Source organism: Lates calcarifer, linkage group LG3, assembly GCF_001640805.2.
Source record: "Lates calcarifer isolate ASB-BC8 linkage group LG3, TLL_Latcal_v3, whole genome shotgun sequence".
Classification (NCBI taxonomy): Eukaryota; Metazoa; Chordata; class Actinopteri; family Centropomidae; genus Lates; species Lates calcarifer.
The window spans coordinates 17,546,657-17,601,697 of NC_066835.1; the positions used below are offsets into that span (position 1 = coordinate 17,546,657).

General features: G+C 40.4%; 1 protein-coding gene and 1 long non-coding RNA gene across 2 annotated transcripts; both read right to left on the bottom strand.

Moving 5' to 3' along the window:
- Window positions 1-656: 656 nt before the first annotated feature.
- LOC108898813 (uncharacterized) lies at window positions 657-5,631 on the bottom strand. The gene is made up of 5 exons (XR_001963483.2): window positions 5,243-5,631; window positions 4,106-4,169; window positions 3,488-3,566; window positions 2,406-2,467; window positions 657-1,173 (listed from the first exon to the last, which is right to left on the bottom strand). It is a non-coding gene; the product is annotated as an uncharacterized LOC108898813 (long non-coding RNA).
- A 6,420-nt stretch (window positions 5,632-12,051) lies between these two features.
- nedd9 (neural precursor cell expressed, developmentally down-regulated 9) lies at window positions 12,052-48,223 on the bottom strand. The gene is given in 8 exon segments (XM_018700096.2): window positions 12,052-12,799; window positions 12,801-13,025; window positions 13,853-13,942; window positions 14,162-15,337; window positions 16,865-17,002; window positions 18,468-18,566; window positions 28,650-29,069; window positions 48,119-48,223. Coding segments are annotated over 8 exon segments (2,538 nt in total). The 5' UTR covers window positions 48,185-48,223; the 3' UTR covers window positions 12,052-12,475.
- Between the last annotated feature and the right edge of the window lie 6,818 nt (window positions 48,224-55,041).

Genomic DNA, 55,041 nt, shown 5'->3' on the forward strand with positions numbered 1-55,041 from the left:
TTGAAAACCATCACAAAATGTCATAGTATAGTAAGGTGTCAAAAAATGGGTCAAAAAATGTCATAGTATAGTAAGGTGTCAAAAATGTCAAAAATGTCATCAGTATAGTAAGGTGTCAAAAATGTCAAGTATAGTAAGTGTCAAAAAATGTCATAGTATAGTTAGGTGTCAAAAATGGTCAAAAAATGTCATAGTATAGTAAGGTGTCAAAAAATGGTCAAAAAATGTCATAGTATAGTGAGGTGTTGAAAACCATCAAAAAATGTCATAGTATAGTAAGGTGTCAAAAATGGTCAAAAAATGTCATAGTATAGTAAGGTGTCAAAAAATGTCATAGTATAGTAAGGTGTCAAAAATGGTCATAGTATAATAAGGTGTTGAAAACCATCACAAAATGTCATAGTATAGTAAGGTGTCAAAAAATGTCATAGTATAGTAAGGTGTCAAAAATGTCAAAAAAAAAAAAAAAAAAAAAAAAAAAAAAAAAAAAAAAAAAAAAAAAAAAAAAAAAAAAAAAAAAAAAAAAAAAAAAAAAAAAAAAAAAAAAAAAAAAAAAAAAAAAAAAAAAAAAAAAAAAAAAAAAAAAAAAAAAATAAAAAAAAATGTCATAGTATAGTAAGGTGTCAAAAATGGTCAAAAACTGTAAAAATAATCACTTTCATACAACATTAAACACACTGGCAAAATACTCACTGTTCAGAAGTATTTATTTGACTAAGAGTAAGATAATCTTTTTTTGGTCCCACAGCAGGAAAATTCAGTGTTGCAGCAGCAAAAATAGAAAAATGCATGATATGAACAAGACAAGAGATGTAAAAATTATAAACAACACAAACAGTATAAACAGGACTATGTACAGAGTAACAGATTGGAGTACTGATATTGCATTGTTTGAAATAGCAAAATACTAAAATGAAAAGACAAACACAAAATCTAACATAACTCACAAACACTGTTTAGAGAGTGTGTGTGATTGTGGAAAACATAGGTAAGCTGGCTGCTTAAAGATAGTTTCTTTATCTTAAGCCACATGTCATAGTATAGTAAAATGTGTAAAAATATCACAATAGTCACAATAGTATGTCATAAAAATATTTTTGATTTACTGATCAGTTTCTGTGATTAACTCATGTTCTTGTCTCTGCAGGAGAGAAGACAACAGCAGCTGAAGACCTGAAGTGGATGAAAGAAAACAGAAGTGTTACCAAGCTGTTGGTTTCCTGTGAAAACACTTTTCTCTACCAAAGACATATTAGTCTTTATCAAACACCTGTGAGAACACTTAACTGCTTATGATGCAACTATTTAATTAATAACTGTATCACAAGCAGTTAAATGACCACAAAGATGTTTAGTAGACATGTTCATCTTTGGAAAATGTGCTCATAAGTAAATTAACCCTAACCCTAGCCAGCTTTAACAAGTCTGTGGTTAAATGTCTGGAATAAAATCATTAAAAGTGTATTACTAAACTTTTTTGTTGCATTTCTCTATTTTGAAACTGATGTTATAAAAATAATTTTATTGCATTTTATTTTAAGAAAAATGTAATGATTTGAATGTTCTAAATTTTTTAGACATGTTATTAAACATTTTATTTTTAAACCAGTTTTATAATTATTTTTTATCATTTTACACTCATTGTTCTGACATACATTTTAAAGAGTTTTTAATATATTTTTTAAAGTTTCATACTTACATTTTACTTACAAATTTACTTTTTAAAGGATTCATACTTGTTTTTAGACGTATTGTGCAAGGTTATTACTTATTTTACTTTTAATGGGTTTGATACTTATTGAAACATTTTTTAAGGTTTTGAATTACTTTTTTTTTTTTTTACAGGTTTCATGCTTAATTCTTAGACCTATTATATTGACAGGTTTTAATCTTATCAAACCTGTTTTATAAGGTTTTTCAAATGTCATATCCTTATTTTTTGGAGCTATTCCTTTAAGGTTTGACATTTATTTTTAGTATATATTATACTTACTTTTTAGACCTATTAATTTAAGGTTTTAAATATAAAGATTTTTACCTTTGTAAAATCTTTTTTTGTAATGGTTTTACAAGTAATTTTTATAGGTTATATAGACATATTTTTTTTAAAGATTTTCTACTTAATTTAATGGTTTTTTTTATTTTATTAAAATAAAATTATATAAATAAAACCTATTTATTAAAAGGGTTTCCATTCTATTCTAAACTACAGTTTTATATTTTCTATTTCATATATATACATATTATTATGCAAGTTTTTTTTTTTTCTCCAGCTACATTGTTGGAAAATACTAATTAATATAATTAAAACTGATAAGTTACTGCGGTTTTAATTAGTTGCTATTTGTTCCAGACAAGAGGTTTTAAAGTGTCAGACTGAAAATAAACACTTAATAAACACTGACCTTCTGGAAATGTCTTCATGTCTGTCTCTTCTTTCTGTGATTTAATGGTTGAAGTTTGAATCCTGTCGAGAAAAACACAACAAACATTAATACAAAGATGTGACTTTTAATACAACAAAATAACAGCAAGAGTTAGAGTTAAATTTGTTTTATGCATAAAGAAGACGCTGCTCTGACTGAAGAACTGACTCCACCAGCTCCTGATATTCACACAACAGCGGTGGATGGAAATATTTTTTCTCCAAAGTCAGTAAAAATCTGAACTAAATTTGATTGTTAAAAGCCAAAATGAAGCAAGATGACACAGTTTCTATTGTGACACTGAACTGAATAAGTTATATGAGTAGAGAGACAGAGTGAGAGAGAGAGTAAGGAAGAGAGGAGGCACAGAGAGCGGGAGAATGAGAATTAGCCGGCACTTACAGAAAACACTGGATTTATAGTACCTAAACGCTCATGTGGCAGCTAATGACAGGAACAAATAACAAATAGCTTTGCTGACTTAAATGATTTCAGATGATAGGCAGCTACAGCTCTGAAAAAGAATCTGATGGAAACCAAGAAAGTAGCAATAACAGCTGATGCATGGACAGCTCTCAGATTGGATTTTTTGTCACTGTCACCTGCCATTACATCAACTGTGACTGGACGATTTCAGGTCCTGTGCTTTAGACTCTAAGCACAGGTGAGACACACTGCTGGGAACTAGTCTGAGGGAGCTAAGCTTGGGGGGTAACATTAGTGCATCTGTACACTACAGTGCAAAAAATATGACATGACAACATATTAGTATTTGTCCTCGTGTCAATTTAAAAAATCTTTTAGTGTGTGCCAGGCTGAGAAGGAGCAAGAATGAAGGAGAGGGTGGGGGAGAGAGAGACAGAGAGAGATTGGGGCTGATGTTTAAATTCTTCATTTTCTTTGAACTGTACATTCATGAACTATGTAAATAAACTTAAATAATGAGTAAAGTCTTTTTGTTACAAATCAACTATTCAGACTGAAGATCAGTTACTGAACATAAACAGTTTAATGTCAGTCCTCTATGTTGGACAGTTGATGTAAAGCTGTTTGTTAATTACCTGGAGGCCTCTGTCCTGGTCTCAAAGACCTTCTTCATTGTACGAAGACTCTCTGTGATTGTGGACGAAGTGGTGACATCTGGAGGAAATAAAAAGAGAAACATACAAAGGAAAAAGTTCAACACACTATGACTTATTCCTCATCAACAGTTTAACCATGAAAATACAGATAAACATTCAACATTACAGCTGAACCATAACATTTAACAAACATTAGAGGAGTCTGTTTACTGTCACATATGACAAGAAAAAGCATCACATCTTTAAGAATCAAAAACAATAAATATTTGGGAAAAATAAAATTAGATAATTATCTCAAATCTTAAATTTCTATATTACTTGTTAACTAATCACTAGAGAAGTCATGTATATTACTGTGAACTGCGTAGTAAAAACGTTCACTTATGTAAATTTTTGAAAGCTGGGTTTTAACTGACAACAATTTTGAATTTTTAAAAATTACTACAACTAGTACTATTTTCTGACAATTTATAGACACAATTAATCACTTATTACATTCAATATTAAACTCAGTATTAAACAGTAACTGTTACTAACATGAATAATTCAGCTCATCAACACATTTTTTCAGACTAGGTCAATCTTTAGGACACATACCTGTTTGGGTTGTCAGGTGAGAGCTGGTGTTTCTGTCCAGGCTGCAGAAGCTGAACCAGCAAACCTGGAAAACATAAGTACACTTAACACTTTAAAAACAAAATAACCTAATTAATAAAGAATAATTCACCTCCAAAACCTCAACGGTGTAGAGGAATATAACACTGTAAACTAAACACTAGAACCTTGACAATCACAGTTTGAGTTGAATAAATTATGTTACTAGAATATGACTTTATTGATCTCGCACAGAAAAAAAATTGTAAAAAGTAATCTCAGCTCATACATTGTGACCTACTCTAGAGGCTTAAAATTTGGGGGGGGGGAGCACAGAGTTTCAAATCTGGCTTTCAAGCTTGGATTTACCACAAAACTCAATAAAATCTCAAGTCACCACAAACAAATTTCTAATCAATAATATAACAACAGGGGATCAATTAGTGGCTATGGACAGAGTACTACACAAAGCTACAAGACACAAAGTTGCAAAATGATCACAATGAGATGCTAAACCGCCACACTGAAACACAAAATGACCAGAAATAAACGTTAAATGACCTGGAAGAGAAACAAAACTAGCCAGCTAGAGACGCAAGACAATGTAATACCACCCCTAAGAGACACAACATTATCACATCAACATGATAATCTGCCATAAACTGACTTTCAAATGACCAAGATGGAGCACAACGTTACAAAGAAGCAGTGAAGTATCTGCAAAGCTACAGGAACTGTAATAGCTGCAAACGACTCCAGACAAATTACTACAATTAACACCCTCCACAACTCATGTCAGGGACACTTTAGTCACTGAAACACAAAAGCACTTTAACCCACACAAATAAAAACGACGACAATAAGGAGAAACGCCCCACAGAAATCACTAGAAGAAAAGGCTAACGCTAACACTCGAGGATAATGCTAACGTTCGACACTAATGCTAATGCTAACACCCAGTGTGTAAAACAACCAGGTAGACGCAAAAGGATATAAACTGACCACATCTAGCCACAAACCGATGTCAATGACAAGATAAACCACCGTAAACGGAGTTAAAATGACCAGGATGGAACACAAATTGACAAAGAGACGCTCTCCAATAACGTTCATGCTAAGGCTAGCCGCTGTTTGCCTTACCTTCGCGCCGCAGGTGTGTTGAGCGTCCAATCTCACTCATGTTCGACAAAAAGCAGCTCCAGCATTTGTTTTAGCATCCAGACCTCTTTATTAACGACGAAAAACAGCACCAGAGTTTGTTTTTAGCATCCAGACCTCTTTATTAACGACGAAAAACAGCACCAGAGTTTGTTTTAGCATCCAGACCTCTCCGGTAACTACGTTTCCTCCCACTACTAGCAAACAGAAGCAATACTTTAGACTTAGTTTAAATCTGTTTTCGGACTTCCGTTTCTCCGCCCCTCTGCGCCCCTCCCAGAGGTCGTGACTAATGACGGCATTGGCAGCAAAATGGCTGATTGGCTGGCCTATTCTGGTCCGCCTAGCAACCGCATCTGATTGGCCTTAAAATACATCCACCGTAAAGACGAAGAGAAGACTTGGAGCCACCTCTGTGAGGACAGTACTTTGTCCTGATTGGCTCAAAACTACACTGCGCACATGACGTGTAGTGCGTCTTTATTCTAAGCACTTCAGATCAGTAATCTCCTGTGGTTTTCTCTTCCGAAGTAGATCTACGCTATTTGATCTCCTCTTTCTGACAGCTCGTGTTTTGCGTCTGTGCACCAACACTATAGTTTTAATTTCCAGATAGAAGCTGTTCATCAGTTGAGTTCAGTTTGTTATTGTAGAAGAAGTAAAGCCCTTACAGATCATGCTTCATATTTCACCTCCTTACACTCTCCTGGCAATGTGGTGGCAACTTTAACGTCACAATGTACCCTTGGGAAACAGTTAGCTACACAAACATAGCCTAGCATACTTACATTACCCTAGACGAGGTGGTCACTGCACACACGAGCCTTAGCTCTATCCGACTCCATTCCAAACAACCCCAGGTGACGTTTGGAAGACGTTTTTAATGGCGTTTTTCTGTCAATTTCTTGCACTTTCCTCATTATTAACAGCAACTTTTGGTGCTCGGTAAAAGCGTTTTGTAATTCTTCGGTCCAGTCGCGTTTGGCTGACGTCATACACAAGCAAACAGTTTCAGCTGTTGACGTTCTGTCCAATCACAAACAAGAACTCTTTCCGTGACCCGAAATGTTGTAGTGTTTTGTGTTTTCTGTTTTCTAAAATATATTAGTTTGTGAAATGTTGTCTTTCCTGAATGGCAGTTGTCTGTTTTGTATTCTACCTTTTAGGGCCACTGTAGATTACAGCTCCATGATGTCATTCTACCTTTTGAACACAAGGTGGCAGCATCACACTGATAGAAATTTAATAAAGTCAGTATTTGATCCTTAGGGGTCGGTACTACATGTTTTAGTGAGTATTTGCGAGTGGTGAGATGTAACTAACTACATTTACACAAGTAGATGCACTGTATGTAACTACAAGTTTTAGGTTTTGTGGTACTTTCTAATACATTTCAGAGGGAAAGATACTTTTCTCTCTACATTTAGTTACAGCTATGATTACAAGTTATTCTGAAGATCAAGATTATATAGACAAAAGAAAATCTAAAATATGATGCATTTACTGAACTAGTTATAATTATTTCCACTTCAAACAGCTAAAATACTAACACAAGCGTGCTTGAAACTTTTACTTAATAGAGTATATGTTATCAATACTTTCTCCTCCACTGGTGAGTATTAAAGTCATATAAAGTGGTTTAAATTAGTGTCATTTTGCCCATGTGTGATCAGGGCTCAGGGTTCATGAAGTCTCTTTTCTCCTCTGGAACAAACAGTGCAGCTGTTTTGTTTTTTAGTGGAATTCAGAGACAGAAACAGATGCTAAAACTTACAAAAATAAAACCCCTGAAAATGAAACAAATATTAACACAGAAACACATGCCCTGACTCCAGTGAAATCTCCCTGCTAACCTGTCTCTGTCCCCTTTTAGACCCTGCTGGCTGACTTCAAATTGCTGCCATAAATTACTGTCGGAGACCTCAATGCAGTAAATTAATCTACTGTATGTATAATCTATACTGAGTCTGTCTCGCTTTAAAAGACCATTTTAGTCTCTGACAACACTTAATGTATTTCAGCCCCAAGGGTCATTAGCTTATTCCTAAACTGCTCATACTTAATGCAGTGTGAGGATGCAATGATTATGACTGCAAACATGCAGTAGAGCATGATCTACATGCTAACAATGGAGCTACAAATTAGCCCCTCTGTTGTAGTAAGGATTATATTTTCTGAAATTGGAGAGCTTTAAAGTCAGATTAATTTAATACTCTTATATGACTGACTATTTATAAAATTCAAATGTATTGAATTTCCCCAGAGCTTGTGGTTTTAAGTGTCAGTTGGTCGCTTTCAAACTCAAATTAGCATTTCATTCATGACTGCAACATACACTGTTCCACCATCTGCAGTTACTACTTTATATTTGCAGCTTGAAAACCAAAGACAGCACCAACCTGTTTCATAATCCATTCATTTTTCCACACTGTGGTATTGCTATTTTTACTTGCATGTAACATCTGAGTATTTTACTAACCGCTGCAAGAACATAATCAAATATAGTTAAATGTAAAACATAGGAAATGTATCTGTTATTTTGAGTGCAATTATTCACTGTGGTATGACTCAAATGTCAAGAATATCTTGCATCCATCATTCACTGGAAACAGATGCAAAAAATTAAAGAAACCACCCTTGAAGTAAATTGACTATGAGACAAACCTTTGCTGAAAGTTTTTTATTCATACTAATGATGCCACCTCTCTCTCAGATCTGGCTGACTACATTCTCTGCCTGCAGCTGTGGCCTTTTTCAGAGAGAGAGGCCCTGCTGAGCTAGGAAGCTGTAATTTCAGAGCCTGCAAATACTTCACAGGAAATGATTGTGGTAAGCCAAGGAAATGACATAGACTCTCCAGTGCTCCTCTAACTTTATCTCTCTTTATATATATATATATATATATATATATATATATATATACTTCTCTTTGCTCCTGTTGCTAGCTGTATGTACTGCACATTATCTCTCCGATGACCTTTTACACTCTGTTTGTTCACTCAGACAGGTGAGCAGCTGACTTTTTTGATTGCTGCTGCTCTTGTATATCACTACAAATTTCCATCTCAGCAGTCCAACACCTGTTTGCTGTTTCTCGACTCGACTAGACAGTATCTCATCGGGGAGCGTGGAGACAACCGCTCCAGGGGATTTGAACAAAAACGCAGCCTCAGCTCCCTCATCTCTGCAGCACCTTTGCGTAGTTGTGGAGTTGTGGTAAACCAGAGACAGTCATTAACGAGATGTTTGGCTCGAATGCCCCTGGTGACAGATACACACTGAAGCTTCTGCTGCTGTTTGAGTCCAGGACTGTGTATTCTGGCCCCGGTGGACATATTGGAGCTGCCAGGACTAAAATAACTCATTGATTCACCAATCTCTTCTCAGGTCTCAAGCATTAACTTCAGCCAAAAGCTATTTTTCTCTCTAGTTTAGAACCACAAGATGTCCTGAGATGCCATTATCACTGACCTATAAAGGCAAAACAAGAGCTAAACAAATATGTCAAATGAAAGCTAGCTGTTGAGCTAGCGATGCTATAGCTCAAAGGAGATGCACTTAAAGATTTTTCCATGGCTCTTTTTTGTAAATGGAAAATATCAATTTATATGAACTGACAACTTGGTAATTCAGTTATTCCACATAACAAAATGAGGTAGTATTTAAATCCATGATGAAGACAGCTAGCCTAACATATTTAAATATCAAATCAAATTGGAATTAGTTTATTATATTGATTTCAGTGAAAATATTTATAGTTTTTACAAACTGACAGACACCTAGCAAAACAGAGATGCACATAGTTCGAATGAGCTACACTGCAAATGACTAAAACAAATTATTTGTCTAATTTCTAATCAAAATGGACAATATACAACTAAAAAAAACAAACATATTTTCTCTATAGGTACTGCATTTTCCCTTTTCATTCTAAAAATGATATCCAAACACTTTTAGCTATGCTAGCATGACTCTTTGGAGTGAGTGCTATCTATGGGTCTGTTGGTTGGTCTACCACTTTGGTCCAGACTGAAATATCAGCAAATATTGGATGGACTGCTATGAAATTCTGTACCACAGTATGGTCCCCAGAGGATGAGCATGATGGTGACCTTACATTCAAAACTAATGACATTCCCCTCAGCTGTAAAATGAAGATATTAAAACCTTTCTATCTATTACACAGTTTGCAGGCCGGTCTGAAAACTTTAAACCCCTTTCTCAGCTGCACTGCTCCTGCTTTTTGCCTTTGTGGGGCAGATATACAAAAAAAATATGTCTGAGACAGACTTTTAAGGTGGATGTGACATCTCCTGATTTACTGTGTCTGTCTGCAAAATGGGAAGCCTTTTTAAAAGTCTTTCCATTGCAAATTCCTTTCTTTCTCATCTCCCCGGAGAGCACTGAGAGGAATGCAGTGAATAATAAAAAACTGATTGCTTGTAAGTGGCAGCCTGTGTGAGCTCGTAGGATTTTTTAATGAGATTTTCTGATTGGGAGCTGGAGGGGGGGCGGAAGTCTCGCTGTGGTCGTGGGCAGTCCCATCTATCTATCTATAGAGCAGCCTCTCCACGGGGAGAAACTATATTTCACCTAGGTTATAATGTAGAAGAGGAAAGAGGGGCAGGTGAAGAGAAGCAAAGAGGAACAAAGAAAACACAAAGGTTGTTTTTAGTTGCCTCCTACAGCCTGTTACTGTATGTTCCCAAGAGGCTGTAGCAGAAGACGCCCAGTCATCCTATACATTTTATCAATTCACTACACTTTGAACCAGAGAAAATGTGTTGCAGCTGATAGGGTCGCCCTGAATAACATGTTTCTCACGGTCCAGAGAGCATGTGCAGCAGCGTCTCCTCGTCCTTTCCTCACTCCCTCATTATTCTCCATGTGTCATATCCAATGTTCTACAAGCAAAGTGAAGAATTATTTGGCACAACCACCTTTTCCAGCAGCTCTTAATGTGAAATCCTTTCAGCCCCATCTTTTAACTGAGCCCTTTTTTCTAAGATTAGAGGGTACAAATAACTCATCAGATATGATCAGATATGACTTGAAATCAAAAAAATATCCCGCAGGGGTCCACAAGGATGTGATTGAGTTAGACAAGACTTTGGGTTACCACAGTCTTATAAAAAACCCCAAACCTGCAATGATATATTATTTGCAAATGTAGCTCTTTACTAACTGCTAAGGCATGTTTTAGATACATGAACTCTTCTAAACCAGTTGTTTTGAGCAGGAAAGTTCATCATTCTTGACCTTGGAAACAGAAATTTTGGGCACTGAAACCTGAAAATAATATACTAATATACATCTTTTACAAGATAAATTTCCTAACTCAGTGTTTACTAACTAGCTTAGTGTCTACTACAGTGATTTGTGTGTTTATTTTTGATGATATTCATGAAATTTCCACAACAACTGCACCAGTGTTGAGTGTCTAGACACATTCATCACCCCATTTAGTTTTGTTTTTTTTCCTTTGAATACTCATTTCCAGCCACTTACAGACATGACCTCCAGTTTGTTTTACATGATTAACTGAATTAAAATACTTTCGTTTTCAGTGAACAAGCCTGAGTTTTGTTTGTTTGACTCTGGATTTAAGGTCATTTGTATTTGGCAGTACCTGTTTCCTGGTAGTACTCATTTCCCGGGGGTGTAATTCCCCAGGTGGCGTCACCGGTTCCCTGTGTAATGCACACATTTAGGGAATAATACCTAACTGTACAGAGGTGTTAATTATTCTTGAATGCTGGGAGAGGCACTGGAAGCTCGGTCTAAACAGTCTGGTATGAACAGCAGACGGATGACTTTGTTTTGTTGACGGTGACGCTGATTTCATCGTCTGCTGTCGTACTAAAATATGTCATACACCTGTTTCTAATACTGACTCAACAGACGTTGAAAATCTCTCATTAAAAAGATGTAAATTACTGACATTTAAGGGATGATGCTTGATCATTTCAAGAACAGATCAAATTAACAAATTAAAAGAAAAGTCTGAAAAATGAGTGGAGAAACAAACCAGATATCAACCCATTTTAACACTTATGGGAGATTTTGGACGGATGTATTAGATAGCACTGTCCACCACCATCATCAGAACACCAGATAACCCTTTGGGTGTGCTCATGTGTTACATGTACATGTCTCTTTCATTTATGACCATTACTACCATTTGTTTGGCTGCCTAAACTGTTAAAAAATAAAATATTGTTATTGTCTCCTGCACAATCTCTGCTATATTTATTTTCTTACATACTTGGTTTCATCACTTGTGTGCTAATAAATTAATAAAATGAATACAGTAGAAATTTATTTTTTTGTGGGAGTCCCCTCTATATATTGTGCATTTCCTCTGGTACTTCTGCTCATATGACCCTTTAATTTCCCTGTGTAGGATCAACAAAGATTACATTAAAGTTTTAATTACTTTTGTTTAAATTCTATAATGTGTGGATGGTTACAGATTAACTACTTTCTTTTCACTTACTATTGAAAGTTACTGTGGATTAGCTATAATAAAATGAACACTAACTTACATAACATTACATTACAGTTGAATGTATTATATATACTTTTCCACCACAAACAAAATTAAACTCGCCTCCAATGAACCAGAAAAATCACAGGCAGATATCTCAAAACTATTGGCATGAAACAAGTGTGGATTTAAAATAATAATAATAAAAATAATATGACAGTAATGAACACTTTCGTTTGTTACAAAACCATTCTGCTGTACCATAACAAATCTGTTGTGTCAGAGGAATGAAAAGACACAGTCACATGGTTAAGAACAATCCTTTACTTTGCGGATGTCTCCACACACATCGACATTAACATGATTTACAGGGAGATTTACTGTCACGCCCAGCAGTAGCACACATCAACAACATTTTACACATGAAAAAGAAAAAAAAAAACAAGGACATCTCATAAGGTGCTTCATAATATGCAACAGGAATGTTATGAAAAATGTCCACATAATTCTACAGAGACACCAATACTGCATCTACATATATATTCAGACCATAATATAAAACAATCTACACAAAAATAGAGCAAATATTTACAGAACGGAGATTATTTACAACATCCGAAACAGGCTTAAAGATGAAGAGCAATATATATATATATATATGTACTGTAAATATATATATTTGTGCTAGATTAATGTACACATGGAGTCTGTGGTGAAATGGTTGAAAATCACGAGTTGGCCATTTGCAGCAACTGTTCTTTGAACTGCTGCGAGTGGTGTGAGAGATCAGTGACTCTGTCCACCATCTCCTGGATGGCGGCTGTGTTCGGGTAGTTCAGTGCGGCTGTTTTAGTCGCAGCCACCACCGTCTTTAACAAGTCGCACAGCACGTTACTGGAGTTCATCACCCTGTTCGCCACCTCGGGGACCGAGGCCTGCCTGGACAGGGTGTCTCCGATGAAGACCAGTTTGTGGGCGCTGAGGATGACGAACTTGCTGTGCGCCACGAAGATGCGAGGCGGCTGCCCGGCGCTGACGCAGCTGAAGAAGGCGATCGACGGCGCTGAGGAGCGTGACGAAGTGCTGCTCGCACTGCTCCGAGTAGAAGCCAAGCAGCTGGCGGTCCCGGGCGCACACCTGAGTGGAGGGGGTCAGGGTGGAGGAGGAGTCCGAGGGGGAGGCCGAGGTTACGCCCGGGTGTTGATGTGACGTCCACTGTGTGATGTCGTTCTCCACAGGTTTGATCACTTCCTGCTCCAGCTTCTTGAACTGATTGATCTGTGAAGGGTGACAGGATTTAGATTAACCTCTGCCCTCGCTCGTTAACATGCTGATTTTACAGAGATCGTCATATGTGATCTGTGAAACTGCCTCTAAGTTTATATTTCTGGCTTTCAGCTGTTAGATGGAACAAAACAGCAATCAGCTTTCAATTAGCAGGTGCTGCTATTAGTCGATTAACAGATCAAAGGAATGTTAATCAGTCATTTATTTCAAGCTAAAATACCAAACATTTGCTGGTTCCACCTCCATAATATGTAAAATTTGTTTGGTTTTGGACTCTTGTCCAATCAACATACAATTTAAAGACTTTAACTTTGGCTCTGGGAGATTGTGATGGGCCTTTTTCATGACTTTCTGATGCTTCACTGACTAAATAAAATTTTAGGTAGCTGCCACATTTTTAAAAATGTGGTTTCAAATCTTAAGTTTGTCTATAATATAACAAGTAATAGTTGAAGTTAAAGTTTGAAAACTAACTTTGCATGGACGTAGAAAGATTGAAAAAAATTTCACAGACAGAAAGATTTCTCATGAAATACCCAGAAAACATTGTGTTCATGTTCAGTTACTTTAATATCTTAGTTATTTCCTACAAAGAGACTCCAAATATTCGACTCCCTCTGGTCTAGTTTTTGTCTCACAAAGTGTCTGCACACATGAGATGTAAAAGGTCACCAGCTGTGGAGTGTGTGTGTGCGTCTGATGACATGGTAAATTAATATATTAAATATTTATGTAATGGAGAATCACACAGGAGCACCAAGCCTAGCAGCTCCTTCATCAGTGTAGCAGTGACTGTAAACAGAAACAGAAAGCCTTACCTGCTCCTGACCCAGCTGGACTTGACTCTGCTTGATGATGTTTTCTTTCTCCAGCAGCTCCTTCTGCTGACGCTCAAAGTCCTCTTTGCCCTGCGGACGGAGACGAAGACGTGAGAAAAGGTTGTCAAACTAAGTCATATAACCGAGGTTCAACCTTTGACACACACTACGTGAATCAGAAACATACTCCTGTGGTATAAAGTCACTGGGGATAAAGCTAATAAAGAAATAAGAGGAGGTCATGAGCCTTAAAATTCCAATAAACTGCTGCTGGACTGTTTTCTGAAGCTGTGCCTTCTAGTCGTTTACCTGCAGATGTACGTAATCGTAGTCCTCCATCCAGCTTTTCACACACTTCTCACTGTTGTTCATGTTGTCTTTGTCTTGGCTGGAGGGCACAGGGAAGGGCTTGGTCTGGTCCCCGTAGTTGTCGTTATCTGAGGAGGGTGAGGTGAGCGGGTGGATCATGTTCTCATCAGGCGTGCTCCCGTTAGAGAGAGACCCGTCCATGTGCGTCCGCCTGAACAGCAGCTCGGCGTTGCTGCCTATCGTGGAGGCCAGCTGCTTGGCGTCGTCGGGGACGGTCCTGGAGACCATGACGAAGCGGTCCAGATCGTCGCTCTTGTTGTGGTGCTTCCCGGACGAGGCCAGGGCGTTCAGGGCCCAGCTGCAGTTCTCCAGGACTTGGTAGATCTGCAGGAGGATCTGTTGGGAGTCCTCCAGGCGTCCCAGCTGCCGTCTCAGCTTACTGTGCAGGCTGGAGTCCGACAGGGATGTGGCGTTTACTGCAGCCCCTCGACCGAACACGATGAAGTCTCCCAGAGCGGCCCGGACCCTGTCCAGGACCGTGCGGACGTCGTTAGCGTGGCGCTCCATGAAGGGATAAGTCCTCCAGTGAGGGGAAGCTGCCATTGAATGCAGAGCCCAGACTGCAGCCTCCAAGGCCTGCTGCAGGCGGTACAACCTTTGGACGGCAGCATCCACATCCAGAGCGAGGCGGGCCTCGGAGCTGGAGCCCGTGGAGGACGAGGAGGTGGACATGCTGCTGCGTGTGCTGCCAGTGCTGGAGAACGACAGGCGGTTCACACCGTCCGTCACATCTCCCACCGCTCGAGCGTCCTGAGCGGGGATGTCGTAGATGCCTTTGCTGCCGTCTCTGTCGGCGGGCGAGGCTCTGTTCTGGGAGGGCTGCTTGCACCGGGGGATGTCATATATGTCCCTCTGAGAGCCCGCCCCTGAGTGAAGGGCGGGTGGAGGCACGTCATAAATGCCTTCATTGCCGTTGCTGTTTGGGTGTTGGTGATGGGCAGCAGGCTCCACACTGGGGGGGAAGTCATAATGCGACTGGGGGCTCTGTGTGGGCTTGGTGAGGACAGGTGGCGGCACGTCATAGATGCCCTCCTGTTTGTGTTTGAGAGGCTGCGGGAAGTCGTAGTTTCCCTCCTGGAGGGCGGGGTTGGTCCTGCACGGAGGCACCGAGTAGACCTGCAGGTGAGGACAATCATTAGGTTTATTTCAAGTGCAGCCAAATGGATTTGAACGACACCAAAATAAAATCTGTCACACAAAGGTTCCCCTCCTAAAGGAAGTCTTTTCTCCGCAGGAAGTCCAGTAAACGTGTCTGTTTCTATGATGAATATGTACCTGAATGCAACACAACGATATTTGATTTTAGTTTTGGTTTGTACCAGACACTGACAGACCATCAGTGCTTGTGCATCAGAAAACCAGGTTACACAAGTAAGCAAAGGACAAGTTTACATGCAGTGCAGAAACCTGGTTACTGCAAACTTGTGTATAAACGCAACAATAATCAGATCTCTGCTCTACCCCAACCTTATTTTAAAAGCATGGTTTTCTTATTTTAACTGTGGCAGTGATAGAAGCAACAGCAGAAATCATCCTGTCATACTGTCTGAATTTAACAGGCTTATTAAGATAAGATAAATGTAGAAGATACTTTTAGTTTCAGTTTTTGTCTGAGTTTGGGTGAGATTATTTGATACGACAACATGTTGCTACATGTAATTTTATCTGCTTCCCTCCTCTGTTACTTTCACTGTCTGCAGTTTTTTGTCAAACACAGAAATCTGCACTCTCCCTGGACAAAACTAGCCCGGTAAAACAGCTCACCATGATTACAGACACCAGTTTTCTCGTTTACATGACAGTGAAGAAACCAGCTTACTGGAAACAGTTGACTTTGACCTACTAAGTGTGCAAACACTCTGAATGTGGGTTTTTCACCGGATACAGTTTGTACAGCAGCACTGCAGTTAGAGACTCAGGAAGTGAAACAGCCTCTGGCTCGTGCAGATACTATATTTGAAACCCCAGAGTTTCTGCTTTTGATTCCTTCCTCTAATGCAGCGTCAGAGACCAACAAGGCTTCGTCCTCCCTCTGACTTGACAGAGTGGAGTGTGTGTCCTGACGTACATGGCACAAGGCATGATGGGAGCGCAGCGGGGCGGATAAAATGGTGGCCTGTAAGTGATTTCCATCAGCCTTGAAACGCACTCTTTACAGCTAGACAGGCCTGCCCAAACTGTAATTAGGAACGACGCAAATAACAGGTCCCAGCATATTTCAGGTTATTACAAACAAACTGGTGGCACTCTGCCTGGTCGGGTCTGGAAGTCTGGTGAAATCTTAGAGGGTCTGGAAAGAAAAGAGTTATGTCCTTGACTTTTCCCCCCCCCCCCTCGCTGGAGAGTTCAGACACAGAACCATACTCATGGAGTTTTGGTTAAACTCTACTGGCAGGCAAAGCTTTCATTTAGCACCGCCGCAAGAATGTCATAAATATGACATTTGACGTATTATTCATTTATTGCAGACAATTAAGAGAAATACTAGGAACTGTATCAATAAACATAAAATAACATTTTCCGGACATAAGCGGCTCCCACTTCCTTAATCCAACTTTATTTGACTGAAATAAATGGCGTGTCTGAGCGATGTGCCCTTTCATTGTGGTGGAAGATGGACTAGTTGTTTAAATGTTCTCTTACCCCTTGTGAAGATGGAGGTATGTCGTAAACGCCTTGTGTCCTGTGGTCCATCTGAGGCGGGGGAACATCGTAGACTCCCTGGTTTCTGGCAGCACCGAGCTGACCAGAGAACATCTGACCAGGTGGAATATCGTACACCTGAAACATGAGAGTAATGTTAACATAAACACCAAATAGGGGGCAGAAACTTTAAATTTCACTTAGTTTGTTGTTTTAAAAAATTAGTTGATTTTATTTCATTAGGGAAAATTGCAGCCTTTTAGCTCCACTAGTTTTGCTTTAAATCTGCAATAGCAGATTTTTTTGGTCACTTGGGATCAGTGGAAACAAGTTGTAAACAATGCAACACAATTATTACCAACTTTTATGTTGATAGGTTAGCAAACAGCAGTTATGGAGCAACATTATCATTCTTTTGCTGTCATATTTCTGTCCACCTAATGAATCTCAGTTCTATATTCATTCACTTTTTGCTCTGTTTGTGGTCTCTATGGACTCCTGAAAGAAAGATCTGGACCATTTAGCTACAAAAACAAAGCTACAAGAGCGGAGAGTGCAAAACAAAACAGTAAAATTGGGAACTGGAAAGCCAAACAATGAGCTGAAACTAATTTTTAAAGAAGGGATCCTTGACAGTTTTAGTTTTGTCCTCTCATTTTGACTTTAGCTGATAAAATATGCCGTGCTGTACTGATGTTTCACCTATTGAATAAAGCTAGTTCTTGATATATTGCATTATTAGAAGAGTTGATATTTTTATACCAAATTGAATGACAAAGTGAAAACTAAATGACAAAGTGAAAGGGGTTGCTCCTGGCGATGAACCAACAGAGAATTATCACTGAATCAGCAGCTGCCCTCAGAAATTTGTCATAACTACGACTATATCTGCCTAAAACAACTCTTACATTCTTAATTACTGGTAATTTTGTTTGTTTGACTTGATTAAATGTTTTACTAACTGCTGTGGAGAGGAGAAATAGTTGCTAAAGTGACATTTTCCTCATTTTCTATCACCAATTCTCTATGTATAACCATAACATAACATCATAACCATTTAAGCTTTTGCACATTAAAAGGACGACACCAGTGTGTTGGTAAATTGTAGCTCATTAACCACAGATCATGCTTACTTCCTTCCTCTCCCAGCAACTGCTGATTGCCATTCATTTCAATTTAGTGTGAAAATCATTTAGCAGACTCTTAAAAACTTAAAGCATTTTAAATATACTGATATTAAAGGATGCCTAAAAGATGGAAAAGGCATCAAAATGTTTAAAAGGCACAGTTGCAGGTAGAGGTAAACTTAAGTTGAGAAAAATAGCTTTCTGGAACTTTTTGTGCAAAATTTGGACTTGGAAATTTAAATTTTGATTTTATTTTATTCAATATTTTTTCTCTTGTTTGTTTATGATTACAACTGAGTTCTTTAGAAGTTGTTAGAATTAATACATATTAGTACACTTCAGTCAAAATGTGACTTAAATCCCTTTGAAATCAAATCAAAATGTGCACTGGTGGTTATTCACATTGGAATGTTTTTCAGTAGACAGAGTTGGACCTGTTGTTGTTTTGTACATGCTGTGGAACATGAGACACCTACCCCCTGGGATCTACTGGGTGGGACGTCATAGACGTCCTGCTGGTTGTGCTGGCCCGGGCTGAAGGTGTAGGTCTGTCCCACTCTGGTCGGGGTCACCACCTGTCCAATCACAGCAGGGAAAAGAGGCAAACAATCAGAGCTGCTGTCTAAAAAAAACAACACCTGGAGAACAGCAGTGCTCAAAACAATCGCTGAGTATCACAAATTACAAACACACTCGTCCTGACTTCTGTACATATGTCCTTCCTTAGTCTCTCTGTTGTTTTGCCTGTTTCTCATTCCCAGTCCTCAAATGACCCAAGGACAGTAAGTGATTTCAGTGGAGGCAGATTCGCTCTGAGACAGAACCAACATCCTCCCTGTTTCAGGATATTTGTGAAGAACCCAGGAAACCGAGAGATAAACAGAAACCAGTAGCTGCAGGGCAAAGATTCAACTGAGGCAAGACATCAACAACAGAGCATCCTGGTGGTCTAGAGGTTTAAAACCCCAACCGTGTCACAAAGTCCCTGGATTGAGTCCAACCTGGGACCATTTCTGCAGCTCTATACTGTACAGGTCACACTAACTAACAATCATTCATCAGTTATGTTATCGAAATTGAGGTATTAAAAGCCAGAGCAAAAAATGTACAGATAACATTAGCATTAGCTATTGGTCAAAACAAACTAAATAAGGCTGCAGTAACAAAAGCTAAAATAAAAATGGCGGGTGTTTCATTAGTTGGAAGATAAACTAGTTTTGTAAGTAAAGCTAGCTAACATTAAGCCTGCTTTAGCTACCATGCTCTAAGTGTAGTAAATTGAGCAAGACTGTGTTTTAAAGCTTTATTAATACTTTTATTTTTAAGAGCACATTTTTTTTCTTCCAAAATGAGACAGAATTTCTCTTTAGAGGTGAAAATCTGAAACATTAAGAGAAAGACATTTTATAGCTAATGTTAGCTAAAGCGAAAGTTAGCTAAAGTAAAAGTTAGCTAAGTTAGCTGAACATTAGCCCGCAAATCTTCTGGTTCTTCCCAGCAAAATAACTGACAGTACTGAAAACAGGGGTGTGTTTCATGGGGTTGTATGTGGAAAGCTGCGCTGTTTTTCTTTATTTTAAAAGTTGCACAAGTTTCCATGTAAAGACCTGAGAATTGAGACATTAGAAGCAAAAGAAAAGTGCGAATACGGCACTAAAAACTGAGTTGTGACAGGTAGTTATATTTTGGCAACCAGCCCTTCTGGAAATAACACAGATGAAGGCTGCAGTTCAACTAATAAAGACAAAATTAAACATGAAACTTGTGGTTCAGTTGAGCAGTAAGAGAAGCTTAAGTAAAACCTGAGCAGCACAAATAGTTAAGGAGCTTGCTTTTTAGCTAGCACGGCCTTCATCTAAATGGAAGATGGTTTTATGATTAAGAGGGTATTTGAGGAGCAGTTTTATCGTAGTGCTGGCTGGATTGTGAGTTTTTAAATCTCTCACAGTCTGGTGAAGTAATCACTGAGTCACTGGCACAGATGAACAACCCTGTTAAATCCTTGGCATTTTGTTTGCTGTAGGATTTAACACACCTTTAAAATATTTTACACCGTGGTACAGACAGCCTGCAGAGTAATGGTGTGATTATTGCTTGGAAAACAAACACAAACTGCTGGCCTTCACCCAACAATGCACTCGTGACATTTTTGCCCCTGTTAATTTTTTATCACTTTTTCCCGTCAGTGTTAATCAGTCCATCCACACCTCCTAATCCCTGTGTCTCCACCCCCTTTCCTTCATGCCACTGTCGTTGTCTTGCAGAGCTGCCGACCTCCTCGCTGCGTCAGACAGACAGAGGAATGTTGGGAATGTCCTCCCCCACCCCCTTCACCAGCCCTACACTCCTCTTCTGCCCCCACGCACCACTATTGCCACACTGGAACGAGCAAGGGTTCATTAACAGGGCTCGAAAATAGGAACCATACGCATGGCTTCCTGGCAGAGGGGAAAGTCTCCGGGGAGGTATAGGACTTGAGTCCCCAGTATCCAGGCATGAGTCGCCGCACAGCCCAGTTAATATCCTAATACCATCTCCCGTACTGCTGTGGACACTTTTATCGGAGCGTGAGCGGCAGGAGTCCGTAACCTCAGCCAACTCTGAACGGGATTAATGTCTCTGAGGAAGGAGCAGAGAGAGAGGGAGAGGGAGAGGGAGAGGAGGATGGGGGGGGGTTGTAAAAGAGATTTATGAAAAAAGGTAACAGAGGTGGAGGAGGAGGAGGAAAGTGAGAGGAACGGAAAATGAGAGTACGTCGCCTAGTATGGAAAGGAATGCCATTCATCTGAGCTGGAGTCTGACTAACAGTAGTCCATATGTTTCTCATAAGTCCAATCCGAAACAAGCCCATGGTGATTTAAGGTGTTCATTGTTGGCATTCCTGTCTGTGCATACATCATCCCAACAGGGCCTCTGGGGTCAGAGCTGAAACATACACCGTGGGCTTTAAACGCATCAACCCAGGCTCTGAAATAAACCAGCAGAAGAATAAATAGCCTCGCTGCTTTTGACTCGTCTCACGCACTCTCACTCCAACACTTCAGGCTGTTAAGGCCTTAAAAAAACATCCTATTTGCTTAATAGTTTTTACAGTACAGTCCAGTGATGGAGGCCACACTATTTGTTATTTGTCATTTGTTACTGGAAATCTGGCTGTATCGTGTTCATTATTGGTTCATATAATGTAGATTAGGGGGTTTCAAAGTCAGGATACCTCAGACAAAATTGATAGCACATATGAAAAGTTAATATTAGTGGATTTTATCTTTTTGGAGGATGTAGAAAGCAAGTGTAACGTGTAATGTTTTATGTTATAATGGAATTAGTTTGTTACAGTAGCTATGGACCACAACTTGAGCACCATCTCATTTTGGAAACAGTAAAAGTATTTACCTATTAGCTGTTCCTGTTTGCAATGTACCTGTGAATGTACAGACAACTGTCCCTGAATTATTTTGATCCTGAAGAAACTTTAAAAACTTCTGAATGTGTCTTTATTTCTAGGATTCTATGATTTATGGCTGTTTCTTCACAAAGGATAATGGAGATATTAGTATCTTTAGAAAGTGTAAGTTGCACTGAATCTAAAAATGTGTGTTCAATGGTAGTATGTCCAGATTTCACTGAGCAATGACTCCTTAAAAAAGTGTTTTAAAGTGCCTTAATTGCATCCATGTCAGTGTGAATGTGAACCACAACATGGATTCAGAGCTGCATTACTGACATTTACATATTTTATTTTAATGGTTTGCAAAATATAAATGTGTAGGGAATGTGATCTATAAGAGAGGATGTTAAGAGCTTCCAGTACTTGTAACCAGACACAGCAGACGGGGAGTTAGCCTTTGACTAAGTAACAACAAAGTGATGCTTGGTAAAAGGTCACTTCAGCCCGGCTGCTGTCCCTGCGGGTTGAGCCTGTGTGCTGACGATAAGAGGGATGTCTGGACTCAGCAGATGGCAGCGAGGTGTCTGTCAAAAGACCTCGCTGACCTTTTCCGCAGGTACATGTCACTGCTTGGAGCAGCACTCCTGCCATCGTCGACTCCTCTCAGCCGCTGCCAGATGCACACTGCTCATTTATTTCCCATCTCCGACCTCTGTTTACCCAGCAGGCTGTTGCTCCAAGCCCGCTCGGCGCTGCCATAATTGCTGCTGGGTAAATATTTACCTCATCCAATGAGGTTGGCGCTTGCACGGCGGTAGCGGCACTCCTTTTTAGAGAGAAATGACATCATGAAGAGCTGGGGGCGACTAAGCAAACATTTGTTCCCACTCAGGTGATAGGCTCCTAGGATTCCTTCATGGAGGAGGCAGAGCAAACTAAGTGACTAAAGAGGGATCAGGTTTAAACTAGTGCCCCGAGGAGCCAAATAGATGCCTTGTTAACACTCCTACGCGTTACGGTGACTGACTCATGGCTCTTTCAGTAATACTGTGTTTATTTAGCATCCTGGCAGGCTCAGGTTTTGGCAGGTAGAAGTTTTCAGCTTTACTTCAGAGTCATTTGAGAGGTGTCGTCATAATGTCAACAACTACCTCATCAGTTTGTTATATATTCTGTTTTCATGTCCTCATGAGTAGCTCAACATTCAGCCTTAAATCAATTACTACGTATGATCTTGTCATGTTTTTGACGCAAAAAGTAAAGCTAAAGATGATGTGTTTCTATTATTTTGTTCATCCCATTTTGGATACAGCTCTCTCAATTACCATCAAAACACCAAATAAGGGCGATATCTCATTGAAGAATTGTGTTTAATCGCCTCAGTAGACTCTCAGAGACAAGGAGAATCTAAACCAAATGAAGCGGTTAATGGAGGCTAAAGGTGGTCCAACACTTTACCAATAAACTACACGTTTTTCTCTATTGTTGTGTTTTTCCACCACGTTGCCCAGGCCCTGGTGTGGTTGGTAAATTAGGATGACTTCGTGTGCGTTGCAAGATTTCACAGGAAATCATCATTTCACACCCTTTCATTGGTTTATATACACACACACACACAACCACTTCCCCCCCCAGCTAATGACCTGCTGACACAAATCAACAGCCCTAACAAAGCTTTTCACTAGAGTTTGGGCAATAACAGGTGGTGACAATGATGATGCCAGTGATGTGGCAACTGCAATCTATAGAGTTTCATCCATCCGTCTCTTTATTCACACCTCCTTGTCTCCTCTCTTGTGTTCATATCCACCTACCTAGACAACCCCCACCTGTTTATACCTTTCGCTCTGTCAGCACGTCACTGTAGGTTCACCTTTTAACGAGGGTCATCCAAGGACACAGGAAATCTGAACCACGAGCTGCAGCAAACTTATCAGACCATCAGTCATATGTTGGTAACAGTTTTGTATGTGACTGCATCTCCTAAATGTAGGGTGTGTTTCTGCTCTGTAATAACCTGCCCTTTTCAGCTTTGCTGAATCACGGTACAAATGATATCTCTTGCAGCGTTGTGGGCTATTTTCCTCGCTCCTCAGAACTGCTCGATAATGTTCCCCCTCCGCCGCTCGGAGCTGCACCAACCTATTAAAGTGCCAAACTAATTAATGTGGGTAATTAAGTCTTGAATCCTGCGAGGCCCTCGGCTGTCTCCGCAACACGTCCAAGTGGCTAAACCCAAACAGACAGTTGGCTTAATGAGGAGCATTAAAGGAGAACGCACTGATTTCAGCGCTAACAAGGATCATCGTTCATCCTCTCAGATCAAAGCGGCTTCTTAATCTGGCAGCATGATTATCTGAAGAAGTAATGTTAAAAGATGTGTCCGACATTCAATGTTTATAGTCTAAGAAAACAATTTCAAGACAATCCTCTTAGAAACAAAAAGGATAATGTGAAATGTCTTGAATGACCCTTCAGCAAAAATCCTAACAGGGAACAAGACACAGGGCTGCTTTGAGCTAAATGCTAAAGCTAGCATGGCAACATTCAGCATCTTACCAACTGAGACTAATGGGAATGTCATGAGTTTTGTAGGTTATCCAAAAAGGACTGAACTGAGGGCAACCGGACTTGGTTATAGAAAGGCCTCTTGGATGAGAAGCAAAAGGTCTTTAAGTATCTAAAACCTATGAAAAAGACCTGGGTGACCTGGGAATCCTCAAAGATATCTAGTTTTGTAGATATTAAACAAACAAAGTACTGGAAAAATCAATAAAAGTTGGTACAAGATGGAAAGTCAGGTGATTGCCAAAGATATTTCAATCAATCCAGAGGGGAACACAAACGTCTGAACCAAAATTCAGTGGCAGTCTTTTTAATAGTTGTTGAGATATTTCAATGAAAACAACAAATGTCAACCATATGTTGGTGCAAGAGGAAAAGTCAATGGATCACCAAAGTCTGTGGGGTTCATCCTCTGGAAAACCATGAACATCTGTACACAATTTCGTGGCAATTCATCCAATAATTGTTGAGATATAGACCAAAGTGGTGGACTGACCAAGAGACAGATCAACCGTTCATAGAGCTGCTAGTGTGCCTAAAAAGTGCCAGAAAATTCACTTGCTTTGGCTTTTTAATGTGCATTTTTCCTGGTTTCCATTGTTATAGGAAACTGAATCTCTTTGGGGTTTTGGACAGTAGGTTGGATAAAAAAAGACAATCCCAACATGTCAACCCCAGAGCAATGTGAGCAGCACAGCTAAAAATGTTAACTTTCAGCAAAGCATTTCCTGTCTTCCCTCCTACCACCTCCTTTATTTGATCATTCTTCTGCCTTAAACTTTCAAGGGGAAAAAGTCCTCTCAGTATGCACACCGCAGAGCAGACTACTTTTTGGTTTAGCTGATTTACGACCTTGCCCTCTCGGTCAAATCTCACGGGCCAGCGATTCATCACAACTGCGACAATGGCGAGCAGACAAGCATCTGAAGGAGCTTTGCCTGCTCCAGGAAGAAATAACTCACTTATCTGGTGCTGAGATCGTCGTGTGCATGATTAAACAGAGAAAATATGGGCCAGAGGCAAACAAACAAACCATTCATTACACAAAAACCTGGTTACTTCCAGAAGGCAAGTGAGTTTTATCAAGGTGGATGGCACACCCTCGTACGCCATAAACAGTTATCAGAGCACTTCCTTCAGTTGTATGGGAGTTTATTAATCCTTTTGTTGCACCCCTACCTACTTTATGGCCCAAATGAGCAGATTGGATCTATGAGTATGACACAGTGAATGGAGGAAATGCCCATACAAGGAGCAGACGTCGCGAAGGCAGGAAGTGAGGAATGAAAAGGCCGTCTGGTAGGAGTAGATAAGACGCTCGGCGGAGATCTTTGAACTCTGAACCCAGCCCATTTTTGAACGGCATGACCTCGGCGGCTGAGTCAGAGAGGAAACTGCAACGCTGAGGAGAAACTGATGGGAGTGAAACAAGACACACCTTTCAGAACCAGAGAAGAAAGAGGAAATGAAGAGCAAGATGAAAAACGAGGGGGCCTCTGAGAAGCAGAGTGATAAAAAGGGACGGTACAAGGCTTTCTCCTGGCCTCCATGTGAGGAGGCTCTTTGTGTGGCCGAGAGCTCCAGGCATCTGTCCCACACGGGTCCCGGCAGCTCGGAGGCCTCAGAGGGATTGTGGGGTGAGGTGGTGGGGTGGTGGGGGCAGCTGTGTAGCTCCCAGGAGGGTCACCCAAGGACAAGGCCGCAGCATCAAACCAAACAGCCAGGAGAGGAAGCAAGCGCCAAACCTCAGTGTGCCTTTATATACCAGAGCCCCACACCACATGAAGAGAAAATAACCAGTCGCCAATCTGGATTTGTACAGCGGGGTTGGCATGCAAACCCGAGGATATGCGCAGCAGACAGGAGTGCATGCATGCATGACTCTACACACACATGGTGAAGGAAATACAGGGGACCTTTCTCTGCAGGAGGGAGGGTGGATGAAGGCTTTAGAGTAATGTGAGAGGGGGATTATCAGTCTAGGAAGCCTGCATCAGTCTCCATAATCATTTGGAAATCCACTCTGTGTGTGCGCGTTTGCACTTGACAACAGGAAAATGGCTGTTTTCCTTCAGCTCCCATCGACTCTTAAGCACGTTACACCGCACGCAGAGTGAGTCAACACTCAGAGCCTGTCATCAATACTGCTCCCACAAAGACAAGCAGTAGTAAACAAGACTGAGTTTGGTGTTTTGGAGAGCAAAGGTCAGGTTTTGGATTTCACATAAACAAAAATGATCTCCATAGATACCTGTAACGCTGCTGGTTCGTTCGAGTTTGCTTTTAATAATATCCTCAAAATAGATTTTAACTTTACAATATGTTTATATTTTAAAAATATTTTTAGGCTACAACAAATTGCAAACACTTTGCATTTTGGAACAATGCAAATAGTTCTGTAATATGACTTTATGAAAATTACTTTAAAACTTCTCCCAACAAAACTTTATCTAATGTTATTTTTTTGCATTTTTACTACAAATATTGCTGTTTAGCTTCAACAGTCTAACAGTCAGACATCACTGGAAAACAACACAGCCTTGTCTGGACTCCTGCAGTACACTGTCACACCGCTGTAAGTGTAGCACGCAGTGAAAAATCTTTCTATTTAATAGACAGGAACAAATGCCGAAAATTGCACCACTTTGATAACCACAGATTGGAGGGAAAGTTAAACGTCCAAGACTTAATTTAATCTCTCCAATAACATGATTACAGCTCAAAACGCACTCTCATTAGAAGCACATTTAATTTTCCATGTTATCACCAAAACCCTTTTTAATACCATTCTTCAGCTAAGCCTTGAAGGCCTGTTAGTGGAAAAGAGAGGTGCTGGTTGACAGGGCTGCTGTGTGCATGAATGTGTGTGGATGTATGTATGTATATGTGTGTTCAGGTTGATTGACAGGCCTCTCTGCTCAGCCCCCTGGCTCTGACTGACTTTATCACACTCACTTCTGTGCAGTGAACCACACAAAGTCCTCTAAGCTCCTGGCGCCTGCTGCCTATTTACCTACTAAAATGCACACCTTAGCTCATTTTCTACGATGGCTGGAGCTGATTTGTTTGAAAAAACACCCGTAGGGTATCAAAAGCTCATCTAGCATATAATTACTATCCGTCTCCTGGAGGGATGATCTGGTCTGAGGTGCTGGAACTAGTTAAGCAGTTGAATAAGCAGGAAAAATTTCCCTCATGTATCAGCACATACCTGCCAATGACTTTCAGTCAATGCAATCACTCTTGTTTAAATTGTGTATTTAAAGTACGATTATGTCACTTTGTTGAAAATGGCTAAAGTGACCACAAATGACAATCAGTGGATAAATACAGAGCAGTTAAAGTCAGCAAACTGGCTCAGTAATGTCAATTATTAAGCAATATCTAGCCCAGCTTTCTTACCATCAGCTATCATGAGCTAATGTGGCTAATCTGATATCATGAGCAGCAGTTAATCTAACTAAAATCCAGCTGCTTATGGTGGCTAATGTTAGCTGATGTCAGTTACCATCTAGGTGCTTATGTTAGCAACCATTGGCTAACATCCAGTCGCTTATGTTGGCCAAAGTTAGCTACCATTAGCTATCATTGGCTAATATCCAGTCGTTAATGTTAGCCAGTGTCAAAGTAGAGAAAAGCTAACGTCAGCAAACTGATGAAGTAATATAGCTTAATTTAGCTAAGGTAGGTATGATATTTCAATGAGGCTAACGTCCCGGTCATAGTTAACAGTAAGTTATAGTAGCTAATGTTAGCTGACATCCAGCTGATTATGGTATCTTATATTAGCCAATGTTAGCCTACGGTCATTAGCTAATGTTAGCTAACATCAGTGTTAACCGACGTGTATCAAAGCGAATGTCAGACTCAGTAGGAAACTGGCTGTCATTCCTTGCTATGACAGGATTTATTTTCTAGGGCAATCTGAGATATATGTTTTAACTGATCTAGCCAATAAACCAACACACTGCTTTGAGGATTGTATAAAAAGCAATACTGTAAATGACCAAGCCAAGTGTGCTGGGTTAGCCAGTGACTGTGTACAGCATTTAAATACAGAAAAAAAACAACATTCAGGCAGCTGGGCTCCACCAAAATCCAAAAAACAGCTCTGTGCTGTTTGCTTTTCCACAAGTTGTTCCCACATTCACTGCCCTTCTGTGGCTTAGACTGGCTCTGCTACACACAATGTGCCAATATACAAGTAATATGGGAGCCCTGCACAAAAACACTACCCTGCTCTGTGGTGAGCGCCAGGCCCGGCACACCCTGTCCACATTTCACATGGCAGACCCACAATCTCTCCGGCCGTTCTGCTTTCTGTGTGTGCAATCACACCAATGAGAGTCGTGGCAGACTGCAGGATAACAGGTCACGGTGTAAATGCATAAATGTCATGTCCTATCACATCTAATACCCATACTCTCCAGCTCAGGGTACACCCACCACAGTTGATGTTATGTTTTTAAATCCGCTCTGATCCTGAAGAACTGCCTCCAGAGGTCAGGGAATAATGATCCAGTCTCCATTTTCTGTCTTTCTATAAAACCACTCCATTATATTATTCTCTATCCCTCTTTCTAGCTTTTTCCTCCCACTGTATCTGCAAGAAAATTACTTGTGTAGGTCATAGTCTTCTCTTGTAAACCACTAGACTAAAGCTAAAATCTGTGAAATGTGGAATTAGTCGTTTTCTGTTTCTCACCTTGCTCGGTGTGTTGTCAGCAGCTAGAGTACTCCTTGGTGGGACTTGGTAGATGTCTTGTCCAGGAGGAACCTGGTAGATGCCCTGCTGGCTCTGCTGTTGTGGACTCTGGAGGGAGGGGGGCACCTGGTAGAGCCCCTGAGACCCAGAGCCGGCTTTCTGCTGATAGCTCTGAGGAGGAGACTGGGCAGATGCTGCGGCGGAGGCGGTGGCTGGCGACTGAGCGTCAAACATGGGTCCGATCAGCAGTTTGAGGCGGTTGCCAGGGGCGATGCCCTGGCGGCCGTGCAGGGAGCAGAGCCACCAGCCCTCCAGGCCACCGGTGTTCTGCTCAATGACGGTCAGGATGTCCCCTTTACGGAAGGCCAGCTCCTCAGGGGACTCCGGCACGTTGTCGTACAACGCTTTGGCCATCAGGTTCTGCAGAGAGAAAGAGCAGGTGTTGTTAAGACACATGGTTTTGCTTAATTATCACAGAATAAGCAAATAGCAACAACAATATTTACCTTCTGTCTCATACTGTTTGTCAGGTTTGAGTAAATTCAACTAAAGGAATAGTTTTACATTTTAGGAAATACAATTATTTTTGCTATTGTTGAGATCTATGGGTTGTTTTCATGCTTTCCCTTTTAGCCAAAACTTAAATTTACAAGCTTATTATCTATTTTTAAGCCATCAATAATCCATCAATTTACTGCTGCTTATTTGGGTACAGCCACGGACACATTATGGACATAGACAAGTAAGTTATAAACACCTGGAAAGTACTGACTAAAATGTGATATTAATGTCAAAACATGGAAAATTGTATTCTTTAAGGTATTAAAAGTATGTTAAAGGTCGTAAATTTAATTTGGTACACACTGTAGAAACGCTGACGTTAGATGAGAAGATTAATACCACTCTCATGTCTGTATGCTAAATATGAAGCTAGTAGGAGCTGGTTAGCCTAGCTTAGCTTAGCATAAAGACTGGAAAACAAAGGGAAACCTGCTAGCAGTTTCCCCGTTTCCTCTCCTTATCCTAAGCTAACTACAGCACCATACAGACATGAGAGTGGTATTAATGATGGTGAACTTCTCTCTTCTATTCAAATTACCATGCAGGATTGCCATTAGCCTGCAGCTCCACACCAGATGTCTTTCAAGCCAAATCTGAACTTGATGGGATTTTCTCAGCTTGCACCCTGCTCCGGGGCACAGTTATCTAAAGGGCCAGTGAGGGCTGAGGGATAATGACTCAAAACCACAGATTTTGGAGATAGGAAAAGCCCCAGAGTGTGCCACGTCTGTGTCTGAGAGAGGCATTTAAGACTAATTGCCTCAGTAAATGCATCAGTCTTTTCCCTTTAGCCTTTATTCATCCAGGGAAGGAGTTAACTGAGCATGAATACTCCTTTTCAGCAGCTTGATGCTCAAACAGCTTTAACTCCTGGGAGCTGCCTGGCACATCAGCCGTCCTGCACTTTCAGCCATGTACAGTCAGTAACTGCATTTAGGGATTAAAGCGCCTTGCTCAAGGGCACGTTAATATTCAGAGCTGCAAGAGAGGAGAGTGTTTGTTGTTCAGTTTTCCCAGCTGTTTTGTTTTTGCAGCACCACCCAGTCACATAGGCCTCATAAAGATCCAACTACAACGGGACTGCAGGATTGAATTTTCTAAATGTGCCCTATCTATTGAGTACTGATTCGAATTTGAAATTTCACCAGAGTCTGTTAAAGAGGATATTTGTAAGATTTCTTTGCTGATAAACAGTTTTTGACAGGACCAGGTGATGGTCGCTTGCCAAGAGCTTCAGCCATTGCTGTGTTTACAAAACAAGAGGTTATAAAACGTCCTCTGAGCAGCACTGCTTCCTCAGAGCAGTTTGGACACTAAACTGAGTCACTATTGGAAAGTGGTGAGACAGTTAGCCAGCTTGGAGATAGCTGGTTAGCATGCTAATGTCATTAGAAGAAAAGAAGTGACAGAACAGATAGTTGTTTTCCACTGCTGGAGACAGCTCTTGGCAAGTACATAAACAAATTTGATGCTGAACTCGCAGTATCAGTCAACAGCTGTTAATGCTAATGTTACCTATGCAGCATTAGCAGAAATATATAGCATCTTTAACCCTTGACAAAGTAACTCAAGAAAATGTCCTCAGAATTTCATCTTTCTATATTTTTTATTTTTAATTATTTATTAACTTCATTATTCATATGTTTACTATATTTATTTATTATTAGTTTTAGTGCTTTAGCATTTTTTAGCATATAGTTTTTCTTTAATGTTTCATGTCTTAATTAACTCAAATTTCAGTACATTTCTTCTAGATAATGCCAATAATTGGATTTTTGTTGTCACGTCACCAACGCTCTGGGTTCTCACATGCTCTAGATGAAGTTTAAAACTGGCAACAGGATTTAAGCTTCACTGCTGCCGGCTTTAAATCTTCATGCACTCTCATCTTGCAGTGTAGTGAACCGGATTAAATTCACTCATATCAGATGGACTGAGCCGAGGAGAAGAAAATAAAATTGGATTCCTAATCTGACAACACAAGACATGCACATTTGGATCAAAGAGAAATATTTCTACAGACTGAGGATTATCAGAAACATAAACAAGAAACTGATTTAAAATGTTGCAGCATGCAAATACAGCTTCTCAAAAGGAAAAGTCTGTCAGTTTCACTTATCTTTCTAGTACCTTTTTTGCTCCATGTTATTAACACCTTACCCTTCAGTACCTCAGTGTGGGAATCAGGAAGCCCACTTTGGTTTGAGGCTTGCTTGAACCCTCCTTGGCCTTCCTCTTTTTTTTTTTTTACCCGGCCTGATTCAGACAAGTTCCCATGTGAAACTGTCTCTCTGCTCGCAACATCGTTATCTCCCACTGCGGGGCCTGGCCTCCCTGGCTATTGTCTCAATCCACTGTCATGGCCGTTAGCCAGAAAACACCCGCCACAACGAGTTCGATTGTGACCCCCGGAGGTCAACGTTGCCCAATGGGAGCGGAGGTGTTTGGGGCTGACAGAGGCATCCATGAGGAAACGAAAAGCTGATTACTAGAGTTTGAATATAACAGGAAATATATCTGTCTGATCAATATCTTTTAAATTAGAACTGATGCAAGTAATTGATTGGTCCATCTAATCTGCAACTATTTTTATATTTAAAGCTCAAGTTCACTGCTTTCACCATCTCATCTGTGTATATCTGCTGGGTTTCTCACTCTATATGGATTTGTGTTAATGTAGAGGACAAAAAGGTTTATTTTGCTATTTCTGTAGTAGTTTTTACCCATATGGCAAAAGATCTGTCAACAAGCCAATGTCAACAAAACACAGTGGGCTATATTAGGCATAATAGGGCTACAACATGACTATTTTCATTGAGAAAACCAATTTTGATTATTGTTTTGTCAACAAAATGTGAGAAAATAGAGAAAAATAGTCAGAGCCTATGTCTTGTTCTGTCCGACCAAGAGTCTAAAACTCAAAAATATTCAGTTTACACGGATATAAAACGGTATAAAATTTTAATATCTGAGAGCAATCTTTTGATCTTTCTGCTTAAAAATAGCAAACAATTTATCAAGTAATTAAATCAGTTGCCAATATTTTTCAGCCTTGTACAATAGTGACACTCACTGAGATACTAGATTACAGTCTACTGCAGAGGATGACACTGGACCAAGGTCTGGCCTGAAGGACGCTGTTGTGGTGAGATTAAGATGTTGTAATTCTGAGGTGTTTCCCCTGACAAAAAAAAAAAAAAAAAAAATTCACCCGAATGTCACTAAGAACAAATCTGTTTCCTGCGTGAGGCCCATTGTCCTGCTGCATTTACCTGCTCAGTGTTTGATGCTCAGGAGAAATTAAATCACCTCACAGAGAACAGCACACTCCTCTGTCTCCTCCTTTGTCTCTGCTAATTACAGTGACCGCCTCCACCAGCTGCCAAATGAAGAGTGCCAGGAAGTTTCACCCACTGCGTGTGCACAAAACCCAACACGTGCTCTCCATCTCACATTAAAAACAGGTACAGAAAACCACCGGTCTCAGAGCAGACCTGGTGATTTCAGCCCATCTCCACTGCGCAGAGGCATCAGCGTGGTGGGAGAAAAGGTGCAAGAAAAAGCTGTGACCTTACATCTGTCCTCTAAACCACAATGAGAGGTACATTTCTGCTGAAGCTCAGTGACAAGTTCACACGGACATACTCACACTTTGACGAGCCTCACTGCAGATTTCAGACTTTTCTTTGGCTTCCTGGAGACCCTGGGCCCATTTTATCACCTTCGTAACTGTTCCTAATTTTATGAACCCTTCCTATAAACCTGATTTCCATTTTGTTCTGTGCATTTTCTTCCTAAATGTTGCACTTGTGTCGGAAAATCAGTTAAGATTTTACCTTGATTTGCTTTTCTTTTTGTCTATTTGCATGTTTTTCTAAGGCGCAGTGAATTGACCTTTCAGGGCCACCATACAAATGACCCTATTTGGATTTCAGCTAATGTGAAGAAGGACAAAAGGGTTAATTTTGCATTTATTATAGTAGTTTTTACACATGCAGCAGTGGGGTCTGTGGGGAAGCCAATGTTAACAAGACACATGGGTTCATATAAAGGCTGCAACGTGATTATTTTCATCAAGAAAATCAATTTTGGTCAATTGTTTTGTCTATAAAATGTCAGAAAATAGAGAAAAATATCCATTCCATGTTCTCAGAGTCAGAGTTTTGTCTGACCAAGAGTTGAAAACCCCAAAATATTCAGTTTACAAGGATATAAAACAGAGAAAAGTGGAAACTCTTAATATGTGAAAGCAATTTCTTTGACAATTTTGCTTAAAAAATAGCAAACATTTAATCAGTAATCAAAATAATTGGCAATATTGTTCCAATATTTGGTGCTGAGTGCTGCAGCAGTCCCAACACTGATGCCAAATTTCAATTAAGGTTACTGTGACCTCGATAAGAGACACAACCTGTAACTTTAACCACTGCAGTCATCAGCGTCTGAGTTTGCGACACAAACTGTGCAGCATACATGAACGAACTCACACACACACACACACCACACACACACACACAGAGCATCAATTGTTGCGGTGAGTCTGGGGACCACAAAGATCCCAAAAGGAAAGAGTTTGACACATTTTCACACACTTTGTACTTTGTTCTCACTGCGGTTTAGTTTTTATTTGGGCTGTGCCTGTGGTTAAACATTAGAGGCAATATAAATTTATAGCACCTCAACCCGATAAAAAGGCGCAGAGTCGCAGAGCAGATTCAAAGGTAGTAACCGATATTATAAAATCTGAAATACAAAAAGTCACCTCTAATCATACTGAACAAACAGGTAGTTAGATATAATGGGCAGCAGCTTCATGCAGATCTGTTTGAAGTGATGCAGAGGGGGGAAGACTCAGCTCCCCGTCGTCTTGTTTGTGTTTGCTTGAGCCCGCTGCTCCACTGTAATCTGAGCAGGTGAAACTGACTATTAAACCGGGCGTCAGATCTCTGGCATAAACACTGGTAGTCACAACACGGTGACTCCATCACTTGCCATTGATCCGCCTATAAACACGTGTTTGCCATTTGTCAGTGGGCAGGCAGAGAGGGGAGGGAGGGAGGGAGGGGGTGAGGCGCTTCTGCTTCACCCACAGATGAGTTTGAGCTTCCAGGAAGTTATCTGTTGTAAGTCAGCGAGGTGGGAGGAGTTCTGCTGCTTCCTAATGTAAATACGAAGCGTTTCTGGTCCTGACCTCGAGTCTTAATGAAAACACAGAGGTTGCACAGGCGGTACAAACAAGATCTTATCTCAAGACGACATTTAAGGTCTTTTGCGCAACATTTCAGACCTTGACACCTGTTTGTTTTTGCTTCTTCTAAAGTCTGAAAACACTTAAAAAAACACAGGAGACAGAGATTTTACAGGTAGGGCCCAAACTGTGGAACCACATACCTGAGGAAATAAAGTCATCTAACTCACTATCCTTTAAATTTCCTCTCAAAATATGCTCTGATTTTACTCTTTGTTCCTTTTATTTAGTTTTACCTTGTTTTTTTCTGATCTGGTCCAGACCAAGTTTGTTATTTACGCAATCTTCAAATTTATTGCTCCAATTATTGGTCCACTAATCAGTTGTTTCCGACAACTATTTCATAATCATCAACTATTTTAATCAGCAACAACAGATTCAATCATTATTCAGGCTAAAATGCAGCAAATTCTCTGATTCAAGCTGCTCAAAGTTTAAAGGATTTGCTGCTTTTCTTCCTCACACAGAAGAGTTAACTGAAGATTTTGGGGGTTTGGACTCGTGGTTGAATAAAAACAAACCATCTGAGTATAAAATTTTGGGATGTGGAAAATTATAACAAGCATTTTTCAGTATTTTCTGACAACTTATAGACAGATAATTAATCATACAGTTGGTAGATCAATCAGTAATGGAGATAATTGTTAGCTGCATAACACAAAGTCTTCAAATGTCGTTTTGTGCGGCCAACAGTCATAGATAGTCAAAGATATATTTATTACCACATAAGAAAGAAAACCCCAAAATATTATCATTTGACTTGTTATAACCTGTGATTATTTTCATGTTTTGATTAAAAAAGTTACTTAAACAACCATTCAGTTATTGAAATGGTTGCTTTCCTGTATGTGAAGCAGTTAACTAGCTCTACAAATGCAGCTTATTGTATAGATTATGTTAAAAATCATCAATCCAGGTCTCATCTGGCTCCAAGAAGCTCTCACAGCTTTGTCTGTTTTTGTCATTAAGAAGCGAGGAAATCGTGCAAAGCTGAGCTGTCCAGATTCGCACCTGGACCTCGATATCCAGCCTGGAGACCCAGCTGTCTGATCCCCCCACCACCACCACCACCACCGTGAACCCCTCTCTATGACTCACACACCTCTACATCAACATTTTTCCTCCACCAGCGTCTCGCCTGAACACAAACAGCGCTGACCAGTCCAAAAATAAAAAACGTCCTTACGTAACTTCACCGCCAGCTGAAAGGGCCCCACCTCTGCTTTCAGTCAGAGCTCTCTGGGTGGTTTTGGCTCAGTCTCTCTGGGGCACACATCAATCAAATAATAATGAAGGTGGCTTTGGCTAAACAAGCTCGCAAGCATTCGAATTCTCCCCCCCTCGCTACGAGCAAAAACACAACCACACCGCACAGCGTCACCCACGGCAACAAGAGCTTTCAGAGAGACGAGATGTTTTCAACCCAAACAAACCCTGCTCCCAAAAACAGTGGTACGACCCGACAGCGAGATCTACCTCTGTGTGAAAAATTAGGGCCGTACCACTGTACACTCGTGTCCCAGGGGGGGGGGGGTGTTTCATACGTGCTCATTCGGCCTCATTTCACGTGGTTAAATATAGAAAATAATTATAGTAATGACGATAATGAGGACCTGATGACTTTTTACGAGTCGTTCCTCGGAGTGCGGCCTGCTGCGGGTGAGAGCCAGTTCAAATAAATGGGCCGTGTGAAGGGTTCTGGGTATAGGAAAAAGGGCTCATGGGAAGCAGCAGCAGCAGCAGCAGCAGCAGCGGTTCAGGGCTCAGAGTACATGGTAATTTCTTCATTTGGACAGTTTTCAGGAAGGTCGAGCCTCTGATTACAGCCTCTTCACGAGCCAGTGGCTGTGTATTAACATAATTACACAGCAGCACTCAACTCAGAAACTTTACCTCTGAAAAACTCGTGTGGAAAAAAAAAAAAGGAAGCAGGCTCCAATGCATGCAACTGCTGCTGCACGATGATTGATTTCTTACATAAGCAGTTGTAGAGTTGTAGCTAACTGTAATAAATCAAGCTAATTTTAGCCTCGTGTTTCATCGACTGGTTGTTTCCTAGTTACAGTCAAACACAGATCACAGCTGGTTGTTCTTGTTTTGTGACTGATTGACATTGGTGGGTAAACAAAAACAGTACTCAAGTAAAGTGTTGTTAGTTTATAAAATAATGAATCAAGTAGAAGTACTCAAAAATAACTACTTGATCAAGAGTAAGACAGTATCTCTTAAAAATCTACTCATATAGTAAATTAAAAGTCAATTTATTACATCAATGTTCATCCACAAGACACAGTACATATTTTATTATCTTTACATTTGTGTTTTTTTTAGGGTGTGCGTGTGGTAGGGAGATTTTATTTTTGAGAGTTTAAATATTTAGTTTGTTCTCTTTTCGGTTACTGTTGGGTGAGGCACCATTTCCTAACCTACTGCAGGTCAGCCCTTGCTGAGTGAGATCCAATTCAGTTCCAAATGCTAACATTAGCTACCATGTAGCAGTTAGCAATGGAAGTCCCATTCAAATAGGCTTTTTTACTCACTAAAATTTAGCTTAACTTTGGAGTGATATTTCATTCCCTGGCTGATAACCTAACAGATAAAACAGAACTGCTATAAACAGTAAAATTATCAGAGTTTTCACTACTACTAATGCTAGTAGCTGCCATTTTGAATTCTTATGTCAAGGTTGGTGGGGTTGCTCTGACTTTCCGAGTTGGAAGTTGTAGTTGGCGTTGTAGTCGAAACGTCCGACTACGAACTTGGAAAATCTGTCTTCCGAGTACAACTGGAATGTACCATATAGTCAGCTGAAGGGGGGTCATTGAGTGGGTGGGGCCACACCTCCACACACACGTGTTGCCGCTGCTATGACTGGTTGGCAGGCTAACGAGAAACATGTAACCTAATGTAACAGAGTAAAAGTACATATAATTGATCACAAATTGACTCGAGTAAAAGTATTCTGCACAATAACCACTTTTAGAAGTACAATTTCTTTAAAAAGTAGATGTAACAGAGTAAATGTAACACATTACTACAGACCACTGCTAACTGCTGCTTAATTATACATATTCATGGGTTTTCATTCAGCCACAAGCACCAGGACACGGCACACCGAGCTCCTCAGCACTGACAGAAAAGGCTCCATTCATTCTGCAGCGCTGCATAAAAAGACTATTGTGTCCCTCCAGTGTAAATATGACACCCACCGCCTTCCCCTTCTTTCTCATTTGTGATTCACGAGCTGCTGCAGCAAAAAAAAAAAAATACTATCTCCTCCACACCCTGAAAACAGCAGCAGCAGCGAGGCAACAGTCTCCTCGACAGGATATGATGTGCCATGTTGCGTCTAACCACACTGCAAGCAGTGACAAACCACCGCTGCTCAAAAACACCTCGGTTTGACAGACCAGATATTTGTTTAGTCAGAGGATGTGCGTGACTAAAAAACTGTGTCATAATCATGGCGTTTCCCTGAAAACAAAACATAAATAAATATGCAGATTTAACCTCTTTTTTAAATAGTGGGTATCAAACCTCAGCTCCTGTGTAACTGCTTTGTGCTGAGACAAAAGTAGATTTATTGATTAATTTTTAAATGATAGTGAATATTTTTGGACTGTGGGCTGATCTTCAGACAAAATTAAGTGATTTGTTACCATCACTTTGGCTTCTAGGACACTTTCTTTTTTGTTTTCTGGACCAAATAATGAATTGATATAAAAATAACGTTGATTTGCAGCCCTGGACAAATCTATAAAGACCTGGACACACCAGAAAGAGAATCTTGCAACAAAATGTGTGGTTTTAGAAGCTTGGTGATTTACTGCAGTGTTAGCCTGGATAGTTTTCTTCCCAATCAGACAACTATTTCTTGAATTGGGCAGGAAAAACTGTGGGCTGTTACTGATATGTGAGGCAGAAGATACTTTGTAAGGTGAAAGGGGCAGGTGCATGCAGATGATCTAAAAACAAGTTAGTTAATTATTGTAGTTTGGCCCAGGTGTCAACACGATCAGCACAGTGACACAGCTCCTGGAAACAATGAATGCAGGCTTGAGGGTCTGCAGCAATTTATGTCAAAAATCTGAGTCATAACTCACTTAAATCTGAACACACAGACATGATAAACATGTTTTTAGATTCACTGTGTCACTCTTTCCAAGGAAATCAATATCTCTGATGTCAATCATAAATAAACTCCCATAAACCTGCTTAGAAAAGATAAGAACAAATGCTCTCAGTGCAGAACTTGCCTGAGAATTATCAGATTTTTAAGTTTTCTTCAGTATCAAAGTAATTCAGTGATAGATGTCATTACATCCATTGGCACATACTGAACAGGAACTGCTAGCGCATACTTTACTTAACAAAATATGAATACATATAGGCTAAAATTGACAGGGCTCATGCTGTAACTCTGTGTAACTCACTGAATCCATGGCAAGACTAATACCAACACATCTGTTATGTAAGAGAGGATTTTTGATGTTTAATGTACCATGATGCAAAAGATCTTGTAGAGAAAAACTCACTTAAACTATCAGGAACAAAGTCTGGTTTCTTTGGTTAAATTTAAAACAGGGATTTTCCTTTCATTCCCAGATAATTACAGCAGTAAAAATCATGATGAAACACGACGTCAGCCACCTTCTAGATTAATTCACAGGAAGTGATTTGAGTAACTTCTTGGGTAAAATAAGTGTCCTCCCTCAGCTCCTCCTCGCTCCACTCTGCCCATTCATCACCGTTGTTTTATTTTTTTACTGTCACATAAACTACAAGGTAACTTGACATGACGCCCTCCTCCTCCTCCTGTTTCCGTCCCACTCCTTCGCCTGCAGCATTTCCTGCCTCTCCTGCTAGAACCCAAAACAGATCCAGGTTACGACCGACCCCATCTCATCATTTCACATCTTGGACTCCCTCACTCCGGTCCTGAACCGCCGAGTACAACCTATAATTAGACGTGAAAGCCACACTGGAGATATTCTCTCAAAAGTGTATCGAATTTTGTGAACTGGAAGAGCTGCTGGGGGAAGCATATTGTGCAACTTTGCCTCTCATATTCTGCCAAGTCATTCTGGGCCAGTGTGAAGCAGCATGAGAGAAACTGTCCTTCAAACCAAAGTCCCACGTTGGCAGTGAGTCCCTGCAAGGTTGAGGGTCTTTGTTTGGTTCCCCTGACTCAAAAAGAACAATTTACTGAACCTACAGGAGTCGAAAAGGTATCAGGAGCACAAAAAAACAACAGTATGGATGGTATTCACGGGCCCCCGGCCAACAAGCGCTCAGTTCTGGCCGAGCAGAGACGACGTGGATCGTTTCCAAGCCGGGCACCGATGCCAAATGAGGGTACAGTGAGTGCATTGCGGTAACCCCTGGAGACGAGAGCTAATCCCTCCAGGGGGCATTAGCCGAGATGTGAAATATGTTTCATAGTATCTCTGCGGGGCCACATTGAACAGTTTTACATATAGGAATAACCAATGAGATGGAGATTCACTCCAGCGTCCCCCCGATTTCACGCCATGCAAAGATCCTACAGACACTAAAGGACGAACTGCCATCTTCTCCCTTTGAAACATGAAGGCTATCTGAGATAAAAGAGACTCTTTTGTTTATAGGGGGAAAGATTCAGTCTTCACGAACATTGCTTGATGCAGTCTGCTTCTAGATTTTGTAATTTCTTTATTTTAGCTTCAGCTAAAGAGTCTCTAAAGAGTCGAGTATTACAGATTCACTATTCTATAAAATGTCATAAAACTGTTGAAAAACTCTTAACAAAAGCCCCCAGAACCCACAGTGATGCATTTACATGTTTCGTTTTCTCTGACAAAAAGTCAGAAACCCAAAGATATTCAACATTCGACCCGTGTAAAACAGAAAAACAAATAATCTTGACATCTGAGAAGCCGCAACCTGAGAGTATTTTAATGAAAAAATGACATGTTGAATTATTTCCTGCAGCAACAAAAGGCTTTAATGGCAACAAATGTCTCAAATTATCTACAACATCAACAATAAATATCAGATTTTTGTCTCTTTTTCTCAGAGGGACTTCTATTTTCTTTTGGCCTGTTATCACATCAACTTCCAACAATCACTGACAGAAATCTTGAATAGAAAAGAACCAGATTCCACCAACAGAAGCTTCAATAAACCACAATAATGTTGCAGTCAGTCGCTGCACCTGTATATAAACAGACAGGTGAATGCACCGAGTTCACACCTGTTCCCTGTTCCTTCCCCTTACCAAACTGTAAACTTTAATGCAATCCAATACAGACACTCAGTCATAAACTCTACATTAACAAAGGCGATAACGTTGAGTCCACTGACAACAACCTCAGTAATAAACATACAGTTGAGTTAACACCTCTCAGTGATGTCGACCATGTGGCAGAGCTGTTGTACTGGACTGCATTAGATTGTGTAGGTGTACCTAATAAAGTGACAAGGAAGTGTAAAGAATAGAACTGTGTGCTTTGAGGTGACAGTTTAACAGTAAGTAGGGGAGGATTTTCCCTAAATAAACCTTAGAAACCGGGATGTTAGTTCACTGCCTTCTTCAGATTCCTTGTTTTATCCATTTATACGATCCGAAACACAAAGATATTGAAGTTATTATCATATATGATGAAGAACAGCAGCAAAGTCTTACACTTACGAAGCTGAAACAAGAGAATATTTTGCATTTTTGCTTGAAAAATGAAATGAAATGAAATGATTCATCAATTATCTAACAGCTGCAGTCGTTCCAGCTATACATGACTCTATCACAGTCTCTGCAGTAATCTGTTGGTTTATTGCCCGATAGTCCTTCAAACACACTTTCAAAGGGTCAAACTGGGCTGACAGCGGCTCAACACGACTTGAGAGATGACCCTGCAAAATAGCTGGCATTCCTCAAGGGGAAGGACGGGGGGTGGGGCTGAGGGTGGCGAGAATTATTTCCGCCAAAGGCCAAACATGGAAGTGATTATAAGTATTGTTGCTGACGTTGGGTAGTCGCTTGCTCTCTCTCTCTCTCTCTTTCTATCTCTCTGGTTGAAATGAACACACAATGTAGTGTGTCTCCCCGCTGACCGTTTTCAAATGTTAATGGCTGGCTCACGGTGCGAGGGCGCAGCAGGGGGGAGGCTGGAGAGGAAGGGGGAGGCCGCTATTCATTCTCTCTTCGGAGGGGGGGAGAATAGCTCTTCACGCTCACTGGAAATCTTGCACAGGAGCAAAATCAGGGCAAAAAGAGGAAATTCAGCACCGAAATGTACAGAAACAACTGAGGCTACTCGACATCATCAGCAGGATAATACCATGACTTTATAATAACAAAGGGTCTGTGTTGAATTTGGTTTAAATATTAAAAGATAGAAAGAAAGTGGATCAGAAAAAGAGACATGGAAAAAATGCTTAAGTGTATAAAACCTGCAGAGATTTCTCGAGGAGGAAACAAGCTCAGGGGTTTTTCTCTGACTAAACTCGTCTTTTCAGGGGAATACAAATGTCTCTTTCTGTATAATGCACCCTCCCACACCCTCCCTGCACAACCAAACATGCACACAAACAGAGAAAAGAAAAGGTCCCGCTGCCAGACTCATTAACAACGTAAAGGGCCACCTTGAAACAATCATGTGCATCTTCTGAACAACCTTCCCATGCACGATCGCCTCGACTGCTCCCATTCTCACGGGGGCCGCTCCTCGACCTCCCGACTCCCATCCCTCCCCCACCTCCACCCCTCCACAATACACCCAACTCTGTTTGCCCTCTCGTCCCCCCACCCCACAACTTCCTCTCTCTTTCATTTTCTGCTGGGCCCTTTCAGCATCACAGATCCTCCTCCTCCTCCTCCCTCCCAGAACAATGTCTGCTCCGCTCTCCTCCAGCTCCCTTTGCTTTTGGACCAGTGCCTGGAACCTGAACCAATAAAGAAACACTGAGGAAAAACACATACACACATAGACACACACTCTCATACTGGCCAGAGTATGGGTTCACCTAATCACTCCTCACTGTGGTTGTGAAGCTATTTCTGCAACAGTTACGTCAGTTACGAAGGAATGACTTAAAAGGTTGTGGAAGTCTCTGGGCGAGAATCTGCGTAAGAGGCTTTTTAAAGTTACTTTTCCCCTGAAAAGTTGTGTCACGACACTTTAAAGGAACAGTTCGGGGAAATGTGGCTTTATAGCTAGACTGATGAAGGGGCCGTTATTAGTAAAGTAACAAGAAATTGCTGTACGGAAACAGAAAATTAGGTGTAAGGTATGTCTGTTGATTGTTGCTTCAGTGTGCATTTTAGTCACAATTCTTCATTGTATATTTTTTTTAAAATTGCCATTAGTTGATATATACAGTTATTATTTTTTTAAACTCCCAAACAGCAATGTCAGTATCAGTCTCAAAGATTTGTTCATTTATTTTTTACCAGAGAGTTAGATGAGAAGATTGATACCACTCTCATGTATGAAGCTGCAGCCAGTAGCCGGTTAGCTTAGCTTAGCATAAAGACTAGAAATAGAGGGAAACTGCTAGCCTAGCCGTGTTTGAATGTGGTAAAATCTGGTTTGTCTAATGCACAGATTAATCAAACAGTAAAAACATTAAGTTGTACTTTTCTTTACATGCGACTCAACTTGAAAGAATTCTTCATATGCTATGCTAAGCTACCTGGCTGCTAGCTGTAGCTTCGTATGTAGTTTTTGTCCAGATTAAACAAGCAAGTTATAACAAGTTATTTGAGAGAGCTTTCGAGGAGCTGGGAGGTAGATTTTGTTATGCTTGGATGGAGATAAGCTAACTGTTTCCCCCCGTTTATCAACCCTATCATCTAACTCTCTACCAGAAAACAAGCAGGCACATTTCCCCAAAATGTCAAACTATTCCTTTAAACCACCTCAGGTATCATCTCTGCCTTTCGTTATCTGTCACGCTCCATCTCCTCAGAAATCCCTGGGCCTCACTGCTCACTGTAAGAGATCCATGTGTGTGCAGACCCATCAGGGGGATTATACGCATTAGGTGACCTATGGAAGAGGGGCTTTGCCTTCACACCTGAACACCTGTTGGAAACCATCTCTGATGTCAGGGAGGACAAGGAGGAGGAGGAGGGCAGCGTCTGCTTAGACTACAGCATCTCACCTCAGGGACAAGTGACGGGGGCAGCCGCCATCGGGGGAGACCTCGTTAAGCTTCTGTTGAAACATTACCCCTCTGCGAGGAAAAGCGCGCTTAATATAGCTGTGAATAATTCATCACGGGCGAGACCAAGAGGAAAAGCAGAGTGGACATCGTAAACTTTGACACCCAGGATCTGTGAGCAACAAGAAACTCGATAAACACATTAGTGACGCAAAATGTGTCGTCTAACCATGACGAGGCCTCGTTCCCACCGTCCTCTTCTCCAACCGCCATCCTCCTTTTCCCCTGACAGCGTTGCATAATGCAGATATGTTTATCATAAGCAAAGAGCACAGGCTGCATGGTTTCTATGCTATCCCTATCTCGCCTGAATGTGGTAAAGACAAACAAAGAGGTGCAGATGCAGTTTGACGTCAGAGAGTGCTGCACAGTGTACAGTTCTCCCTGCAGACAGATAACAGCCTAGGAACGCCTGTGTTGATCACATTTATTGACATCCACTGATCAATCGGCTTGTTTACGACAAATACAGTGACCATGGAGATCCAGTCAAAGTTGCTTCCTTCCCTAAAATCCTTTACTACACCCACTGGCCTCGCGCCCACACTATCACCATCACCCTCAACTGTCCGGGGCTCTGTGAACTGTGTACTCAACAGGACAATGAGTCAGTTAGGACCATGACGCAGATACACGCCCTCCAATCACAACCAAACCCTGCTAAACACTGACACCAGGCCCAGCAGGCGCTGAGGAAAAGAGAGGACACAAATTACACAGCTCGAGTCCAGAGTCTGAGCCAAGACTCTGGCAAAACGACAACTTCACACTTCAGAAAACAGCCAGTTAAAAAGTGAAGCCACTGCCCTGAAAACCCCTGAATCATCCAAACACTTGCACATGCACAACTCTGCATGAGAGAGCATGGTTTTTGCTTCCCTAATATGGTCAGACAGAATTCAGACTAAAGTGTATGAAGCTGATGAACTCTCTTGCTGAATGTCCACCAAATACTGGTCTTAAAGGCTGAGAAGGATTCACAAAACCAGGGTCCACTGAGGTAAATGAGCTTCTTCCTATTAAAAGGCCACAAGTTCAGTCACATCCGACATCAATTCAAAACGTTGCCACCAAGCTGTGACCTCTAAAAGGGCTGTCGATCACAAAATAAACCCCCAAATAACCAGCGACAGAGATAACAGAGCTGCTGATTGGCTACATGCTGAGGTAAAGAGCAATCATGGTCCAATCAAGACCGGAGAACAAGTGACAGCTTCAAATGATCTCAGCTAGACGTGGATAATATGACAATGTAGTTTATATTGAAGAAATTCTCTATTTCTAGTAACTAGAATGAATAGAAGGAATATCAGCAACATTTTTATAGCAAATTTCCAGTTTTAGTTAAAGGTTTTAAGCAAAAATGTCAAATAAATTGCGTTATACAATGGTATTGGTTTGGTTTAGTTTAATTCTGTTGTGAAGCAATTGTAAAGTGGATATATTGGGGTTTTAAACTGTTGATCAGACAAAAACAAGACATCTAAAGACATCACCTGAGGCTATGGGAAACTGTACCTGGGATTACTTAAACTATTTTCTGGCATTTTTATCAACAAACCAACTTGATTACTCGAGAAAATAGCAAAAATATTCTTAGTTGCAGCTTCAGATCAAAAGAAAATTTCAAACAACAGTATTTTGTCTATGTCTGTTCCCATTTCTTCTTATTTAATGGGGTGGGTGGTGCACAGGGGCAGGGTTTAGGAGGCATTCGTACTTATTTTACGCCCCTGTGGTGGCATTTAGTGCAGCCTACAGACAGAAATGATACATTCACTCACTCAAAGAGAAAAATCCAGCTAGAAAAATGACAGTATGTCCTTCCTATCGTACCGCCTCTGATAAGTTCAGTCCCCCCCTTTTTTTAAACCAAACCCGGATGCATTCATTATAAGAAGTTAAATACCGCCAGGAAAGCAAAGTAGAAAAGTTTCGAAACCAAAGCACCCACGTCCACTTCTCAGAGAAAACCAGCTCTGTTGTAATTTTTCCAGGCATTTGAACACAGCGATTCAACCTGTGCCCGTTTTACTTACTTTGTATTTCATCTTGCAGCTCTTCCTCTGTGACTCCAGTAAAAGTGAGAAATATCCGCTTTATTGCACCAAAGAGTGACACATCTGAGTAAGTGAGGGGGACCGGGGTGTTTTTCTGTGCGGTTAACCAGCCATCCAGAGCTTCACAGACGGAGAAACACGCAAGTAGGAGCCACTCTGAATCCGGGACCGCTGCTTTCTACTGCTCTACTCCAGATTGCTCTTCACCACATTGACGGTCTACAGCTTATTTGCATAAACTGCCGCTGATTGGTCTGATGAAACGTTCTGTCCCCGCCCCCTCCTCCTTCAACCCCCTCTTCCTCCGTTCTAAAGTGACGTCATTGTCACAGATTAAATCATATTAATATTGATCAGGGAAAAAATAGACATTCCAATAAAATGTATGGGCTTTTTTTCAGCTGTGATGCAGTAGCCTAACGTCAAAAAACATAAACTAACAGTGGAACATGATATTAAGTTTGTAATTGATGTTATTGTTTGTTTTAGTGGCAAGAATAGATTAGTGGAAGGGACTACAGAGCACAGTCCCTGGGGTACAAGTTCACAATGTCACTGAATAAGACACATAAAGAGACACAAAACTAGCAAAACAGACACAGCCACATAGGGACACAAAAATGACTATGTAAAGAGGCAAAATCAAAATGACCCTAAGATATCAGAATACAACCAGAAGGAGACAAAAAATGAAAACAAAAAGTTAACAAAAATGATCACTAACAGATGCAAAGAAACCCTAAAGAGACAGGAAATAATCACAATGAGATGCAATATGACAACAACCCAACACAAAATGCAAAAATAACCACAAGACCTAAAATGACCACAAAGAGATGTAAACCAAACACAATAAGATGCAAAACAACCAGCTGTTTCTTTCACTCTGTGTTGTGCTGTTAGGAGCAGGTGAAGGTGGACTTTTACATGTTGGTGCTCAGGGCCCATTGTCTCATCATCCCTCCATGTTAAGAGATAATCATGCTTTAATTTTTTCAGCTATTAGATTGGGTTGATTAAAATTTGGCCCAGTTAGCTATTAGCCTATCATTGGATTACTTCAATATCATATCTGTTCAGCTTACTGGAGTTGCCAGATGTACTTTAGCCACACTAATTCTTTTTTTCTTACACATGGTTTCTCTGATTAGATATCAGGAAGTTCATGTTGTTTTATGTAATGGAGAAAAAAAAGCGTTGGTTGTTTTTCTGAGAAACGGTGTAACCCCGAGGGTAAAGGAAGTGTGATTATATAGCATTTTCTTCTGCTCAGAAAGAAAGCTACGATGCCCACCAACACAGAGTCTTTTACCTACCTCCTAACACCTTCATCCTGATCTTCTATGAATAAATGAATAAATCAAATAAGAATTTTAAAAAAGAGGACTTCTTGTCTTCTGGCCTAGACTGCAGAGCTCAGGTGACACAAACATGTACTTATACTCCAAAAATTGCAATGTTAGTTTGCATGATTATCACTTTATTCAGCAGGATTTACTCTCTGGTGAAATCAGGTTTGGACAAACTGAGTGAAAGGATGCAGGTAAAGAAGAAAGAGGTGTGTCTCCATTTCTTCCTGCTTGGTTTTTCATGGCGGTGTTGTCTTTTTAAAGACTGTTATTGCCATGCAGATGCTCCTTAGACGGAGGAAAGACAGAAAAGGCAGAGACTGAATTTATTCTGTAAAAGACCGGTTTTGGCTAATCCTGCTTTAAAAGTTGGTTTCCAAAACTTGTTTGTTGTTATGGAAATGACAACAACAGCTCTGCAATATCAACATGAAAACTGGCTTAAAGAAATCCATCACATAGCACAAGAAGAATTTGAATCTGTATAGTCTCATAATGGAGGTATTCTACGGATTCTTATGTCATTGACTAAAAGAAGCAAAAGTATTAAAAGCAAAACTGAAAGAAAGAAATAAAAATGAGTGCTAAAGCTGCTAAACTGTTATCAGAAGTTTAATACTGTCCTGTAGGTGGTCTGCTGTGTCAAACTACTTAGTTCTGCTGAGCTGTTTAAAACCACAGCAATTAACCACAGTAAAAGTACGAAATTTACGAATCCAAATAAATAAGTTATATGCACATACCTAAAAAAATGCACAGTTTCCATTTACTCAAGCTCTATAGGCAGTATTTTATTACCTTCCACGACTGCACACTCTATTATTTTATGTTGTTAAGTCTATGTTTGATCACAGCTGACGTACAGGAGAGAAGTTAAACATACTACTTCTCTATTTGAGAACAAAAAGAGAAAAAGTTGGCAGTTCTACAAAAAAGCGAAGTAAATATACAAAAAATTCTGTGACACTTAACGACATACAACAGAATACTTTATTTTATCCTTTCTTAGAAACAATACAGATCATTTTCAAGGTTATTTTTAGTGCTCACCTCGACTTTAGTGAAGACAGCGCAGATGATAGCTGAGATGTCACCTCTGAACACCCAGATCAGCATCTGATAGAGGTGACAAGAAACACCCAGGCTGATCTCTGACAAGCTGACAAACCGGCAGGAAAGCCTTCCTCCTCTCTCTCTCTCTCTCTGCAGCACCCCACTCACACCTTTGATGCACTCAGCTCGTCTCTGCAAAGGATTAGTTATCATACCCTGATCTAAGTACCAAGATCTGTATCTTGTAAGTCATCAACACAGAAAACCAATACAAAAGAAGCTCTTATCAGGCCTTAGTTCTGTGAAAATTTTGTGGGGCTGCCTACCAGGCTGAGGCCTCCAGGCCCAAGAGGTCATGGGGCCCTGGGCCAGAGCCTCTGCTTAGAGTGGTTGTTAATAATTCTTGTTTAGTGAGGTGTCAGATGACATGGGCTAAAATCAGCACTCCCATTTCCATAAAAGAGACAATGATGATGCAAAAAGAAAATCTCTTTTACAAAACCTGTGCTCTCAATTATCCTTTTACCGAAATGTTAACTTTTTATCAACATATTTACACCATGTCACTTTTTGCACATAAAATAAATGTTCTCTTGTTGCAGTTGTTGTTGTTGTCTATTTCCCTTTTGTGAATATGTTTTTCTATTAATGATTATTTCTCCTTTGAAAGTCATATTTAAAGTCAAAGTTAAAGGAGCAATGTGTACGTTTTTGCTATTGCTCTGTAGCCAACGTTAGCATTAGCAGCTGTTTACTTGCCAAGAGTTTCAGCCACGGTTGCATTTGCTGCGTTCCAATTGTACTTGGAAGTCGGAAGAGTTTCAACTAGAACGCCCCCTGAAGTCTGATTTCCAACTCCGAAAGTCAGGTTTCCTTTGAGTGTACATGTTTCACAAAGTTCTCAAATGGAATGCGGCCACCTCAGAGGTGACATCACTCCAAATTCCGACGTAAATGGAATGCAGCACTAGAATACCTTGTCTGGGCAGCACTCCACACTACTTCAGCATCTTGTGTTGGACTGAAGGCAGACTGGACGCTACAATGATTCACTAGAATGGGCTGGGGCTAGCTTGTTAGCATGCTAACTACAGCAGAAGAAAAGAACTTGTAGTAATAGAAGCAAAACATTGGTGTTATTTTCCACCACTGGAGATGATTTTGGTGAATAAACGGTCGAAGTTTGATGGTGAACTTAACATTTCCAAGTCTGGTGAGTAAACATCTGCTAATGCTAACATTAGCTATGTAGTGATAGCAAAAACGTACATATAGCACCTTTAAAAGTCACAAACTGATCAGAGAGAAGCAAAACCACCACAAAACGACTGTAAACAATGCAACTATTTCAGTCCAGGGCCTATATAGGAGGGGTGTGGGGGTCTTTTCTGTTTGTGCCCAGGGGCCCATTTTCTCATAATCCATCCGAGGGGCCTCTGTTTGTTACAGAGACCGTTTTCTGTGCCCCTGCCCGCCGTCACAGTCACTGCAAAGGGGTTAGAAATCTCCTGTAATTAGTCTGCCTCTCATGTGTTTCCGAATGCTCTAATTTGTGTCAGCTCATTTATCACAATCACAGGGACCCTATCGGCTCTCATTGTCCCCTGCGAACAGTCATATCCTCAGATGAATGCCTCTTGTAAGGGCACTCAAAACACTCGTTTGTGTAATATACACCATGCCCAGCTGGAGCCCATTCTCTGGACCACAAGTGGGTGACGGGGGGCTATTCTTTTCTGTGTATGGCATGTGATTATGTGCATGCGAGCACCTGTTTCCTCTGACAAACACGACTCATTTTCCCATCTGTTTATATCGCCGCTCTGGAAGAAAACAGCCCTGAAATAAGCCAAAAAGGTTGTTTATCCCTCACCCCTCCCTCTCACAACATTTGGCTGAATTGAACGAGTCCATTACTCTTCAATCTCCAGTGGCGTGTCATTTCAGCTCAAAGCTGACACGCAGTTTCAGCTCGTCGTTGGTAGAAATGACAGATTTAGGGGGGGAAAAAAACTCTTGCAAAACCTCATCGTCCTCATCGGCTCGAGCTACAGCCCAAAATCCTCCCTTTGAATCACAGCAGAGAAGTCAAACAATCACTGGCCAGGGGGAAGATTTGTATTGGCATCTGGGCTCGAGCTGGCAAAGTCCATGGTCACCATGACAACTGCCACCATGGCTGCCAGCATTTGCAGTCTCTACCTACTGTATTACTCGAGCAGAAAAGGTCTCCAGTCGTTACGGTGGGGTCTCCGGGCGTTATTATGGCACATTTCAGCACGGAAATAGCCGGTAATAGGGCGAGTGAAAAATGAGCCGCTCGCCTTTCATCTCGGCCAGGTGTCTGTGATGTTTGGGTTACATAAGTGCCCCTGCAGGTTTAACAGGGGGCAGAGGAGCCATACATCTTCCATAAGTGGAGATCACAGAGCTGTGCTGCCTGAAGCAGATTTCAGTGGATGGACAGAAGCAGGAGGTGGCGGTTTAGTTGGTGGAGGAGAAGCCTGACAACAGCTCCTCTGTCCTGGCCCCCGGCGGAGGTGGCCCCTCGCTGCTCCCTGTGAAAGTCTGTCCCTCAAACTCTCGCAAACCAGCTCAGGCAGATTTATGGGACCACACTACCAACCCCCCCTCCAACCTTTCTAGTTGCCACCCCCACCCCACCCCGACTCGTCCTCAGTGTCTCCCTCTTTGTGCCCTGTGACCTTGTGCAGTCTTGTGGCCAGGCAGCAGCAGAGAGGAATGTACAAAACACACAAGACAGAGGGGAGAGAGAAAATATGAGTCTGACACACAGTTGGGGTCTCGATGTTTTTCTGCCATTTGTACCCTAAAACTGAATAGATGTGCCTTAAAGGGTCATTTCAAAAAATCTGAGCCCCCGTACATAATCAGCCTCAGAGGGCCCCTTTCCTCTTTTAATACATCTATTGTTATACCTGCAAAAAGAACTGAATCAACAAGACATTGATAGGTATTTCTAGGGTTATTAGTGTGATAGGTTTTCCTAAACATGAGGTTTTACAACTGTCAAGTCTAAAACTTGGCTGGAACTGTGTTCTTTTTGCAAAATTAAAGGGAATTACTTCTCAAAAAGTGCTAGGTTGATCTGTTGCAACATAAAATTGGCATATACTATAATAGTGTATAATACTTATAATAACAGACTACTTGACGTTAGTATCGCAAATGTCCACAAACCAATCTTCTGGGGTTAGAAACTGAAATCTAAATATGTAGACACATACAATCTAAATTCTCAGCTCAGTTACATGCCACTAGAAGTAAAGGTGAAAGTTTTTTGGGGGGGTAAAACAAGTGAATTGACCCTTTAATTTGAATAAAAATTCACAATTATTATGGATTTACGGCTATATCAAATAGCAGACACATTCTCATCTGAATACCTGAGACAGAGAATTAAAAAAAAAAACATTTTGGTTTCGTATTTACGTAACTGATTCCAGTCTGTTCCTCCCTCAAACTCTGAGCTGTTTACTTTTCCTCTTCTCATAAATTCTTACTAGTTCTGACAAAACACTGTTGCCCTCTACTTGCTTTACCTCAGACATTTATTTTCTTGTCTTGTTCTTTGGAAGAAGACTGACTTAAGAGGTGTGGCATGGAAAAAAATATCTCAAACACAAAATCCTCAAACTGAACTGAAAGCTGCATTTGAGTCACTGGCTGAGTTACTGTATGATACTGGTTAAAACCACACACACACACACATATATATATATTTCTCTCTCTCTCTCTCTCTCTCTCTCTCTCTCTCTGTGTGTTTGGGTCTCTTAGGGTCGACTGTATTTTGGATCGTATGTCCTGATGATTTATGCATGTCCAGCTTGTGTGGGTTTTCCGTTTCTTGTGGGACACTTATGGTCACTTACACTGTGCATTTGAATGGTTATGTGATTGATCACCTTAAAGGAAGAGTTTAACATGTGGGGAGATAGAGTGGTGCAGGGAAGACATATTTTTGGAGACCAACCCGGAAGTTAGCATCACCCCTTGACAAAGCCACAGGACTTCTTATGTCTAAAAAACTTCCTGATTAGCCTGTTTTATCTCGTTTATTTAATCCATACACAAACAAAAACATGTTTCAGATTTTTTCTTAATGATTTAAATGATCTGTATTTTCCATTGGTGGAACGAGACAATAAACCCAAAAACTGCTCTTGCAAACGTTATGTGCTGTGCTTAATGTTCTCATTCACACTGCTCAAACATTACAGTAGATTAATTCCCTTCTGCATCATTAGCTGAATCAACCACAGATCAGAGGAAACAGTCACAGCACTATAGCGCTGTAGCCTTTAGCAACTGCACCAAGGCTCCAGTTTGACCAACCTCACTAACATGAAGGGTTTCATTTACGTCTTGATTGTCACAGTTGTATTTCAATGACCTGAATAGCTCCTTGTGTGCAGTTAAAGACTTTGCTTTATTTGGCCTTCAACTTGGCAGTGATATAAGTGATCCACGGTCACTGAAAAACAAGGCCATAAAAGTCTGTATTAGACTTAGATTGTGCTGCACACGTAAATGCTCACTGTGAACGTGAATTACCCTTAACTGGATGCCAAGGCCATCTTTTAAAACCCAGTATTCAGTGTTCACTCTGTTTTTTTTATCCCTCTCACTTGTTCATTCATTGTACATTGCCCGGGCACACCTTCCCCAGTGAGTAATTTGCGTCTGGATTGGTCTTGTATTCTGCTGCAGAGCCAACTGTTCATCATTCTGTCACCAGCTACTGCAGGATAATGCTTCAGTGTCAAGAGCAGTTTTTAAAATTCAGACGACATACAGATCCCTGCATACAACAGAGCTGTATTAGTGGAAACAAGAGAGGTGAAAAATCCCTATTTTGCACTTTAAATTTAAGGACATTGAGGTCATATGTGTGATATTGACACCACATCGGCTCGGGTCTTGCTCCCAATCATCCACTCCACTGAACAATAAGCCAGTATATGCCACTCAATCCACAGAGAGGAGCAGACTTTTCAGCCTCAAGTCAGTAAACAGCATCTTTCAACCTGATCTCCAGCTCATATGAACAATTCCTCCTCCTAACAGGAGTGATACCTCAGTGGCCAGAGGGGTATATGTGGAAAGATTATTGTGTAGTTATTATGTGTTTTTCATGTATTCACACAAATTAAAAGACCAATCAACCACCACAAAGAAAGAGCAGGAGAGAGAAACAAACAAATAACACAGAACAATAACAGCCATGTAAATTACAATTTGATTTTTTTTATCCATACAGTGGGTTAACTGTTACCTCTATAAGTGCAACTGAGAGAGCACAAATTTTTTTTAGTAAACCAGTAGAAAAGTATAAACTGTTTAACTGCCAGAGGTAATGAATAAATAGTTTAAAATAATGTTGGCTAAATGGTTGAACTGGTTAGATAAAAGTACATGATGGAACTAGTAAGTGATGAATAAATCAGGAAAGCTAAAAATAAAGGATAAACCATGGGGATTAACGTTGAAAAAGTAAGCTAAAAGAAAAGAATCGTTAGTTAAAAGTAATGCATAAAGAGTTGAAATACAGTAGTTAGCTAAAAGTCAACAGTTGAAATAGTTAGCTAAACATAAATGGCTGAAATAGTTAGCTAAAAGTAAACAGCAGCTAAAAATAAATAGCTCAAATAGTTAGCCAGAAGTAAAGATAAATGGTTGAAATAGACAGCTAACAGTAAGATAAACTGTTGTAGAAGTTAGCTATGTGATGGATAAAAAGTAATGAAACAAAGTTGAAATTGCTAGCTTGGAGTGTTAGCTAAATTGGATAGCCATTTATAATAAATGGATAAACAATGAAATACATAGCTAAAAGTAATAGACATTGCTAAAATAATTGCTGAAATAAAAAGCTAAAAGGGAAAAAGCTCATAAGGTTCATGCATCATAAATGCAAAGGTGACCAAATGTAAAAATTGACAGTTTAACTGCATGAAAAACACTATTGTGACATTTTGACATAATTAGCAGGTTTATAGAGCATGGTTGGTGCTGATGAAGGTCCATGAGTTCATCTGTTGGGGCTGTGGGGGGTACGTCAGACAGAAAAGGTGGTGAACCACTGGATTTAGAGTCTGGGCTGTGATTTGAGTGTGATGATGCCTGATAATGTGTTGACACTCACATTTGTGCTGTGAGATTCTCCGCCTGGTTGGAAGTGTGATAAGACCTCCGGTTGGCAAGGTGACAGACTGAGCGTATTGACCCCCTCTGCTCTCCGTCTGATTGGAGAGTTGTGTGTGTGTGTGTGTGTATGTGTGAGAGAGAGAGAGCGTTGTGTGTTTACTGTATGTGGTGTGTGTTATATAGGATATGTGAGCACACACAGCTTTAATCAGGCCACTAATCCCAGGGTGCTTTAAAGCTGCAGCGTGAAATGACACACTTACAGCCGAGCTCAAGATGATGAAGGTGTTTGTGTGTATGTGTCTAAGTCTTTGTGTAAAGAAGAAATGCAACTAACCTTTATTGTTTCAATTAATAGGTCAATTCTTTTCTGATTAGCCGCTTGATTATGAGGTTTTAGGAAAAGAGGAGTAGCATAAACCCAATATGAGGAGTTGAGATCTTTAACTGATAAATCTTTTTAAATGCAGCCAACTAAAAGACTGTATTTGATAAAAAGTAATAACAAGAACAAGTTAATAAAAAATTGAATTGTATAGTTTGTTTTATTTTTCATTATTAGTATTTCCCCTTTTGAAAGTGTTTTTTAGATAATTTTTAAGAGGAATCATACTTAGTTTTTTGTTTGTTTTTATCTCCTTAGCATTAGAAACATTAGCTACATTTCCAAAAAATATTGGCAAATAAAGAAAAGTATAGAGACCCATGGTAATACATCATGAAATAAAGGATCACAGTGGCAAATACAGATA